Source organism: Ictidomys tridecemlineatus, chromosome X (genome assembly GCF_052094955.1).
Source record: "Ictidomys tridecemlineatus isolate mIctTri1 chromosome X, mIctTri1.hap1, whole genome shotgun sequence".
Taxonomy (NCBI): Eukaryota; Metazoa; Chordata; class Mammalia; order Rodentia; family Sciuridae; genus Ictidomys; species Ictidomys tridecemlineatus.
This window is the reverse complement of record NC_135493.1, coordinates 37,928,867-38,000,955: the sequence shown is the minus strand read 5'-3', so window position 1 is coordinate 38,000,955 and position 72,089 is coordinate 37,928,867. Positions and strand designations below refer to the sequence as shown.

Sequence of the window (72,089 nt, the reverse complement as noted above, 5' to 3'; positions counted from 1 at the left end):
TTATTTAGAGACAGGGTCTCACTGAGTTGCTTACCACCTCACCATTGCTGAGGTTGGCTTTGAACTCATGATCCTCTTGTTTCAGCCTCCTGAGCCTCTGGGATTACAAGCATGTGCCACCACACCTGGCCAGTCTATGGCCTTTTGACTATTCAGTTGAGACCATGTACATTAAGTATAATTATAAAGATATGATTTTTATTTTTTGCCATTTAGATTGATTTATAATGTATAATTCACAAATTGAGTCTTCTTTAATTGATTATTCTTCTAGTTAAATTTATCCATTCATTGGCTTTATGTTTATTTTTTCTTTTTTTTCTACAAAAAGAAAGAAAGAAGACCCCAATCAACAGAATTAGAGATGAAAAAGGAGATATCACAACAGAAATTTCTGAAATCAAGAGTATCATTAGGAACTATCTTGAAAATTTATATTCCAATAAACTGCAAAATCTAGAGGAGATCAACAAATTTCTACACACAAATGACCTACTCAAATTGAACCATGAAGAGATACAAAACCTAAATAGTCCTATATCAATCAATGAGGTTGAAACAGCAATTAAAAGTCTTTTAACAAGGAAAATCCAAGGATCAGTTGGATTCTCAACTGACTCCTACCAGATCTTTACAGAAGAAATAAAGCCAATCTTCTTCAAACGATTCCATGAGACAGACAGGGAGGGAACTCTCTCAAATTCATTCTATGAATCCAGCATCACTCTGATACTAAAACCAGACAAAGATACATCAAGAAAAGAAAGCTACAGATCAATATACCTGATGTACAAAAACCAAAAATCCATAATAAAATATTAGCAAACCACATTAAAAAAACATTAAGAAGATAGTACATCATGATCAAGAGGGTTTCACTCCAGGATGCAAGGTTGGTTCAAACTCTACAATCAATAAATCAACCCATAAATAAAATTATGAACAAGAATAACATGATTATTACAATAGATACTTCAAAGCCTTTGACAAAATCCAGCACCCCTTCATGTTAAAAACAGTGAAGAGACTAGGGATAGAAAGAACTTACCTCAACATTAGAAAGGTTATATATGACAAACCTAAGTCTAACATTATCCTGAACAGAGAAAAACTGAAAGCATTTCCTTTAAAATCAGAAATAAGACAAGGATATTCACTCTCAAAATTCTTGAAACTCCTGCTAGAACAATTGGGTAAGAGAAGGAAATTAAAGGGATACAAATAGAAAAGAAGAAGAAAAATTATCTCTGCTTGCTGATGACATGACTCTACATCTAGAAGACACAAAAACTCCACCAGAAGACTTCTTGAGTTGATAAACAAATTCAGCAAAGAAGCAGAATACAAGACCAACATACAGAAATCAATACCTTTCTTATGTGTGTGTGTGTATATATATGTGTGTGTGTGTGTGTGTGTGTATGTATGTATGTATGTGTGTGTGTATATATATATATATATATATATATATATAATCCGGGGGCCCTTAACCACTGGACAACACCCGCAGCCCTTTTTTATATTTTATTTAGAGACAAGTCTCACTGAATTGCTTAGGGCCTCACTAAGTCCAGAGGCTGGCTTTGAACTTGTGATGCTCCAGCCTCAGCCTCACAAGCCACAGGGATTATAAGCGTGTGCCACCACACCTGGCTATTTTCTTATATTTTAATAATGCATCTGCTGGAAAACAAATTAGGAAAACCATTCTGTCAACAATAACCTAAAAAATACTTGGGAATAAATCGAACCATGTAAGTGAAAGATTGCTACAATGCAAACTATTGAACACTGAAAAACGAAATTGAAGAAAACCTTAGAAAATGGGAAGACTTCTCATGTTCTTGGAAAAGAAGAATTAGTATTGTCAAAATAGCCATATTACCAATAGTGATCTAAAAATTTAATGCAATTCCCACCAAATACTGGTGGCATTCTTCACAGAACTAGAAAAAGAAGTCTTAAAATTTATATGGAAGACTAAAAGTCCTAGGTTAGCCAAAGTAAATACTTAGTAAGAAGAGCAATTCTGGAGACATCACAATACCTGTTCTCTAATCATTCTACTGTAGTAACAAAAACAGCATGGTATCAGCATAAAAAAAGACATGAAGACTGATGGAATAGAATAGAAGACACAGAGATAAACTCACATGCTTACAGCCATCTGATACTTGAAAAAGGTGCCCAAAACCTATGCTGGAGAAATTACAGCATTTTAAATAAATGGTGCTGGTAAAATTGGACCTCCATATGTAGAGAATGAAACTAGATCCCTATCTTTCACCCTGCACAAAAGCCAACTCAGAGTAGATCAAAGACCTAGAAATTAAAACAGAAACTTTGAAACTGCTAGAAGAAAATTTAGGGTAGACACTCCAACATACTGGCACAGATACCAAGTTCCTTAACAAGACTGCTAAAGCTCAAGAAACCAAACCAAGAATCAGTAAGTAGGATGACAAAAAATTAAAATTTTCTGTGCAGAGAATGAAACAATTAAGAACATGAAGAGACAATCTAGAGAATGGGAGAAGATCTTTGTTATCTACTCCTCCAACCTGGGATTAACATCCAGAATGTAAAAGAACTCAAAATGTTTACCATCAAAAAACACCAACAAAAAATAACCCAATCAATAAATGGGCAGAAGAATACTGAGCATGGTGGTGCACACATGTAATCCCAGCAGCTCAGGAGGCTGAGGCAGGAGAATCATGAGTTCAATGCCAGCCTCAGCAACAGTAAAGCCCTAAGCAACTCAGCGAGACCCTGTCTCTAAATAAAAAACAAAATAGGGCTGGGGATGTGGCTCAGTGGTTGAGTGCCCCTGAGTTCAATCCCAAGAACTAACTAACTAACTAACTAACTAACTAACTAAATAAATAAATAAATAAATAAAAGAAGTAAACAAGCATTTCTCAAAAGAAGAAACACAAATGGCCAACAAATATATGAGAACATGTTCAATATCTCCAGAAATCAGTGAAATGCAAATTAAAACTACACTAAGGTCTCATCTAACTTTATTCAGAATGATAATTATCAAGAATACAAATAACAATAAATGCTGTAGAGGACATGGAGGGAGAGGTACAATTACACATTATTTGTGATATTTCAAATAAATCCAACCACTTTAGACTCCTCAAAATACTAGGAATTACCCAGGTTTCCCACTTGTTGGCATTTATCTAAAGTAACAAAAGTCTCCTTATATCAGAGAAAACATTCATCATTTGTTTTTTTTTTTTTGGGGGGGGGATTGGCTAACTTCATGTAGCATTATCTTCTCTAATTCCATTCATTTAACTGCAAATTCCATGATTTTATTCTCTTTTGTTGCTGAGTAAAATTCCATTGTGCATATACGCCACATTTTTTGTATCCATTCATCCACTGAAAGGGCATGTAGGGAGAGGGAGCATGGGAGGAATAGATAAATTCTAGATAGGACAGAAGGGTGGGAGGGAAAGGGAGGGGGCAGGGGATTAGCAAGGATGGTGGAATGTGATGGACATCATTATCCAAAGTACATGTATGAAGACACGAATTGATGTCAACATACTTTATATACAACCAGAGATATGAAAAATTGTGCTGTATATGTGTAATAAGAATTGTAATGCATTCCCGCTATCATTTATTTTTAAAAAATCAATAAAAAATAAATGAAGTAACAAAAATTAGCATACTATAGTGATGCAGGCATATCAATGTTTATAGTAGCACAATTCACAACAGCCAAGTTATGGAACCAGTGCAGGTGTCTGTCAAGAGCTGAATGGATAAAGAAAATGTGTTACATATACACAATGAAGCTTTACTCAGTCATAAAGAAGAATGAAATCGTCATTTGTTGGTAAATGGATGGAAGTGGAGAAAATCATGCTAAGTGAAATAAACCAGACTCAGAAAGTCAAAGGTGAAATGCTTTCTTCCATATGCAGAAGCCAGAGAGAAATAAGGAAATGAAAAAGAGGGGATCTTTTGAAAATAGAAGGGAGATCAGTGGAATAAAGGAAGGGAAATTATAAGATAGTTTAGTAGTTTCTTATAAAGTTAAATGTAGATCTAACCTATTCTATTATTCAGTAATTCTCTTGGGAAGGATTTATCCATAGAAATGAATACACTGATCCATACAAAGGCTTGCATACAAATATTCATAGTGACATTATTTATAATAGCTAAAATAGGAAACAACCTAATATCCTACAACCTAAATATCCATCAATGGGTGAATAGATAAAAGGTAGCACATCTACCCAATAAATTCTCAACAATCAAAAGGAACAATATTCTCAAGAGCATGGGTAAAACTCAAAAGCAGCATGCTAAAAAAGAAGAAATCAGACAGTTAATATTTGCTTCCATATACATCCTATTATAGACCAGCCCAAAGTAACCTACAATATATAAAGAACATGTGTGAAGGAACATTAAAGATCCTTCTGGTGTGATAGAAATGTTCTGTGTCTTAATTAGAATATTTTTTATGATTCTCTCTTCAGATCATTACATTTTTCATTATTACATTTTTATTATTTACATTTACATTTATTATTATCATGTATTATTTATTATTATGAATATTTACATTTACATTATTACATTTTTCATCCAATTACACACTTATATAGATATATTTCATTGCATATAAATTATACTTTAATATTGTGGAGGACTGGGGTTGTGGCTGAGTGGTGGAGCACTTGCCTAACATGTGTGAGGCACTGGGTTTGATCTTCAACACCACATAAAAATAAATAAATAAATAAATAAAGGTATTGTGTTAATCTACAAAAAATATCGTAAAATATTATTGAATAAAATTCTCAATAGATACACACAGCAGCAGACCAGACATTGCTGAAGAGAGACTTTCTGAATTGACTGAGAGATCTTATTCAATGAGGAAGTCACCCAGAACGCAGGACAGAGAGCTAAAGAAAAACAAAATATGAAAGACAGATAAATGAGGGCTGGGGGTTGTGGCTCAGGGGTCGAGTGCTTGCCTAGTGTGCATGAGGCACTGGGTTTGATCCTCAGCACCACATAAAAATAAAAATAAAATGAAGGTTCATTGACAACTAGAGCTTTGTAATGTTTTGAACAACTAATAATAAAAAAAAGAAAAGAAAATTTAAAAAATTATTTTTAAAAAAGATACATATATGAAAGAATAAAAGTTGAAAAGTTCATCTAATAGGAGTTCCAGGAAGAGAAAATAGAAATAATGAAGAGGCATAATTTTAATTGTTGAGAATTTTCCAGAATTGAAAATAAATGCAAGTGAAAACACTCATTAAATTCCAAGGAGGAAAAGTAAAAATAAGTAAATTTTTAGCCACTTCCCTGTGAAATTCAGAACATCAGAAGAACTTTTGTTTTAGCCCTTCAGATTTTAAATTGCCCTTGCAGTTTTTTTCTAAGTTGCCTTTTTCACTGTCTGAATCTTCTTTTTCTAATTCCCTCTTCAGTTAAACAGATGAGCTTTATGGGAATATCTAAAGAACATGGTTGCTCAGCGCTGAGGTCTTGTTTTTCTATTACTATCACCATCTAAACTTCAGCAGACACCATAGTTCCAGGCACTCTGACGAGATTAATATTTTCATCTCATTTCTATTTGTGAAAGAAAGAGCTTTGGCTTTCTGGAGAGGAATTTAGGCACAGAAATAAGGAAGGATGGTTATTTTGGGCAGAGAGGCTTTCTGGAATGCTGTAACACTACATAATTGGCTACCTATTCTACCTCACCTCAAGGCTGATTTCTGGACTGATGTAAACCTTTCTTCCCCAATGTATGCTATTTTTAGGCCCTTCAATTTTTTTTTTTAAATGATAAAGTGGTTGTGCTAGAGAAAGTATGGCCAATCAGCGTAGCCATGTTCAGGGAATTTTGTCAAATATTTCATTTTAATTTTGTCTGATCAGCATTGTTATGACTGTAGCAATGGTAGTCTCTCCATAATCAAGGTTTTTGTAATAGGGTTCAAGCTCTTATTCCTTTTATTATATATTGATATATCTATATAATTTATATAAACTAATTCTTAAGGCCAATGTCAGTGCATCTGGTGTTACTATACAGTAGTCCCTCGTTATCCAGTTTTACTTTCTGAGGTTTCAAATGCATTCAGTCAGTTGTGTTCTGAAAATATTAAATTAAAAATTCCAGAAATAAATAGTTCATACATTTTGAATTGTGTGCCATTCCAATCATAATAAAATCTCACATCATTCTTATCCAACCCAATGGAGACATGAGTCATCCATTTGTCCAGCATATCTTCACTACATATACTACCTACCTGTAGGTCACTTAGGAACTATCTCAGTTATTAGATCAACTTTCTTGGTAGCATAATGTTTGTGTTTAGTAGCCCTTAAGTAGTCTAATGTAGCATCACAATGTCTATGCCATTCACCTTACGTCATCCCATTCATCACACAGTTATTGTATAATCACAAGAAGGATGAAAACACTACAATAACTTAGAGAGAGAGAGAGAGAGAGAGAGAGAGAGCACATTTACATAACTTGTATTATATAGTACACTGTCATAATTGTTTCAATTTATTATTATTTTTGTTAATCTCTTATTATGCATAATTTATAAATTAACCCTTATTATAGTTACATATACATAGGAAAAGCAGTCTATATAGGGTTTGGTACTATCTGTGGTTTCAGGCATCCACCAAGGGTCTAGGAATGAGTCCTTCAAAGATAAGGAGGACCTACTACACCACAGATGGTAATTTATAAGGAAATTTAATGGAAATTTTGTGACTTCATATATGGTAATTTAACAGAAATGTATAATATAATTTATAAAAAAGAAATTTATTTATCACAGTTCTGGAGGCTGGAAAGTATAATATCAAGGTGCTAGAATCTGGTGAGAGTCCTTATGTTGTACCCTGCCATGGAAGAAGGTAGAAATGGAAAGAAGCATAAGAGTAAGCAAGAGGGAATCAAATTACTTTTTATAATAAATCTACTCTTGTGATATTAACTCCCTTGCAATAATAGCATTAGCCCTCCATGAGAACAGAGCTCTCATGACCTAATCACCTCTGAAAAGTCTCACCTATTAACACTATTGGATAGGAGATAAAGTTTCCAGCACATGAACTTTGGGAGACATATTCAGGGCATAGCTGCCAAGGAAAGGAAGTGTGGATCGTGCTCCTTGGGAGCAGTTCTTTTCTGGGTGGAAGGTGAGTTTAAGTGTTTCACAGGTGAATTTTAACTTTTTAAAGTAATTATGGACTTCAGTTACTGAGGTTCCCTACATAGTATCCAAAGATTTTGTGCCATGCCCTCATTAGCAGGCCAGGCAGTAACTTTTGCCTTATTTATATGAAACCTCATTACATCCTTTTCTGAATCTAAAGGAAAAAAAGGTCACATGTTCATATCGCTAGAAATGTAACTTTTCTTCCCAGCAAAACTAGAGACTGGCATTTCAGGAATGCAGATGTTAGGTTATATCTATGGATGCCAACCTTTCTCACAGTTTCTTTGCTAATTGTTCTGCTGGGCAGATTTTGACTTTTCAAACTAAACCTGACCTGTGTGCCACTGCCCTTTAAAAAAAAAGAAAAAGAAAAATTCAACCTTAAAGAATAAAATAACTAAGGTGCTCTTAAAGGACATGTGGAAGATTTTAAAAAGGCCAAAGTCAATACAAGTTGAATTAAAGGTTGGAACCCTGGGGTAGAATTACATGTAACTAATTGGAATATTTTTTCTTTTCACAAGATAATAAAATTAGGCTTTTTTATTTATATTTTTGAGAGGAGGAAAAGTTTATTTGCTGCTCCTGGTTTTAGAGGTCTCAGTTCATAGATGGTTGACTCTATTTCTCTGGATTGGAGGTGTGACAGAAGAGTATGGCAGAGGAAAGCAGCTCAAGACATCATGGAACCAGGAAGGAGAGAAGGAGGGACAGAGAGAGAGTTAGAGAGAGAAAGAAAGAGAGAGAGAGAGAAAGAGAGAGAGAGAGAGAGAGAGAGAGAGAGAGAGAGAGAGAGAACAAGCACACCCCCCTCACCATGGATGAAATATAAACCCCCAAATTAGGCTCTTTAATAACTATTTCTTGGGATTAAATGAGTGACTTTCAGATACTGAAGAGAGGAAAAGAAGTTTAGTATGTAGTGATTAGGAGACCCAAGGCTGTTATAACACCCAGAAAAAAAAAAAAGATGTTTGACTCTGTTTTCTGAATAAAGAAATAAGCTACTGGTTTGACAAAACAGATGGATTAATTTTAGTTTCAATAATAGAACTATTTAAGTTTATGTAGGGGGCTTGAAATATGTAGATTAAAAACGAAGGAGTTAAATTAGACACTCATATTTCTGTTTCTAAGGTATGAAGCACCGGGAACTGTACAAAGCTGAGTAATTGATTCAATTTTAAAGTTTTTACTTAGATGCCTTTGCAAATACATATACCTTTTAAGTGCAGTTACCAGGCTTGCTAACTTGTCTCTTTTATATAGTGCCATACAGATAACTGTGATAACTGTTTGTTTAAATGGTTGATAGGATATTGTCAGTCTGAATAAAGAACATCAATCTATATCAGTTTTCAAAGCAATCTGTGACAAAAATGTCTAACTGACCTCTAAAGATTTCTGTTTTCATTCCATGTTGGACAGTGACTATCCAGCCAGACACTGCATTTCCCAGCCTCCCTCACATTTAGATGGGGCATATGACTAGTTCTCACTAATAGAATTTTATAATAATTGCTGTGAGACATTTTAGATCAAAGTAGTTAAGAAATAGCGACTCTAATCTATTTCCCTATATTCTGGCTGAATGGAGGGGGCTAAGAGGAGATCAGAGGCCCGAGATGGAAGGATCAGGTTCCTTGATGCCCATGTGGAAGCCCTTTATAATCAGAAACACTTCCTTTGAACTGTGAAATACTTTTATGGTATTATGACACTGAAAGCTTAGAGTTTATCTAATAGAGCACCTAGCAGTATCTTAACTAATATACTATAAGTTTAATATTTATGGGCTAGAATGATCTATTGAAAGACATTTATCTTGAGTCTCTATGGTATCAGTGGAATAAGACTGTGGTAACACGAGAGTCTGGTAGGTCTCTATTGCAACAGCAAATTCACAGGGGAACTGTGCTCTGTGTCTTCTATTTGCCCTTTCCAAATCCACTTTATGTCCGTTTCTTCCCTGCTCTTTTCCCTCCATAATCTGAGCTGTATGGATTACATTAACCAGCTCCCCTGCCCTCTGACATCTGGTTGAGTTTGACCTGATCTCCCATAAGAGGTCAGAGGCAAAAACGGGAATAAGGTCAGGAAATTGGTTCCCTTGGCTGTCTCCCTATGAGGGGTCTCTGGGATAGCTGTGTCTCTCAACAAAACATCCTTGCTTCTTTCAAGTCCGCCTTCTCTATACCATTCTCTCTTTCTGCCTTTCTGTAACCATTCTTCCCCTTTTCCCTTCAGGCTTAGGGTTGGCAACAACTTTACTGCCACAGCTCTTAGTTATTGTACTATCCATTATGTGTCCCCTATATCCAATCTGGTTTAATATTATAGCCATTTAATTTAACCCTTCTCAAGTTTTCCTAACTTGAATGTACCATCATTTCTTTTTGTGAATTTGATTAATACAAGCAACCAGAATCACGTTTACAAGACCATCCGCATTTGTCGACATGAACTGAGGTCATTGAATCTCCCAGTCTCCTCTAATTCTTTCTTAATTTTTAAAAAACTTTACTTTTTAGTTGTAATTGGACACAATACTTTTATTTTATTCACTTCTATTTATGTGGTGCTGAGGATAGAACCCAGGGCTTCGCATGTGCTAGGCGAGCACTCTACTGTTGAGCCACAACCCCAGCCCTCCTCTGATTTTTTTTTTAATTTTAATTGTAGATGGACACAATACCTTTATGGTGATGATGATTGAACCCAGTGCCCCATGCTTGCAAGGTAAGCACTCTACCACTGAGCCACAACGTTCTCCTCTAATTCTTTTTCTGGGGCTTCTTATTTTTTTCTTGCTACAGTAACCATAGTGGCTGCATTTTTACATTATCAGTGGGATATGAGGTTGTACCTTGAAATAGCTTAGAAGTTTGACATTTCTTAAAAGTGCTATGTACACAAAAATTTCTAATATATGTCTGTGCCTTAAAGCCATGGAACATAGTGATTAAGAGAACTTGGCTTAATTTAGTTAAGCTAGGCTCCAAGGAAAGTTAGGCTTCAAGTTAGGTTGCCTCCACTTTTTACTAGCTATGTTACCTTGGACAAGTTACTGAGTTTCTATAAGCCCCAGTTTCCTTATCACTAAAGTGGGAATGACAATATCTACTTCATGTGGTTGTTTTGAGGCCTAAATGCCTTACTTATATTAGTACTCAATAAAATTTAGCTCCATATAACCATATATGCTTAAGTAAAATCGATGGGCCTTGTATAGCTTCTGACTTCATATACTGTCATCATACAACCACACTTATTAGTTTTTTTGAGAAGCATGAATACATTTGCAAAATATTTAAAGTTGTATTTGAGAAAATAAGCCACAAGGACCAATTTGCTAATATTTGATTTCTCAGAAGACAGAAAGGAAGGAAGGAAGGAGGAGAGAAAGAAGGAAGGAAGGGAGAAAGGAAAGAATGGAGGGAGGCATGGAGGAAGAGAGAAAGAAGAAAAGGGATGGACCAAACAGGAAGAGGAAGAGGAAAATAGATTGGAAAGGGGGAAAGAGAGAGAGAGGGTGAGGGAGGGAGGGAGGGAGGGAGGGAGAGAGAGAGAGAGAGAGAGAGAGAGAGAGAGAGAGAGAGAGAGAGAGAGAGAGAAAGTGTCATATTGAAGAGACTATATAACATAGCAACTAAGACCATAAAATGGGTTCAGAATACTGTCTTTGATACCTATCAACAGTATGAACTTGGGAAAGTTACTTCACTTCTATGTAATCTAGTTTTCAAATCTGTAAAGTGAAATACTTATAATGATATCTGTCTCATAGGATTGTTATGACTATTAAATGAATTGACATATGTAAAGTGCTTATACCATAAACACATTTAAGTATTTGTTATTTCTCTGAAGGAATACAGCACTTATTAGCACTTTCTTCATTATTCTTAGTTTTTGAACTTAGTGTTTGAACGCAGAGGTGTTCTACTACTGAGATACATCATCAGCCCTTTTTCTATTTTTATACAGGGTCTTCCTAAGTTGCGAAGGCTGGCCTTGACTTGGCAGATCCTTCTGGCTCAGATTCATTAGAGCTGGTGTTACAGGCATATGCCACCATGCTCAGCTTTAGTCTTAGTTTTAAATTTGAATTACATATGGAGGGTGAGCTTCATAGTTTTCAAGTGCTCAGTGTCATTGAAAATTTTAATCAGGCATTACCCTGCTTTCTGTTTTATATTGTTTCTAGTTTGGAATGTGCTCCCTAGACAAGGTCTAGCCTTGTAGTCCATCTTAATTTTGTCTTCTCTAGCTTTCAAAATTATCATAACCCATCTCAAACTTTCCCAGGTAATTAGCTACTTTTTCTCCTCTGGACTTTCACAGTGCTTCGTTGATCACATTCTGTAAGTAGCTGTTTCATATACTAACTCAAGAGCTCTTCTTTTTCTTTTTTAAAAATTTCTTTAGGAAAATGGATTTTATTTTATTTTATATTTTGATTTCCACATTTTGTATTGGTGCATTATAGTTGCATATAATGATGGGATTTGTTGTTACATATTTGTACATGCATGCAAGATAACAATATTTTGAGGAGCAGTACTGGCAATTGAACTCAGGGACACTTGACCACTGAGCCACATCTTCCAGCCCTATTTTGTATTTTATTTAGAGACAGGGTCTCACTGAGTTGTTTAGCACCTTGCTATTGCTAAGGCTGGCTTTTAACTTACGAGTAATGATCTATGCAATGATCTCATTTTACTTTAATCTTTGCCACAAACCATTCAAAATAAGCATTAATATGTCACTATTCTACTTCATAGTTGAGGAACTTCAAACTCAGTTTAGTGAGTTGCCCAGGTTTACGTAGGGAAATGAGTAGTAGATCTGGCATAGAACTCAAGTATGTCTACTCATCTTCTAAGTAATTTGAATTGTTGATTTCAGTTAGTAAATGTGTGTCAGTAAAGAAGGACATTTTGTTGTCAAGAACAAATCTCTCTTGCCACAAATTAGGTTCATTTTCTATCCTAGTATAATTTCTTAGAGATATTTTACAATTTTTACAAGTTTTGGAAATAATTTTACTAGTCAATTCTCAGATAGGCAGAATAGATCTAAATGGTTTCTTGTCTATTTAGTCAAAATAGTTGACTATATTTGTAGATAAGTTCTTGCTATTAGGAAGAAAAAAGGAAGAAGGGGACAAAGGCAGAAAGGGAGAAAATAGAAAGGAAGGAGGGAGGCATCATGGCTGAATACATGTTTCAATCCAACCAATATTTATTGAAAGACTACCATGTGCCAGACTCTGGAAGCTACTAAGATGTAAAGAAGAGGTCATGAATTCGTTGATGATATGGCCACATAAACAATGTGAAGCATTGTTCTTAACATATCAAACATGTCTGATTATGCAAACAAGTCTGATATAGATGGAGTCTCTTTAGATTTGAGTTAAATCTACAGGCACATGATTGAGATGAGTGTGTTTGAAAAGTCTTAGTTTTTCTAAGTTATCCCAGTTTATTCAGATGGTCTCATAAATGAAGAGAGTAGAATTTCTAGTTCCCTGCCATTGAAGGGTCATGGACCTGAGTTAATGAATCGGAGTCACCAATTTTCCATCATGTCTGATTCATTAGCTCTGTCTAGATTCTGTTTAAAGCCTTCCTTATTCACCAAGGAGACTGTCTTCTGCTCACACAACAAAAGAGAGAAAACTTAATGAGAAATGGAAAATAAGAAGTTGTTTCTTCTTCAGATTCATTTTGGCTTCAGAGTGGATGCACATGCTTGAGGGTGTGTTTTTGTAAACCTCCCTTCCCCTCTCCCCTTAAGTTGCTTAGTTGGCTTATCCCTTGGTTGTGACTAAGTTGGAACAGTCCTCCTGGGTGTGCCTTTCTCTTTCTGGAGAAAGTTCAGAAGAAACAGGATCAGATCATTTTGACCTGGAGCAGGCTAAAGTCGGGGTTGTTATCCCATTGTAACTCTTTCTCCTTGGGATAGAAAGTCTTTTTGGCTTCTAAGGGCCTTCACCTTCGAGTGTCTACTAGAATATCATAAGACAGAGTGAGAAATAGAATATTATGTTTCTATAGGGACTACTGTCAAATTCTACAAAATTTGGCTGCATGTCTAGGATCAAGTTGTTATTTGTAGGGCACAGTTGAGAAAAAGTCCCAATAGACCATCTCTAAGCATATGTGCATGTTGTTTCACCCGAATAAATCTAGTTTGCATTTCAAGTGTGGTTTGGAGTTGATCTGCATACTTGTTAGTCCCTAAGAACCCTGAAGGACAAATTGTAATATTTGTACACTCAGAGCAGTTCAAGGAAAATGCAACAGTCCAATTCAGACCTCTAAAAGAGTTCTTTTAATGACTTCTAGTTACTATTTGGCTATTATAATTATTTAGTACAACTGCATTTAGTATAACTGCATTCTAAAGTCTCTTTCAAAGCCTCAATGCCCTGTGCTAGTGTCCCAGGCACTCTCACTTTCTCAGCTTTCTTCTTGCCCAAGTTGTTTCAGTAAAGAGAATTTAGATTTCTTTGTTTCAAAGTTCCCTTGGGCTCACTTTTCCTTTTTTAATGCCTACACATTTTTCTTCCCAGAATTGGCTCCATGGGCAAGTAGAAGAGGTAGTTTTGTGCTATGATTTGAGAGGTACCACATCTGAGGCTCTGAGCAGAGAGTCCCCCACAAGGATTTCCTCTAGTTGACTTCAGTGTCCTTTCTAAGAGCCACATTTGCTTCCTGAGATCGATTGATCAATATCTCTCTCTCTCTCTCTCTCTCTCTCTCTCTCTCTCTCTCTCTCTCTCTCGTAGCAGCAGCAGCAGTAGCAGGGCTGGAGGTCTCTGCCTATTTATCTTTCCTCCATAGCTGCCTACTTGGATTTTTTCACCTTAAACTTGATTGTAGAGTTGCTTGCAATCTCTTTGGTCCCTCACTTAGGCTGCTGTTGCTAATGATAAGAAAAAGGTCATTTGGGAGTCTAGAGCAGAGGGACAGTGATCTACAGTCCACCATCCAAATCTAGGGCATTGCCTGGTTTTACAAATAAAGTTTTATTGGAACACAGTCACACCTAGTGATTTAAATGTCATCTAGGGCAGCTTTTGCACTACAATGGCAACAGGTGAGTATTTGTGATACTTTGTAATACGGTCTGCAATGCCTAAAATATTTACTATCTTGTGTTTTACAGGAATTTTTTTTGTTTCCTGCTTTAGAATTTTTAAGGATAATTACTGTGGGAGAACACAAATAGCAGACAAGGAGCCAAGTAGTAAAATTTATAGTTTCTTATATAATGGTTTCTGATCAACTTACCCCTAAAATGTCAAGTCCAAATTCAGATGGCTGATTTCAATTCTGCAGGTAAGCCTCACCCACAGTTACATGTCTTTTCATTCCTCCTAGATGTTGGGATAGGCAGGTGAATTCAACTGCATGAAGGTCCATCTTCTTGGAATATAGTCCTAAAATGCAATCCAGGCAAAAAATTTACATGCCTCCTGTATACAAAGTAGGCGATTTGTATCTCTATGATCCCTAGAGTTAGTGTCACTAGGTCCTAGCCTTTTTTTTAAACTTTCTGTACTACCTCCTCAACTCTGTCTTGATATATATTTACAAGGTTATCTTAGTTATTTATTTTTTCTTGGATTAAAATGTAAAACTGGACATGGTGGTGCATGCCTGTAATCCCAGTGGCTCAGGGGGCTGAAGCAGGAGGAGAGCGAATTCAAAGCCAGCCTCAGCTATTTAGCGAGGCCCTAAGCAACTCAATGAGATTCTGTCTTGATATTGTTATGTGCCAAAATATGTCCTGTATATTGTATTATTATCTGGATTTTCAAATGTCAAACACCTTTGGATAACAAGTTGCTATATTCTATTCTACCATAGAGATGCCCATTATCTCATTTTAGATCCCCCAGTACTTACTAAAGGACCATTAAACAAATGCTTATTGAAGCCCTGCAGAACATTCCCTTTCCTATCTTTAGATACCAATAATAATTAAATATTTGGGGCTTCCATATTGTTAGTGGCTATCCCTGGGCCTCCCCATAATGGATGAGAACTATGGAGATCCAAGAACACCAGCTTTGGCTGAAGAAAGAAGTATCATATAGTCTATGAAAGCTCATGGAAAGTTTGAGTCATTTGACCTTTTTGTGGCTGACTAATATGATTTTCATGGTTATTTTTTGTCCTCTCCTGTTTACATTCTTAATATCATTTTTGCTTGCTTTTTTCTCACTTTCTTTTAACTTGTCTCTTTGGTATTTGTGCCCTTTGCCTTTGATGACTATAAAACAGGGTGAAGATTTGAACATGAGTTTTAACCCTGTCGGATAGTCTAATCCTGGCATGACTTGTTGGGTTTTGACTTGGAGGCCCAAAGAAGTTGAACTACTGCCCTTGTCTCCCCAGTATCTTAATCATGGCTTCCAGGAAAGGAAGCAGGACAGGAGACAAAGCCCTGAATCGAGAATCAGAACCATTGTTTTTGTCTTCCACTGAAGCAGCACCTGGCACAATTCCTAACAGAGTATGTACACATCAAAAGAGTTTGTTAAGTAAATAAATATCCGTATGCATTTTTAAACTTTTTTTGTAGTTGTAGATGTGCACTACACCTTTATTTATTTATTTATTTTTATGTGGTGCTGAGGATTGAACTCAATGTTTCACACTTGCTAGGCAAGTTCTCTATCACTGAGCTACAGTCCCAGCCCATCAGTATGCATTTTAAAAATGCTGGCTTAACCCATTCATTCACTTAATATTGTCTGCAAGTTTTTAGTAGGGCTTTCTCCTTTTCTTTTGGGTCCTTATACTTGTCTGACCAAAGTAATTAATCTTCATCCCCCTATTCCTCTAATACACAGTAATAAAACATAACCTCTGCAGCTAAAATCATTTGAACATTTTGCCAAAAAAGAAATTAAGTAATACCAAACATGAAAACTTTGAGATGAAGTGACAGTTTATATTTATGGTATTCAATAAAATTCATTGCCCTAAAAGGACATTGTTCTTTTATGAAGACTTGAATGGCATAAGGATGAACTGAAATAGTGTTCAGCTAAACACTGCCTTGGTTTTCAACACAGCTTGGATTCATAAGTTACAGTATGCCTGGCCTTGTCATATAGATAAATCCTGCAGCAGGAGACTGTTCCTGATGCCTGGCATGATGTACCTATGGCACTACCCTGCATTTGTGGAGAAAATTTCCTGCTGTCTATTTAGACCTGTCTTAGCCATCTTTAAGATACTATGACTTTTCATTATCTTAATATTTTTGAGTTATTGACCATCTTTTTATTTTATTTATTTTTATGTGGTGCTGAGGATTGAGCCCAGGGCCTCACACGTGCTAGACAAGCGATCTACCTCTGAGCTACCACCCCAGCCCTATTGACCATCTTTTTATAGATGAGGAAACAGATATAAAGAAATAAAGTGACTAGTCCATCAATCACCTAGACCAGGGACTAAATTTGAACTTGGTTTTCCTGAGTTCACGGTTCTTTTGATCTTCCCATTTGAAAAGTAGAAAATAATGTCCATAAAGCATAGTCCCTTAACTGGTAGATTATTCAACTAGTATGGCTACATGTGCATATAAAGGAAATGAAAGTTATCACTATTCTCCAAAATAGCCACATCTCCATAAATTCTCCATGTTAGACCAATCAATTTAGCTCATTGTACTGGAATATGATTGATTAGTTTGGGTGGAAATCTGATTTTTTTTTCATTACTGTTGCCTCAAAACTATTCTGAGGCCTTTTCCTTCATTAAAAGCCTACCCACCCACAGAAGAGTCTTCAGTGATCTATTACTGATACACAGATAATTAACAAACATTTATTGTCTCCTGTGTAAAGACACTCTTGCAGGTATTGTGCTTGTGTATAGAAGGGAGAGTATCTAATGAGGAACATACCATACATAGTTTCTGCCTTTGAGGACCTTAGAATCTGATTGGGGATGTGAGGTTAATAAAGCAATGCAAGTTGTACACAGACTAGTATTAGTGTGGGTGCTAATGATTAGAAAAAAGATGGCCTTCATCTGTGGAAGTCAAGGAAGGTTTTTCAGAAGATATGGAACTTTACCTAGGCTTCAGAACTTAAAAGATTTTTTGGAGCTGTGTGCAGTGGCACACTCCTGTCACCCCAGCGTATTGGGAGGCAGAAGCAGGAGGATGGCAAGTTCGAGGCCAGTTGTGGCAACTCGGTGAGATCCTATCTCAGTGTCAAAAAAAGATGGAAAATTTTACATTATATGCTTTTTATCACAGTAAATTTAATTATAAAAGAATAGACATAATTAAATGATAGATGTCTAAGGTGATGATACATACTAAGTATCCTGATCTGATCATTACACAGTGCATACATGTATTGAAATGTCACACTGTACCCCATAAATATGCATTACTTTGTAGCTATTAAAAATAAAAATATATTTTAAATGAAACAGAGGACTGGGGATGTGGCTCATTGGTAAAGCAACTCTGGGTTCAATCTCCAGTACTAAACCACCACCACCACCACCACCACCAACAACAACAACACAAAATCAAAAACACTTAGGAATTTTATAGGCAGAGGAAAATATTTTTTAACTGGGGATAAAACTCCTTTGGCTAGCATTCAAACTCTCCCTTACTAACCTTCCTGTGTTCTGATACAATCCAATGACTTTTCTTCTTCCCAACTATAAGCTACAGACTATTATCCTGATGAACTCAGGTGCTATCTGACTTCTCATCTGTGGGAAGTGACTAAAATCAATTGTATTTCAAAAATATGTTGATACATTACCAAACATTATTAAGTCAGTGTGAGTACCTAAAGAGCACACTTAAATAAATGTCTTTTTTTCCCTAAAATGAGCAATGTTGTTAGAGATCATAGAGAAGGTCACAGAAAGAGTTTGGAAACTTTGAATGCTGGATTAATTGCCCAGAGTTTTGAAAGGACCTATTTATATTTCCTATTTACAGTCAAAATTCGGTGAAAGGGAGACATTGCTCCTAAATAATGACAGGAAATACCTACTGTTTGGTGCAATTGATCCATGTCTTGGGCAAGCTGTTTGTCATGTAAGGTCTGGGGTAGTTTTTCCCCTAGTCCTCCCATTATCACTTGAGATTCTTTGTCAAAACAACCATTGGGGAGTTTTCTTCAAATGGGGCTTCAGCACTTAATCATAAATAAGCTCTGCCTCAGTTGTAAGATCTTTCCTCTGAAGAGGACCATCTTACATGTGTGAGAATACATTTCCCATGATTATCCCAACAGCTGCATTTTGATGGTCTGTCTGGGGAATAAATGTCAATGGATAATATGCAGTCAGCTCATCTCGCCAGTGAATAATGTGCTCTCTGGTTCCACCACGTGAAAATGAACCTCTCAGATCCTCTTTGGAATGATTTCCAGGGAAGAAAGAGTGACTGAGACTGCTGACACTTCTCAGAATAAACCCTGGTTGTCTTTGATAATTGCTCCAAGTGACTTGTTTGGGAATAAACTTGCACACCATGTAAGGTGACTGATTCTACAGTCATCCAACTGGTCCTTTGTCTCCCTGTTTGCCTACGTCAGTGTTGTCAGTGTTTGACAGAAAACTAACAGGCAAGGAACACACTCTTCAGAACTCTGCTCTTTAGAGTTTCCAAGAAGGGACCAAAGCATCTTTTCTCATCTTCAAAGTGCCATATAATTGCTTGGAGACAGATTTGGGGCAAGATGGTGGTTGTGTCAGGCTTCAAATGCCACACAGATATTGGAGTGAGTGAAATAGGAAATAAGCTTAGAAAGAGGAGGAAATATGTAGATATTTCTGAATTTTACTTGGAACCAATTTAGAAAATTGGTAACTTTTTTTTATTTATGCAGCTGAATGCATAATTGTTTGGAGAACAATTCAATTTCAAGCAGAAGTAGTCCTTACATTTTATGGCAAGATCATGTTTAAATATTTAGGGGAAAGTGTTAATGCCGATTTGTTTCTAAAATTCTCAATCTCACCCACAGGAGGAATTGCTTTAGGTAAAATCCCTAAGCCCTCCTGTGCTGCGTGCACTCTGGAAATGTTAGAAATGTCCTTCTCAAGATAGAGATTTATGGAGCAATTCACACATAAGATATGTCTTTTGAAAGTCTATGTGTGAAACCGAGGAATGCATATGTGATGTAAATAATCCGATCTTATTTCCCCAGTGAAGAAATTCCTTCCTGATTGGTTGAAGAAGTCTGGAGAGAATCCTTATCTGGTCTACTCTTGATTAAAATTATTTTATTTAATTGATACATTCTCTTCTATTTCTGCAATTCACCTTTGGAAAATTGATGTAGAGATGATTTTTAATTCTTTCAACTAGTAAATCAAGTAAGCATTCTAAAGTGCTGTCTAATTTCTATCATTTCAACTGTTTTTATAACCCTCTTCCGTTCTTTGTTTAATTTTTTTTATTTATATATGACAGTGGAATGCATTGCAATTCTTATTACACATATAGATCACAATTTTTCATATCTCTGGTTACAGAAAAAATCAAGAAATTAAAAAATCAGATTATTATAAATAAACCATAGGCAAACATAATCTTTGTATGACCTGCAAAATTAAGTATGGAGAATGGCAATTATCAAGCATATAAGTAACAATAAACTTTGATGAAGATGTGGGGGAAAAGGTTCACTTATTATATATTGCTGGTGAGACTGCAAACTGGTGCAACCATTATAGAAAGCAATATGGAGCTTCCTCAGAAAATTTAGAATGGAACCAACATTTGACCCAGTTATCCACTTCTTGGTATATACTCAAAGGAGTTAAAATCAGCATACTACAGTGACAGAGCCATATCAATGTTTTATATCAGCTCAAATCACAATAACTAAGCTATGGACCAACCCAGGTGCCTTTCAATACATGAATGGATAAAGAAAATGTAGTACAAATACAAAATGGGATATTACTCAGCCATAAAGAAGAATGAAATTATGTCATTTGCCAGTATATGGATGGAACTGGACACTATTATGGTACATGAAATAAGCCAGTCCCAAAAAACCAAAGGCTGAATGTTCTCTCTGATATATGGATGCTAACATACAATAAGTGGGGACAGGGAAGAATAGAAGTTCATTGGATCAGACAAAGGAGAATGAAGGGAAGGGAGGTGGAATGGAAATAGGAAAGACAGTAGAGTGTATTGGACATAACTTTCCTATGTTCATATATGAATACATGACCAGTGAAACTCCACATCATGTACAATCACAAGAATGGGACTCTAATTAGAATAAATTATACTTCATGTATGTATAATGCATCAAAATTCATTCTACTGTCATGTATATCTGAAAAGAGCAAATTTTAAAAAAAGTGTAGAGCTAAAATTTCTTGGCCCCCCCAAAAAAAATTTGGGGAGGGGGGGCGCGGAAATCTCTTTAAAGTAAAAAAGAAAAGGAAATAAATGGATCCCAGCACAGATTATCCCAGTTGGTTTAGACCAGAAACATCAGGTCTGAGACTAAGCTAAGGTAAATGGGCACAGGATGGAAGGAGGCACTCATTCCTAGTCATACAAGTCCAAGGTTGACAATTTTATGACTGTGAGAGTGAGTGTCTCTCCTTCAGTTTTATGTCCTAGGCAGCTCATTTCCCTCACTCTAACCCTGGCCCTGTGAACCATCTTAGTAACTATAGGATTATGAGCCAGATAAATAGTAGTTGTTATAAATCATTAAGTTTTGGTGGTAGTTTCCTACAGAGCAACAGATAACTGGCCTAAATTGGCTATTTCCTCCATTCTCTTTTATAGGATGTAAATCCAATTAAGTTAATGAGCTCTCTGAGAATAGACCCCCTGATGCATTGAATAAAGCAAAACTTTCCCATAGAAGCTATGGATTCCACATCAGTGGTTGTTATTGGTTTGTCTTATTCTAGAGGAAGACAGATAAAACTCATGCCATAGAATTACCACTGGCAGGATACATCTGGCTTCTTTTTCTTCTTTTTTTTTTCTTTTCAGCAAAAGTGGGCGTTTTTCACTGCTACCCTTAAACATAGTGCTTTTTACTACACCTGGTGTGACTTAGTGAGCCCACAGTCACAAACTTGTCCTCCTCAGCTGTATTCATTAACCTCCTGAAAGAACCTGACTCCTTTCATCTGCTTATACCCATAGTAAATATGAGGAATTTTTTGTCTTAGGTAAACACTTGGGCCTTGTCAGCCCTCACTATGGTCACTTTGTAAGAGAATTTAGATTAATGTAACTCAGTCTTTATTTTGTGAAAGAAAACCCTTCATTAAAATAATCAAATCAGTATCAATTATTAGCCCTGAGTAGTCAATGTCTTTTTAAGAAAAGGCAACATAAAGTAAGATTTAAAGGGACATTAATTCTGAGACACATTGAGTTTCTGTCTCCTAATATATTTCAAATAATCTTTGATAGAGAGTCTTTCTCATGCACATCAGATGTGAAAAAGCTGACCCACAGTTCCCTGACTGTATATTTCAAGCAATTCAAGGAACTCCCATGCTCTTGATGGCTTTGGATTTCTTACAATCCATCAAGTGCCTTGCTTTTGTTTCCAATTAAATGAGGGAAAATATCTAATAAGTAATCTAATAAGTGATCACATAGTAATTTTAGGAACTTAAAGGTCATTAACCTTTTTCAGGGAAGATTGCATTCTTGTCATGTGGTTCTTACCACCCTTTCCTCTTTTAGGGACTTTCTTATATCTTACACTTTCTAGATTCTAACAGAAATTATAAAGAAAGTTGATTATCCATGATTTGACCTTTAGATATGCTGAGAAGCTGTTTTTCCTTCCAAGCCTTCTCTGAACCTGAAACTGTCTTCTTCTTGCTGCCAGGTAGGGCTGGATGCTTCTTATGTATAACCCCATGCATCCCTAGTTCTATATATATATATATATTATCATGCTATATTGGATCTATGGTCATTTATATATATCATACACCAGAGTGTGTTTCTCAAGCATAGAAATGGCATCTCATTTTTCTCTGTATCCCCAGCACAATGCTTTACACACAGTAGGTATATAGTAGGTGTACATAATAGTAATTAGTATGATTGGTACAATTAATGCATGCATTCATGAATGAATGGGACTGAGAGCTGAAGCTATAGAACTTTTGTGGTCCTTAAGGCCAAATAATAGAGAGGTTAAGGGCAAAGGGCTTTTAAATCAGACTGGTTTCAATCTCCAGCTTCAAATTGTACTAGCTTAGGCAAATTGATCACCTGGTGACTTTGTTTCTTTATCACTTGACACAATACTGGGATCATAGTAGATACACACTCAAAGGTAGTAACCTTGTTCAGTAAGGGTGGTAGCAGAAATAGTAACCACAATACCCTTTGGGCTTTCTATATGAGGTTAGTTTTAAATGTTCAGGGCTCAGTGCTCTAAGGATGTAGTGACATTAGAGGAACTCTGCAAAAGCAAGTTGAAAAGTCACTTGAAGCAATTGAAACAATTACCCTCTGATGTTGAATTAAAAGTACAAATATCCAGGATTAGGTAGTTATTGCACTTAGCAGACTTGATGTGGCTATAAAATGAGGCTGACTTTTTGTGTTTTTTATATCAACAGCCCAGAATATTTTTACATCAACAGACTAGAACGACTTTGAAGTGGTTGAGTGTTGTCCTTCCAAATAGCAACCTTGGGGAAAAATACTTACACTAAAGTGGCTGCTACTGCCCAAACATTTTGGACTTCATTTTTGGGAAAAGCCTTTAGAACTGGTTTATGAGCCACAAAAGAAACCAGGTTCTTCATATTTCAGTTGAAGTTACACACCCTGGATGATGAACATACCCTCTGTCATCTGACCCCTGGCGTCAACAATGGCCTTTGGCCCTGATTCCAAAACATAGTTTCCAAAGAGCCCAGCTTCCACTGTGACAGACTTTCTAATCAGTGGGGAGAAAGGATTCTTTCTCTTGTATTTACATGGAGTGGCTCTAGAAGTGGGAAAGTGCCATCTGTTGTTTCCTAATAGACTGTGGGGGAATTGGGATAAAGTATTTTCAGAGTGGAAAATGCCTTTAAGTAGTTTTACTTTATTTTTGGTAACTAAAAAAAGGTGATATTTCTTCCATATTAAATAAAAGTATTACTGTTTTCTATTTCAAAAACAATATATTCTTTTGTAACAAAAAATAAAGCAGTGTATGAAGGAAAATATACTAGTTTCCCCTCTTCCTCCTCCAATTCTATTTCTCAAATGTAATAAATATTATTAGCTTTATGTACGTATTGCCACAATTTTCTTTATGTGCACACATATAAATGCATAGGCCTCCCCTTTTTTTGGTTTGCACAAATGAGATAACAATATAAATATTATTATACTTGATTTTATTTTACAATTTGTCACAGACATTCCTCCAAGTCAATACCATAGACCTAATCCATTAAAAATACTTAAGAATATTCTCTTAAGATGTAACTTAATTTGTTTACCATTCTCTTAATGGATATTATGTCATTTTGAAAATTTTTAGCTACTGTATAATGCTCCTTTGCATTTATTTTATATATGCATTCTTATTTACTTGTACTTTCAATTCTGTAGAATATACTCTCCACAATGAAAATTCTGCTTCATAGGATATGTACACTTAGGATTTTTGTAACTACTAAGTGTCAGAATGGAAAAAGTTGAGGCAATTGACAATTCTACCAGCATTATATGAAAGTACTCATCATCATTGAGTGCTATTAAGATTTTATTTTGCAGTTTGAAGGGTCAAAGGTATTTCCTTGTTAAATTAAAGTGTTTCTTCCTGATCTTGGTGAAACTAAGAAGCTTGAGTTGTTTTATACAACTTGGCCATTTCTACTGGTACTCTTGATTTACCAGATAGAAATTTTCTACAGTAATACAATTATTTAGAATCTTTGCCATTTACCATAGCATGGATTATTATTTTCATATCAAATTATAAGAGCATTTAGAAGTACTAAGGCTACAACCCTTAGTCTGTTACAAACATTCATTTCCAGATTATTTATTGAAAACTTGTTTTTATGCTTGTGAAATTTCTTTCAATGGAGACATTTGGACATGTAAAACATGTTTTTTTTGTTGTTGTTGTTGTAAAACAGAAGCAAACAAACAAAAACAACAACTTTCCCCTTACATTTAACCTAAATTATTTGTGTTGCAATTCACCTCTTTTCCCCTGGGCTCTGTGCCTCATTATCACTCCCCATATCCCCAAAGACAACTGAGCTGTGTCTATGGGAGCTTTTCTGTGACTGACTGGGTTAAATTAACTGACCAATTTAGTCATGTATCTCCTTTTAACTTACTTTATCCCCCTCTCCACTAACAACTAGTCATGGTTGTTTGACAACTGACCTCATCAGCCAGTCTTTTTTGGCACTGTGAATTCATGTGTGTACATGTGTGCATGTGCACATACATACATGATGCACATGTGCATACACACACAATTGCCCATGCCTAATGGCAGGACCATTTCACAGTGGTTTTACTTGCTACTCTCAGTTTTTCTGATCAACCTTGGTCCATTTATCTGGCATTGCAATCAGCAGCAGCCTGTATAGTGGATATATATTGCTCCAGCTGCCCTGCTGGGTAGAGAGAAGGGCTTGCTGATTCAACTGCAAATTCAGTTATAATTCTACCTCTAAGCATGTAGAGCAAAACTGAAGCAGGCCTCTTTAGTTTGTGATGTCCTTCTATAATGTCTTTCAGAACTCCATTGTCTGATGGCTCTCTTGGCACAGTGGTCACATTCTCTAGACAGTTTTTTTCTCTCTCTAGCCAAATATCTGTATTATTTACCAGCCTGTGGGTGTGTTGCTCACTATTTCTGGATTATTCTGATTATTGAGAGATAAGACTGTTGGAAGAAAGCAAGTCTGTTGCTAAGAGATTGGTAAATGGGGGACAATATTTCTCAAAATTGTCCCTGAAAAAAGGCTAGTGCTGTTGGATATAAAGAGGGCTCATGGTCACAAAATATATGTGACCAAATTCCATATAGAGTTAGACTGCTGAGTCTGACAACATTTCTGATCATGCTCTTGGTGAATGAACTTGGACAAGTAACCTTATGTCTCAGAGCCTTGATTTCATCAATAATAAAGTAGGGATAAGCATATTATGAAGATCATAAGATTGTTTGGAGGGTAGAATATAGGGATTCTTACCATGGAAGTATACAAGGAAGTGTTCCTCTGGTGAGCAAATTCCTGGGGGGCAACAGGCACCCTTGTCCCACCCTTAGAATGTTTTGCATTTTCTCCTAGAAACTAGTCAAATAACTAATACCTGTGCAATGTCTAGCTGCTGTGACAATGCCCTTCATGAGGAGGCTCTGTGCTAGAGTATTGTCAGACTCGACCTTGATCTCAGGCACTCAGCTCCTGGGAATAAAGGAACTCCCTTGTTAGACAACCACAATGTTTCACTGTTCATGTAACATGTCCATGTAACATGTCCATGTAACAGTAACTTTATGCAATGGACTTTCTTGAGAGCTACACAAAGCTCCTAACATTGCACATTGCAACTTAGTACGTAATGAGGAATAAGCTACATAATGTTGCTAAATCTGTAATCTGCCTAGTACTACAATGAACAATATGTATTAATGAGGCCAATGACCTAAAGTATCTGTAGATAAAAATAAAGCTAGATGCTTGGCCATTCTGACATTCTTTCATCTTTCCTGTTTCTATATCTTGTCTCTGTATCTCTTTTTATTTTCCTTACAGTAGAATAAGCTAATGCATATAAAAATACTTAGCACAGGGCTGGGGTTGTGGCTCAGTGGTAGAGCACTCACCTAGAGCATGTGGGGCCCTGGGTTCGATCCTCAGCACCACATAAATGTAAAATAAAGATATTGTGTTCACCTAAAACCAAAAACTAAATATTAAAAAAATACTTTGCACAGGGTCTGGCACAGCAAGTGCTCAATTAATACCTTTTTAAAACTCTGGATTATACAAGTTTCTTCTCAGAGTCTCCACTATGCTGATATGCCTAGAGTATCCTGCAAGGGAGTTGAAAAAAAAGCAAATACTTATGAGATCATGGAATCCCTTTTTCTACCAACCTAATTATCAATGAATTTATGCTTAGTGGATAAGGGAAATATAGTGTAAAAAAAGAACAAGGAAAGGATCTGGAGGCACAAAGAATACTTAGGTTCCAGTTTCCAGTTTGACTTAACAATGACTTCTACTGCTTATGTGACTTTGTGCAAGTTACTTAATCTCTCTGAACCACAGGCTGTTTATTTGTAAAATAAGGAGCATGGTATTACCTGTATTATTTACTTTGTAAGCTACAGGGAGAAAAAGCTTTGCAAACTTCCACCCACAAGGTTAACCTTAGGGATCAGGAATGGGAGTGATCACTATGGACTTAGGTGCAGAAATAGATGAAAAGAAGATTATTTAGTGAGTTCAAGGGCATGGCCACCAAGATATCAAAAAGGTAGTGAGCAGGACTAAAGAGTACAACAAGAGAGCTCTCTGGAGCTTACAGTATAAGGCAGCTTGGATTTATAGGTCTCATCTTGGTTTCTGGGCTATTTTCTTACTATAGTTGGTCTCCAAAGCGGGGTGACTTTCTTCAGATGGACAAAGAGTTCTAAGGAAATCTGAGCACTCCACAGTCAATTGGTTGGGTCCTTGGCTTATATAGTTTGCTTCTTTTATCAATGTAGATTGAAAGAACTCCTAGAAATCAAATTTATACCTAATTCATATTATTTTCGTGGCTGTAAACTGCATAGAATATTTTCTTTCAATGGCTTGTTTGAAGGCACTCTCCAGGAAAGGCCGTACTTACCTGAAATAGCAGACTGACGAGGAAGACCATCTGGGGCAGGAGAACTTCCTCAGACCCCTCAAATCAGATGAGAGGTGACTGCCTCCTTCCTCTACAAAGTAGACTGGGCACAAGATCAAATTAATTTTTCCTCTCCTTGTTGTTCCCAGACACACACAGCCCAGTGGAAAGACTATAAACGGAAAGCATGTGACTGACCCTTGCCTGTATTTTGGCTGGATGTTGAGCTTCCCTGTCTTGGAACCACCCACTATTTCCTTCATCAGTAGCTTTCAACATGTTTCTTCCAACTGGTCTAGATGCTTGATTAGTACAGTGGAAAGAGCACTGGGCTGGGAATTGAGATCTGGAGGCCCTGTCTGTGCTACTGACTCACTCTGACGTAAGACAAACCATGACCCCTCCCTGACCCTCAGTTTTCTCATCTGTTATACAAGCATTTAAACTGGGTGATCTCAAAGTTCAGTTTATGGTTTTACTAATTCTTCATCTTTCAGATCAGAATCACCCTCGTTCCATCTTCCTGCATGGAGCACATCCATTTAGGTTAATTGCAGGATGTTGGAGGGCTGTCCAGGAACATCTGAAACATTGGAATATTCGTTTGAAATTAATCAGACACAACAGAACATGCAGGTGGTTTCTCTTTCCCTTCAATTCCTGGCCCCTGGGAGATCTCATCCTGGAAGGTGTTCACAGGCCACAGCTGCAGAGCACAGTCTGTGGATTGTTGCCCAGAAGAGCAACCTCTGTAAATGGGAGGGGTGAGGGCAAGACCACTCACCGGGCTCCTTCCCAAGTGAATGTGGGTGAGAATGTTGAGGGGAAGAGGGCAGGGTTTGGGTCAGGGAATCAGACTTACCAACAGTAAGAGCTGAGTTCACAGTCTTCATTTCCTGGCTTCTGGTTTTCTTGTCCAAGGATTGGCATGGATTGATATCCTGAAGGAGACTGTCTCATATGGGCCTACTCCAAACTTCCAGATGTTTCTAAATATGACTAGAACCCCTGGAACCCACATAGACATATATCCATACAGTAGCTTGACAGTTTTTATTTCTCATTAGTACTTAAACCCCCATAATCTTTCCCAACTTTGTTGTCTTTTGCTCTTCAATCATATTCAAATATTGCAGTTTTTGCATATGCCACCCTCAATCTGATTCACTGATTCTTTTGGAGGAATATGTTTCTCTTTCATGATTCCTCTTACTTGAACAGTCTGTGGCCTTCTATTTCCCTAGACCAACTGGTCCCTTCATCCTTTATGTTTCTGTAGGATTTTGGAAACTCCTCTACTGTATATCCTCTGTGCTGCAACCTCCATAAAGGCAAGGGCCATTGATTTTGGTGTTAAGGTAATGCTAACTTGGATAAGAATTAAATAAAAAAAACATCTCAATGGCTTAAGAAAATAAAAATTATTTTTCACTCATATAACCTAGATGGGGATGATATGGGCAGATGGTAGTGTTATGTGATCAGTCATTCAGGACCCATACTAACGGGGGTGCTATCATCTTTTATATGTGGCTTCCATGGTTCCCTTGGGAATCTATATCCAGTCAACTAATGTGAGAACATGGAGAGAATAATATACCTTAGTTGTTTTTTAAGGGTCAGGACTATGAGTCAAACACATCACTTCTGTTCACTTTCTATTTGCTAGAAATCAAGCACATAACCACCTATAATCACAATGAAGACTGAGAAATGTAGTCTACTTATTGCTTTGGGAAAGGAGGGAAAGAATTTGGGTAAACACATATCTGTCTCTAGAGAACATGTTGCTTTTTTTCACTGATAAATGCCCAAGACTGAGTGCAGTGACTGTCTTGGGTTGTGATTGAAATTCTATCACTGGGCTGTGAGTTCATGGTTTAATATCTTAGTGTCCTGATCAAGCATAGGCTCTTAAATGTTGATTGGTCATTACTGGAGTTAGTGCATCCAGGGTGTATTTCCATTCAACAAAACACTGGAATATCTTCCAAAGACAAATTGTTCTTTAGGAGGTAGCCCCTGGTCGGACTGGCTCTTCTGCCTTCTCGAATGATCCAGACACCTTGGTCTTTCACCATGCCTTACCCAATCACCAGAGTTATATACCCCTCAAACTTTTTGGAACTTGTCTTTTAATTCTTCTCTAGTTAGAGACACTTTATGGATCCCTGAGAATTTTTTTCTATGTGAAGGCTTCTCTTATTCTTGCTCCATTTCCTCCATTCTTCACAAGCAAGATTCCATTTCTGCATTCTTAGCTTATTTCTTGCCAAGTATGTTTAGCTACCTTCTACCCCATTATTTCCATAAATGGAGGAACAGAGACAAATGGCCAACATTAGCCAACATTAAAGTTATGAATACCTCATAATGCTTGTATCTGCTATATCCTGGTTCAGTCCAGACTAGCTGCTGTGGTTTAGCCAATCAGCATATTCTGCAACTTGAAGGCACATTTCTGGAGCCACAAAGAGGACATTGACTAATGGTGGCCTGAATATGTTTTCTTGTCCTGCAGCTGTCAGAACCCAAAATATCCCTCCAGCTAAAGGTCAACTCAGTTATTTGTTATTGTTTCTTATGAATTTTTCTTTATGAAAGAAATAAGATTTACAACATGTAGAATGGTCAGAACATACTAGTAGTTCTTTGACAATTACCTAAACATGGCAGAGAATGACATTCAAACCAAGGAGAACAGGAGATTTATGATTAGATACTGATTAGGGGAGCCAGGGGAAATTTGCAATATGGCCACTATTAGTCTTTGAGAGATCTCAGCTTCCTTTCCTTGAGGTTTTCCTCTTGCCTCAAGGTGCCTTTTCACCAGCCACCTATAGGATGTCGACCCTGTATCCCTCAGCTCTTGCCCCCATTCTCTTTGATCATAACTACTCAGGCTATTTTCCTCTCTAGGAAAATGAGAGTTGGTATGCTTCATGTGCCATTTCTTTCTGTGATTGGGAGAGAAGGGGATCTAAATATCTGGCTCAGTGAGTAAGTAGAAGAGATGGGTTACTGGAACCCAGGAGGCATCTGTCCACTTTATCAATGCTCAATGGCAGCTCTGGCCTGGCTCAATTTTCTTTCCAAAAAGAGGTCTTTTCACCTCAACAGAATTTGAATGACAGACAACTAGACATAGGACCCTGATTTAATTATTTTTCTTTCTTCAACTGACTAAAGGAGAGATTGTTCAACTGACTAAAGCCCTCAGGTGAAAAGTAGGGATAGCTCAAAGAAACCCAGGAATCAAATGATGAAAATCCTTCAGATTTTGAATTGCTGGTGAAAAGTCAAGAAACTACTCCCTTATCTGATACCTTGAGGGTTAAATGGCCTAATAATGCCTATGAGTTGGCAGGGGGTCATAGCATTTTTGGGGAAGGGAGACAAGAGCAAAACTTGAGTCTATTGAGCAGAATAGCATAAAGCATAGTTATTGGGGCCATTTATGGAGAAACAAGAACTGAAAAAGCTGGGACATGTGCCTTTCTCTGCAACATCTATCTGAAAGTAAAAGAATAAAAACAACAAGGATAGCAGAGCTTGTAGAGAAAAAGAAATCGTGAGATGCAGGAGGTGGGATGACAGGTTGGAAAGAAAGATAGAAAAAGAGAGCAGAGAACCTCAAAAAGTTGGCCCCAGATATTTTTTCCTTTAAAAGTGGAGGGAAATGTTTATTTGGATTAACCAAGAAAACAAAGGAAAATCTAATAAACACAGTAAGTTCTGCTCCCAAAGTGTTTGTGTCAAATGTCTCTCCTTTGTCTGTGGTGTAGTATTAAGGAGAAAAAATCCTGGTGTTGTTTATTTGAAAAAAATGAAAAGAAAATTCCAATTCCAAGGGAAATATGCTTAATTTAATCATCTGGGGAAAACAATTGCATGAAGTAACTTTTCCTACTCTGCTGCGAAAGCCCCTTCTGACTCACCAGAGGGTCCGTGATTCCAGCATGTCGCAAAAGGAGAATGTCAGATGGATTTTACACACACATGAATCCATTTAAGGGCAGATTGATAAGCAGTATTGTCCTTGGGGTGGGAAGCTCTGCCAGCCATCCCAGCTAATCATGGAAATTGAAATACTGTGTTTGATCATTCCTTCCTCTGCTACCCCCACTCACTCCATGGTTCCCAAGAAGGCATTTTCAAGAGCTTTGGCACGTACTCAACATCAGCCTTGATGATTTCCAGGAAAGGGACTGTTGTTCAAGTTCAAGAACAAGAAAGGAGAGATAAGATATTTATCTTTTTTGAAGAGACTAGTTATTATAGTCAAGTTTCCCTCTTTATTTATACACTGGTATAAATTCCTTTGCTAAGAAATTTCTGGTCAGCACCTGAAGAAAAGCTAATGGAGTGGAAAGTCTTAGTAAATGATGTGAACCAGTCCTGAATTGAATTCCGAGATTGACCCTTTCCTGAGTCTGTGACAAAGCAAGTTGCTTAATCTAATCTGAGTTTCTTTCTTTCATTCTTAAGCTGCTTAACCTATCTGAGCTTCTTTCTTTCTTGTATAGTTAGGCTAATGATAAACAGTACCCACCTCACATGGCTATGATGATGTTTAAGTGTTGTAGGAGTATAAATGTTCAGTAGTTACTAGTTATAATGATTATAAAATAGCTAGGTTTAAAAATAAATCGTTGTAATCTACATGTCAGCAAAGCCTAAATAATTGAAGAGATATAGTTTGTCGTGGATCAGAAGACTTAGCATAGAAAATGTCAGTTCTCTTCAAATTTATCTGTAGGTTTAATATAATTCATTTAAAATTTCAGAAAGATACAGATATATTGCAGACACAGAAAGAGCTTATTGTAAAATTTATGACAATGAGGATTCTAAAGGGCCAGTAGAGGCCCAAGCCCAGGCCAGCTCCTCCACAAGATAGAGTCCAACAACTGGAATTAGCTGACTATCAACATGGATTACTGTGAGAGAACACTGAAGTTTAATAATGCACAAAGACTTAGAATAGTGGATCAGAGGGTGAAACAGAAAACTCTAGCACTGAGCACAAGGCAGCATGGCAGAGGACAGAAGTAGAGGTGAAAGAGAGAGAATCCCACTGAGTACCACTAGCACAAGAAACAGTGCCTTTAAGATAATAGAGTTTGGATCTGTGTAGCAAACTAGCTCTTGAGAAATTCTCTGTACTTTCCAGCTTGTTCTCATGGTGGCTGTAACAGGGAGTCATATTGAGAAGGTCATGTCTGAGCTTAGTGCTCTAGGAGTCAAAGGCATTTTCCTGCCTCCAGATTCCTGCCACAATATTATTACACTGGCTGAACAGGCAGATGCCTTGATACTCAATTTGTCCCCAGGAGAGAGCCTCTTACACAAACCTGCTGAGCATTCTATACAGTGGGAAATGGGACTGCAACAAATAAAGGAAGAAAGATCTTTCCCCTTTAAAATTGGTGATTCAGAAAGCCAGATGCAGGAGTCCAGGGGAATGAGCAGTTACATGTGATTTCATCATCACATGTAGCTGTCTCAGAACACCATCATAGGTGATAGATAGTATGGGGCTCCCTACCTCCAGCACAGAAAGTTGTGACGTTATAGCAGCTCCTGCCTTCAGTGTGCGACACAAAAGGTTCTTCAGTGCCTGATATCAGCCCTGCCCCTTCAAGTTCACAGCACAAAGAACACCAGAGGGAACATGTGCTAGACAAGTTCCGCATTCTGTGTTAGTTTGATGATACACTTCAGTGTCAGTGCCTGCCCCACTATCTGAATATGAAGCCTAAATAACTCACGAGTCAATTTTTACCTGGGGAGCTCTGAGTTCCACCCTAGCTTGGTCTGGCATGTAGGACAGCTAAGCAGTGGTCCAACTGGTTCCAGCCACAAACCACTCCTGCTTGTTGCTTAGTAAATGCCACTAAGGAAGGAAAAAGGGGTGAATATCCCCCAGACTTTGCTCTCTCCAAGGGGTGTACAACTTAAGAAGCCATGTGTGTTCGTCAGCTTTTTATTGCTATGATCAAAATACCTGACAAAAGCAACTTAGAATATTTATTTCTGTTTGTGATTTCAGAGGTTTGCATCCATGGTTGGCTGACTCCATTGATGTGAGCCTGAGGTGAGGCAGGAGAACAATATGGCATAAGGATGTGAAGAATAAAACTGTTCAGCTCATGGCAGCTGGGAGGCAGGATGGGGGTATGGGGTCAGAGAAGATAAACCTTTCTAGTGCACTACCAATGACTAGCTTCTTCCAACTAGGCCCCACTTCCTAGTAGTTCATTCAGCCATTAATAGATTAATCCTCTGATGAGGTCAGAACTGATCACTTCCCCAAAGCCCACCTCTGAACACATGGGACTTTGGGGAGCATTCCAGATCTAAAACATAACAACATAGAAAACATTTCTGATCAGCATAGGCTGTGAACATTCACTCTTGCCTGCACAATCAAGCACCCCAAAAGGGAAAAAAATCTTTAATTTTTATGAAGTTTTTGTTAATGCTGCTTTTTGTTTGTTTATATTTTCTCCTAATATTTTTTTCATGTTTTTATCTTCTCCTACATTTTTATTCTTTTTAATTTTTGATCATGTCCTGGCTTTCCCACTTTCTTTTTTTTAAACTAAAAAATATCTTCTTTACTTTTCTCCTTTTACAAAGTTAATTTTATTTTTTTATTATTTTAAAAACTTTTTAATTTATTCTGTATTATTTTTGCCCCCTTCTTTTCTGTTGTTTGGTGTTGTAGTTGAGGTTGCTTTTATTTTACTTTAATTTTATATATATATATATATAAAATTATATACAATTATATGTTATTATTATGTTATAATAATTATATATATAATCATATAATAATAATAATTATATATAATTATATATATATATATATATATATATATATATATATATATATATATATATATATAAATGTATATCTGGTGGTGTTAATGTTTTCTTCTTATGATTCTGGGCATCAAACATGTCACTTTGTGCATGTTGGATGGGTAGTATGCCAGTGAGGTACATACCCAGCTCAGCTCAGAGAAACTACACCTTACTCTAGTTCATAATCTAACCCTGCTTGAAACTTGGTAGATATTTAAATTTAAAGAATGAAGGAGATAAAAGCCCCTTGTCATTCAGAAGCTCCCATGTAGTCACAGCTACGGGGCCTGAAGTTCTACTCCTAGAAGTTGAACCTTATAGCAACTGCAGAGAAATATAACTCAAAGGCTGTGGACACTATATGTAAAAAGGACCTCAACATACATCACCCCCATATCTTATGGGATCATAGATTGCTGACAAGACTGGAGTAGTATACACAGAGGATGCAGCCCTTATATCTGCTATCTAAATCACATTTACCTGAACTAACAAAAGCACCCCACTCTTGTGAGATCCACAGATAAAGAAAATCCCTCAGGCTCAGGCACAGTACACAGTGTATGAAAACCCACTAATCACAGCCAAAGACAGAGAAATTAAACTATGAAGTCCAATTGGAATTAAACTCAATGATTGTTATGATTTAGATATAAGATATTCCCCAAAAGTTCATGTGTGAGACAATGAAAGAATTTTCAGAGGTGAAATGATTAGATTATGAGAGTTGAAACCTCATCAGTGGATTAATACATTCACATGGATTAACTGAGTAGTAACTGTAGTCAGATAGGATGTGGCTGGAAGAAATGGGTCTCAGGAGGCATGGCTACTGCTCAAGATGATGACAGGCCTTAGGATCAACCATGTGGTCCTGGTTGTGCAAGAATTTAGGATATTGGAGTTAGGGGGTCATGGAGGCTTCCTCCAAGATTTCAAAGGAAGGCCTGGAAAAATGTAGTAGGATCAGTCCCTTTGGGATGCTTCTTAGAGGATGATGCATGAAGATGTGGTCAGGCAGCTGAAGCTTCAGTGGAGGCCCCCAAGATTAAGATATGCCGGTAACATGGGCTATCTACTGAGAAAAACATCAGAAATTGAGCAGAAATAAGCCAAGAGATAGGCCTTGTGGGCTGCAACCAGCAAAGTCATAGAGGCAGAGCTGCACAAACCTTTGCATAAAACATCACAATGACACATGCCCCATATGCTGGACATGGATTTATATAAAATTTGTTTCCTCACCTGAATTTTGGTCTTTCTTTGGTTCCATCTCTTCTCTATATGCCCCTATTAATCCCTTGTGGAATGGAAATGTTTACTCAGTGCCATTATGTATTGGATATAAGTAACTTGCTTTTGAACTTTTACTCTCATAGCTGAGAGTTTGCTTGAGTCTCAGATGAAATTTTGGTATTGAACTTTTGGGCAATGATGGAATTGTTAAGACTGTGAGGACTCTTGAAAATGGACTAAAACTATTATGTATTGCGAAATGGGCATGAGATTTTGGGGCTAGGTGTGGAATGTTATGTTTTATATGTTAGGTCACCCAAAATTTCATGTGTGAGAAAATGCAAGAATTTTTCAGAGGTGAAATGATTAGATTATGAGTAGTATAAGCTAATTAGTGGATTAATCCACTAATATTGATTAACTATGCAGCAACTGTAGGCTTGTAGGGTGTGGCTGGAGGATGTAGGTTACTGGGAGTGTGCCTTGGGGTTTATATTGGCAGGAGGAGCTATCTTTCTGCTTCCTGGTTGCTGTGTCCTGAGCTGCTTTCCTCCATTATAGCCTTCCACTATGATGTTCCATCATGATGACCAAAGCTATGAAACCAGCCAAACATGGACTAAACCTCTGAAACATGAGCCAAAATAAACTTTTCTTCCTCTAACTTGTTTTTCAGGTATATGGTAAACAACAAAGAAAAGCTAACACAACAAATCAATATCCCAGGGCACATCATCAAGAGAAGATCACTTACTAGGAAGGCTCTCACATAAAAATCAAAGAGATATTCATCTGAATAGCTGTGCATATCTCAACATAGAAGCACAAGAAATGTGAAAAGAATGAAGCAACATGACATCTCCTAAAGTCTATGATTTTCAAGCAACTGATTTCAAAGATATCAAAGTGGTTGAGAAGCTGGACAAAGATTTCAAAATAATGATCTTTAAAAAGCTCAATGAATTCTAAAACACACAAATAAACATCTGAATGAGTTAATAAGGGCAATTCAGTACATAAATAAGCAATAAAATAAAGATATAAAGATTTCAAAAAGGAAACAAATGAAAATCTTGGAAATGAAAAGCTCAATAAGTCAGATTAAAAAAACTTAGTTGAAAGCCTTATCAGCAGACTAGAACAAATGAAAAAACAAATATAGGGCTTGAAGACAAAGTTGAAGAATTATTTAGGCAGTAATGAATAAAAAAATAATAAGGAATCAACAGAATATTCAAGATCTCTGGCACATCATTAAAAGACCAAATGTATACATGTTCATAGTAGGTGCGAGAGAAGAGCTATAGGTTGAAGGCACAGAAAATCTATGCAGTGAAATAATAATATAAAACTTTCCAAGTCTTCAAACTGGCATGTACATCAAGATATAGGAGGTATTTAGACAAGACCAGAAAATAATGTCTCCACATTATAGTCAAACTGCCAAAAGTACAGGAAAAAGAAAAAAAATAATAAAAGTTGCAAGGGAGAAGCAAAACGTCATATTTAAAAGCAAACTCTTCAGGATAATAGCAGATTTCTCAGCAGAAACTACAAAGTTTAGGAGAGAATGAAATGATGTATTTCAAGTTCTTAAAGAAAATAACAACCAGATTACTATACCCAGAAAAGTTATCTTTCAGAATTGAAGAAGAAATAAAGACCTTTCATGATAAACATAAACCACTAAATCAGCATTAGAGAAGATACCTATGGAAATCCTATACCCAGCAGAAGAAGAAAAGAAAAAACATAGAGTATAGGTAAGAATAAATATCACTAGAAGAATAGATAAGTGAATGAGAATTAAAAAGAATTTTAACATTAAAACAGAAAGCCATCAAAGTTCTGAAATGAATAAGAGAGAAAGAAGAAAAGAGAATATCCAAAACAATCAGAAGAAAAACAACAGAATGGAGGAGTAAGTGCATACTTTAATAATAATTCTGTACATAAAGTCTATTTACATAAGATGGACTTATTGGATTAAAAATAAGACCCACCATCTAATGCATGCAAGAGACTCACCTTACTGGCAAACACAAACAAAAACTGAAATATTCCAAGTAAATGGAAGAAGAAAGCAATTAAGAATAGCTATATGCATATCTGAAAAAACAAATTTTAAGCCAAAATTAGTTAAAAGAGACAAAAAGGTTACTATACATTGATAAAAGGAACAATTCATCAAAATATATAACAATTATATATGCACCAAACTTTGGAACACACAATTTTATAAAAGAAACACTACAGGGAATAAAGGGAGAGATAGAACCCAATGGATTATTAGTAGGTTACTTCAATACTTCATTATTTGACTTCCAGATTTAAAAAAAATCAGGAAAGAAGCATCAAAGTTAAATTATAATGTAGATAAAATAGACATAACAGATATCTAGGGAATATCACAACCAATAGCTGTAGAACCCACATTGTTTTCATCAACACATGGAACTTTTTACAAAAACAGATCATATATATTAGTCCATAAAGGAAATCTTCAAGCATTCAAAAAAAATGAAGTAACTTCTTTCATTTTATCAGATCAAAATGGAATGAAATTAGAAATGAACAATAAGAGAAGGTACAGATTGCACAAACATCTAGATATTAAACAATACATTTTTGAATTAATAATCACTCCTTGAAGAAATTGGAGAGGGGGAGAGTTAAAAAATTTCTAGCATCAATTGAAAATGGAAACACCAGAACCTGTGGAATACAGAGAAAGATGCACTAGGAGGGAAGTTTATAGCTATGAATCCTGACACTTAAAAAAAGGAGAGATCACCAAATAAATAATCTAACAATGCATCTCAAAGACCATATAATAATAATACAATCTATATAAGGAAAGAAATAGTAACTATCAGAGCAGAAAGAAATGAAATAGAGACTAAAAGAACAATACAAAAGATCAATGAAATTAAGAATTGGTTCCTTAAAAATGTAAACAAAATTGAAAAACTAGCCAAAAGAAAGGGAGTTAAATAATTAAAAGTAGAAATAAAAATGGTGATATTACAATAGATAGCATTGAAATTCATAGGAAGGTTAGGGAATATTTTGAAAAACTATAACTGAACAAAGAAGATTTTAAAATGTAAACAGATCAAAGATAAGCAATGAAATTGAAGCAGTAATAAAGTCTCCAATAAAGAAAAGCCCATGAGGGGCTGGGGTTGTGGCTCAGTGGTGGAGTTCTTGCCTGGCATGTGTGAGGCACTGGATTTGATCCTCAGCACCACATAAAATAAATAAATAAACAAAATTAAGGTATAAAAATAATAATTAAAAAAATCTCATGAATGAATAGATTCATGACTGAAGACTGAATTTTATCAGATGTTTAAAGAAGAACTAATTTCAATTCTCCTCAAGCTATTCCTTAAAATATAAAAGGAAGGAATATTTCCAATTCATTCTAAGAATCCAGTATTACCACACTACCCAAACCTGATAAACAAAAAGAAAATTATAGACAAATAATATCCCTGATGAACATAGATGCAAAAATCTTTAATAAATACTTGCAAATAAAATCAAATGCACTGGTACCACCACCTTGTTCTCTTGGGTGAGCATCATTGGGCTGTCTGACAGCGCATTGCAGTCACAATGGATCCAAGTTTTAAACATGGCAACTCTGAAAGATAATACCAGGTGACTAAAGTCAATTAAAAACATCCAGAAAATTACCAAGTCTATGAAAATGGTAGCAGCAGCAAAATATGCCCGAGCTGAGAGGGAGTTGAAACCGGCTTGAGTGTATGGAATAGGATCTTTGGCTCTGTATGAGAAAGCTGATATTAAGGAACCTGAAGACAAGAAGAAACACCTCCTTATTGGTGTGTCCTCAGATAGAGGACTTTGTGGTATTATTCATTCTTTGGTTGCCAAACAGATGAAAAGTGAGGTGCCTACACTCATGGCAGCTGGAACAAAAGTTATGCTTGTTAGAGTTGGTGATAAAATCAAAGGCATACTTCATAGGACGCATTTGGATCAGTTTTTGGTGACATTCAAAGACGTGGGAACAAAGCCCCCTACTTTTGGAGATGCATCGGTCATTGCTCTTGAATTACTAAATTCTGGATATGAGTTTGATGAAGGCTCTATCATCTTTAATCAGTTCAGGTCTGTAATCTCCTATAAGACAGAAGAAAAGCCCATCTCTTCTCTTAATACAATTGCAAGTGCTGAGAGCATGAATATCTATGATGATATTGATGCTGATATGCTGCAAAATTATCAAGAATACAATTTGTCCAACATTATCTACTACTCCCTGAAGGAGACTACCACCAGTGAACAGAGTGCTAGGATGACAGCTGTGGACAATGCCAGGAAGAATGCTTCTGAAATGATTCAACAGCACCTAACAAGGTATTCCACAAAGAGGAAATTAAAAAAACAATGATGAGAATCAGCAGAGAGAGCTATTACACTAAGGCAAAATCTAATCAGAGGAGAAACCAAGTCATGTTAAATACCAAAAATTAACAAAAATGGCTGGGAATACAGATCATGTCTCAATAATAACCCTGAATGTTACTGGAATAAACTCACTAATCAAAAGCTATACACTAGCAGATTGAATTTTAAAAAAGACCCAACAATATGCTGCCTCCAAGAAACTCATCTCATAGGAAAAGGCATCCACAGGCTGAAGGTGAAGGGTTAGGAAAAATAGTATCACTCTCATGAACTGCAGAACAAGCAGGGATTTCCATCCTCATATCAAATAAAATAGACTTCAAGCTAAAATCAATCAAAAAGGATAAAGAAGGACACTACATACTGCTCCAGGGAATCATACACCAACAAGATTTAACAATTATAAATATATATGCCCCAAACAATAGAGCGCCTACATTCATCAAACAAACTCTTCCCAAGTTCAAGAGTCAAATAGACCACAACATAATAATTTAGGGTGACTTTAACACATCTATTTCAGTTTTATATATATTTGTTCAGTTCAAAGGCTGAACAAAGAAACTATGGAAATCAATATATAATCAATAACTTAGACTTATCTGACATATATAGAATATTTCATCCTTCAACAAGAGAATACTCTTTCTTCTCAGCAGCACATGGGTCCTTCTCTAAAATACACCATATACTATGCCACAAAGCAACTCTTAGCAAATATAAAAAGTAGATATACTACCCTGAATTCTCTCAGATCATAAGGGAATGAAATTAGAAATCAATGATAAAATAAGAAAAAAAATCCACTCTAACATGTGGAGACTAAATAATATGCTACTGAATGAACAATGGGTTGCTGAAGACATCAAGGAGGAGATTAAATTTTTTTAGAGGTGAATGAGAACATAGATACAACATATCAAAATCTCTGGGTCACTATGAGAGCAGTTCTAAGAGTGCATTGCATGAAGTTCATTCCTTAAAAGAAGAAAAAGTCAACAAATGACTTAACATTACATCTCAAAGCCCTAGAAAAAGAAGAACAAATCTACATCAAAAGCAGAAGACAGGAAATAATTAAAATCAGAACTGAAATAATCAATGAAATTCAAACAAAAGAAACAATTGAAAAAATTGACAGAACAAAAAGTTGGTTCTTTGAAAAATAAATAAAATTTACAGAACCTTAGCCATGCTAACAAAGGAGAGAGAAAACTCAAACTACTAATTTATGTGATGAAAAAGGAAATATCACAAGAGACACTACAGAAATACAGAAGATAATTAGAAATTATTTTGAAAACTTGTACTCCAATAAAATGGAAAATATTGAAGGCATCAAAAAAATTTTAGAGTCATATAATTTGCCTAAATTGAATCAGGATGATATACACAATTTAAACAGTTCAATTTCAAGTGACAAAATAGAAGATGTCATCAAAAGTCTACCAGTCAAGAAAAGCCCAGGACTGGAAGGATGCACAGCCGAGTTCTACAAGACCTTTAAAGAAGAACTAATACCAATATTCTTGAATTTACTTCAGAAAATAGAAAAATAAGGAGCACTTCCAAACTCATTCTATGAGGCAATATCACCCTGATTCCAAAACCAGGCAAAGACACATCAAAAAAAGAAAACTTGCTGATGATATGATTCTATACCTGGAAGACCCTAAAAGTTCCATCAGAAAACTCCTAGAATGAGTAAATGAATTCAGCAAAGTAGCAGGATATAAAATCAACTCCCATAAATCAAAGGCAAGGTCTATATAATGAAAATTACAGAACCCTAAAGAAAGAAATCAAAGAAGACCTTAGAAGATAGAAAGATCTATCTTCTTTTTGGACAGGCAGAATTAATATTATCAAAATGGCCATACTTCCAAAAGCACTATACAGATTTAATGCAATTCTGATCAAAATTCCAATGACATTCCTCATAGAAATAAAAAAAGCAATCATGAAATTCATCTGGAAAAGCAAGAGGCCCAGAATAGCTAAAGCAATCCTTAGCAGAAGAGTGAAGCTGGTGGCATCACTATACCAGAACTTAAACTATACTACAGAGCAATAGTAACAAAAACAGCATGGTATTGGCACCAAAACAGGCTGGTAGACCAATGGTACAGAATAGAGAACACAGAGACTAACAAAACTACAGATATCTTCTATTAGACAAAGGTTCAAAGAACATGCACTGAAGAAAATATAGCCTCTTCAACAAATTGTGCTCGGAAAACTAGAAATCCATATGCAACAAAATGAAATTAAACCTCTGTCACCATACACAAAACTCAACTCAAATTGATCAAGGACTTAGGAATACAACCAGAGACCATGGTCTAATAGAAGAAAAAGTAGGCCCCAATCTCCATCATGTGGGATTAGGCATCAACTTCCTTAATAAGACTCCTGTGGCACAAGATTTAAAACCAAGAATCAATAAATGGGATGGACTCAAACTAAAAAGTTTCTCATCAGCAAAAGAAACAATCTGTGAGGTGAATAGAGAGCCTACATCTTGGGAGCAAATCTTTACCCCTCACACATAAGATAGAGCAATAATCATTAGAGTATATAAAGAACTCAAAAAGCTAAACACCAATAAAACAAATAACCCAGTCAATAAATGGGCCAAGGACTTGAACAGACACTTCTCAGAGAGGATATTCAATCAATCAACAAATATATGAAAAAATGTTCATCATCTCTAGCAATAGAGAAATGCAAATCAAAACCATCTAAAACTTCATCTCACTCCGGTCAGAATGGCAGCTATTATTCATGCAAACAACAATAAGTGTTGGTGAGGATGTGGGGAAAAAGGTGCACTCATACATTGCTGGTGGGACTTCAAATTGGTGCAGCCAATATGGAAAGCAGTATGGACATTTCTTGGAAATATGGGAATGGAACCACCATTTGACCCACCTATCCATCTCTTTGGACTATACCCAAAGGACTTAAAAACAGCATACTACAGGGACACAGCCACATCAATGTTCATAGCAGCCCAATTCACAATAGCTACTGTGGAACCAACCTAGATGCCCTTCTCAATAAATGAATGGATAAAAAATGTGGCATATAAACACAATGGATTATTACTCAGCAATAAAAGAGAATAAAATCATGGCATTTGCAGGTAAATGGATGGAGTTAAAGATGATAATGCTAAGTGAAGTGAGTCAATCCCCAAAAGCAAAATGCCAAATGTTATCTCTGATATAAGGAGGCTAATTCATGGTGGAGTAGGGAGGGGGAGCTTGGGAGGAATAGAAGAATTCTAGATAGGGCAGAGGGGTGGGAGGGTAAGGGAGGGGGCATGGGGTTAGAAATGATTGTGGAATGTGATGAACATTAATATCAAAAGTACATGTATGAAGACATGAATTGATATGAATATAATTTGTGTACAATCAGAGATATGAAAAATTGTGTTCTATATGTGCAATAAATTGTAATGCATTCTGCTGTCATATATAAATAAAAAAAAATCTAAAAAATCAACTACACATTAAAAAGATTATATGTCATAATCAAGTTGGTTTCATTCTGGGGATGCAAGAATTTTTCAAATATGCAAGTAAGTAAATGCAATATAGCACATAAGTCAAATTAAATACAAAAATCATATGATTATCTCAAGATGTAGAAAAAGATTTCAACAAAATTCAATACACTTTTATGATAAAATTCATTAATAAATTAGGCATAAAAGGATCACAGATAAACATAATTAAGTCATATATGACTAACACAAAGCCAGCATTATGATGAATGGGGAAAAATGAAAGCACTTCTTCTAAAATCGAAAAATAAGACAGGAATGTCCAATTTTATTCAAGATGCTAATTGAAACTTTGGCCAGAGTCCTTTGGCAAAGCAAAGAAATAAAAGGGATAAAAATAATGAAATAAGAAGTAAAAGTATCCTTGTTTGCAGAGGATATGATTCTATATTTAGAAAACACTTAAGTCCACCAAAACAAATTCAACAAAGTCGCATGAAAAAAAATCAATATGAAAATTAGAAGCTTTTCTATATACCAATAAAGAATTATCTGTGAAAGGATCCCATTAACAATAGCCTCAAATATAAAGTACCTAGGAATAAACTTAACCAAGGAGGTGAAAGACTTTTACAATTAAAATACCAAAATATTGCAAAAAAAGAATTGAAAGAAGATACTAGAGGTTCAGAAAACCTCCCATGTTCATGATTTGGTAAAATATTGTTAAAATGACCATATTGCTGAAATTGATCTATAGAGTCAATGAAGGTCTTACTGTAGTGACACCACCTTTCTCCACAGAAAATCTTAAAAGGGCTTCTCCAGAAATCTTCACCATGGCTGATTTTAGGACTGTCAGCAAAACAGTCTCTGCAAAAGAGTTCAATGTAGATAAACTTCGTATTTTCGTGCAGCCCTGTTTTACTTGGCCACTGGCCGGGAAGATAGCAGCACTCCAGGTGCTGAACACCCCCTAACTAGTTTCTTATATACATGTATCCAGTATAGTAGTTTGTAGAAATGTGTAAACAAGGTCTCTGGCCTTGAGCTAGAACTTCACAGAGATGTCTATATTTCTAAGATAAGAGAAGTTACCAATTGGGCTCCATGGTAATAGCTGGCAGAGGGAGGAAAGAAAGGGGAGAAGAAGCTCTTCCCTTCTCAGGTGTTGTCCTTGATGGATTAACTTGCCCAAAACAGTGAGAGAAAAAGCTGTTTTTATGTGAACTTCTGCAGACTGTGAACTTCTGAGCCCCTCCCCTTACATGGTGGATATAAAATTCTGAAACCACCTAAAGTTGGGGTTTAGGGGATTAATCGAGTGTGCCATCTGAACCTGGCTACAGCCAAATAAAACTATTTCCTGCTATCTTCGGTGCCTTGCCTCATCTGTCCCTACAACATTATCAAAACACCATTGACATTCTTCACATAATAGAAAAAATAATCCTAAAATTCACATGGAAGCATGAAAGACCGCTAATAGCTACAACAATTCTAAACAAAAGAGTGATGTTGTAAGCATCCTTATAGCTGATTTCTAAATGTACTACAGAGCTATAGTACCAAAACAACATGATATTAGCATAAAAACAGACATACATACTAAAGGTACAGAATAGAGGACCCCAAAATAAACCCACACCTCTACAGCTATCTGATTCCCAACAAAGGTGCCAAAAAGATCTACATGAAAAAAATGAAACTAGACACCCATCTCTCTCCTTTGCAAAAATCAAATATTTCAGTGTATCGATATAATGAGAGCAACTATGAACAGAGCAGGGAGGAAGAGCAGGAAGAAAAGATTAACAATAAACAGAGACATGAGATGGGAGGGAAAGGGAGAGAAAAGGGAAATTGCATGGAAATGAAGGGATACCCTCATTGCTATACAAAATTACATATAAGAGGTTGTGAGGGGAATGGGAAAATAAACAAGGAGATAAATGAATTACAGTAGATGGGGTAGAGAGAGAAGTTGGGAGGGGAGAGGAGGGGGGATAGTAGAGGATAGGAAAGGTAGCAGAATACAACAGTTACTAATATGGCATTATGTAAAATTGTGGATGTGTAACCAATGTGATTCTGCAATCTGTATTTGGGGTAAAAATTGGGAGTTCATAACCCACTTCAAACTAATGTATGAAATATGATACGTAAAGAGCTTTGTAATGTTGTGAACAACCAATAAAAAAATTTTTAAAAAGTGTATGAAATATCTTCATATAAGAATTATAAATTTAAAATACCAGAAGAAACCATAGAGAAAACTTTTGAAGATTCTGACACAGATAATGATTTTTTTTTGGTACCAGGAACTGGGCCCAGGGGTGCTCAACCTGAGCCACATTCAAAGCCCTTTTTAATATTTTATTTAGAGACAGGGTCAGGCTGAGTTGCTTAGGGTCTTGGTAAGTTGGTGAGGCTGGCTTTGAACTTGCCTCAGTCTTCAAAGTTGCTGGGATTATAAGTGTTTGCCATTGCATTCTGCTAATGATTTCTTCAATAGACTTTAATAGCTCAAGAAAAAAAAACAAGAAGTAACAATATAATGTTATCAAAAAACAAAGAATAAAAGACCTTCTGCATAAAATAGGAAATAATCCACAAAGTGAAGAGGCAACCTCCAAAATGGGAGGAAAAATCTTTACCAGCTACTGGCCTAATAGAATATTAGCATCCAGAATACATAAGAAATTTAAAAATTTTAAGAACAAAAGAATAACTAATACAATAAAAAGGGGCAAATGACCTGAACAGATACTTCTCAAAAGAAGAAGTAAATGACCAACAAATGTATGAAAAATGATCAATATCTTTATCTCTTAGGGAAATGAGAATCAAAACTACATTGATATTTTATCTCACCTCCATCAGAATGGCTATAATAAAAAACAAAACAAAAAATTAACAAATGCTGTCAAGGATATGGTGAAAAAAAGGAGCCTTTATATACTGCTGGTGGAAATGAAAATTAGTACAGTTTCTATGGAGAACAGTATGGATGGTCCTGAAAATGCTAAATGTAGAACTACCATATGATTCAGCTATACCATGCCTGGGTATTCACTGAAAGGAAATGAAGTCAGCATGCAGAAGAGGTAAGTGTATACTTATGTTTATTGTGGCACTATTCACAATAGCCACAATATGAAATCAGCATAGGTGTCCTTTAAAAGATAAATGGATAAAGAAAATATGGCACATATACACAATGGCATATTACTAACATTGTCCCCCAAAGAAGTCACCTCATTTGCAGAATAATGGATGGAACTGGAGGACATAATTTTAAGTAAAATAACTTTTCTGTCCTATAAGGAACTAAAAAAAAAGTAATGAAAGAAAAAGAAATGAAAAGATGACTTGTAAGTGGAAGGGGAGCTATTAGGTAAGAATGAGGAGACAAGGACATTAGGGAGGGAGGAAAACAAAGATTGAAGGGCGGGAGAACATGCTATTTGTATGTCACTGTGAAACTCATTAATTTGTATAATTAATATGCATTAATAATTACATTTTTAAATACAAAATAAAATTCATGTGGAAAACCACAGGCCCTAGAATATCTAAAATGATCTTGTAAAAGAGAATAAAGTGGGAAGAATTACTCTACTCTGTATTCATGTCTACTATTTACTTAAACTAATCAAGACAGTATGGTATTAGACTATTTGACCCAGCTATCCTACTTCTTGGTATATACCCAAAGGACTTAAAATCAACGTATTACACCAACACAGCCATATCACTGTTTATAGCAGCTCAATTCACAATAGATAATCTATGGAACAAACTTAGGTGCCCTTCAAAACATGAATGGATAAAGAAAATGTGGTATATATACAAAATGGAATATTACTGAGCCATAAAGAAGAATGAAATTATGGCATTTGCCAGTAAATGGATGGAGCTGGAGACTATCATGCTAAGTGAAATAAGTCAATTCCAAAGAACCAAAGGCAGAATGTTCTCTTTTATATGAAGATGCTAACATACAATAAGCAGGGAAGGGAAGAATAGAAGTTCATTGGATTAGATAAAAGGGAATGAAAGGAAGAAAAGGGGGATGGGAATAGAAAAGATAGTAGAATGAATTGAACAGAACTTTCCTATATTCATATATGAATACATGACCAGTGAAACTCCACATCATGTACAACTACAAGCATGAGAAATTCACCTCCATGTATGCATATCGTCAAAATATACTCTACTGTCATGTATATCCAAAAAGGAAGAAATAAAAAAGAGAGATATTAGTAAGGGATGGGAATCCTTAACTCTTGCTTAAATTTTCCTTCCCTTTTGATTGTTTTTATGTACAAAAATTCTCTAAAAAGATAAAACCCAGAGCCAATGTTCTCTAAAAACAGAGTGGATGGAACATAGATCAATGAAACATAATAGGTAACTAACACAATTGTGCTCAAATAGTATTGATGAGATTACAAAAGCAGTTAAATGGAAGAGCAATAGTCTATTCAAGGAAATGTGCCAAAACAAAATTAGGAATTTTTGTTTTGTGAATTTCATGTAACTAGGATGAAAACACAAACCACAAACTGGGAGAAAATATTTGCAAACCACATATGTCACAAAGGACTAGTATACACAATATATAAAGAATTCATAAAGCTCAACAGTAAAAAACAAAAAAAGAAACAAACAACAAAAAATCCAAATGAAGTGAAAAATAGGTACAACACATAAAGAAATGTTTCACAAAAAATAAATAATGTCAACTACTCACATAAAAAGGTGTTTAAGATTATTAGCCATTAGGAAACTGAAATCAAAACTACAATGAGAAATCACTTTAAAAATTTATGAAGCAAGAGAGGATAGTGGATGAGAGGAAGGACACTTTCCAGCAGCTCCTTGACATCAGACTTACAAAGAAGGAAAAGTGCTTCTCAGCAATGTGTGTAACTAAGGGAACTCACTGAAATTTAATACTGAATTGTAAAAATGAACAAAAAAATCTATATTGGCACAGAAAGTAAGAAATAACTCATTAGAGAAGCACCAGCAGTGGTAATGAAGGGCAAGGGCATAGACAAAGGAGACAGTGTGGCTGGTAGATACAGAAATTTAAAAATAAAGACAAATTGACTTGGGGAAGCCTGTGGATTAGAGAGGAAGGCTGGTTTTAATGGATACAGAGTCAGTAGGGAGAGCTGGGCAGTGAAAGCAAATCTAACATTCAGGGCACGGAAACTGTTCCTGGGCAGGGAAAGTGGCCACCATGCTCTGTGTGCACCTGGTGGGGCAATCTGCTGCTGGTTGGTGCACCTGAGATCAGAGACAGGAGATTGGTAACTCCTGTAGCCAACTCAAAATAGTTTCCAGAAGGTGCCTGAACCAGAGAGAAAGAATTAGGCACAAGGCAAATTATACCTGAACCATTGAGGCTCTGGATCCCAAGTGTTATGGTTTGGATGTGAGGTGCCCCCCCAAAGCTCACGTGTGAGACTGTGCATGAAGCTTCAGAGGAGAAATGATTGGGTAGTGAGAGTCTGAATCCAATCAGTGAGTTAATCTCCTAATAGGGATTAAATGAGTGGTAACTGATGTGGAAGGGTGTGGCTGGAGGAGGTGGGAATTGGGGTGTGGCTTTGGGGTATATGTTTGTAGCTGGAGAGTGGAGTTTTTCTCTCTGCTTCTTGGTCACCATGATGTGAGCTACTTCTCTCTGCCACCACTCTGCCATGATGTTCAGCCACATCTCAAACCCAAGAAATGGAGCCAGCCTTCTGTGGACTAAGATCTCTGAAACCGTGAGCCCTCAAATAAACTTTTCCTCCATGTCGTTGTTGTATCAGATCCTTTAGTCAGAGCAGCGAAAAAGCTGATGAAAACACCAAGGAAGAAATCTATCTTTGTTACTTGTGCTACATAGGAGCATCTCTACTTTGGGGAAGACACCTGGTGTTACATCTTCTTGGCAGTGAAGCTGAAACCTCTGGTGGTTTTGTCTCTATGCCCCAAAAGTAGATTTTACCAAAGACCTTAGAGATGCAGACATCTTTCAGAGAATGGCATATCCCAGAAATAGAGGTTGTGGATCAACTTTCAAACTCTTACCCACAGAGTTCCAAAATTCAATTGAGAGTAAACCCCAATTACTGGAACCTCCAATTTAGAACTCTGTGCCATCCCTACACAGAAACATACAATTTGTCAGCACCCAAATTGTGCTACCCCATAATATACTAGGGGGCTGGAAGCTGAAATCTACTACAACTGGCTGCACCCCCTAGCCACAAAGGCTGACAGCTCAGAGCAGAACACAAACGCATCGGGCTTAACAACCTCTAAACCTTGATTCAAGGGTTACAAAGCCAAAAAACAAATACAAAACATGAAAATGCATCCATGACAACAGTTTTGACCACCTCAGTGGAAATAAAACCTTTATATTCTTAGCAAGAATTTGTTTCTCTCACTTCCTTTTTTCTTTCTTCATATTGCTATTTTAAACCTTTATTAGTCTTCTTTTGTAATATCAAAACTGTTTTTAAAACACCAGTTCATAATAATACTACTTTTTTCCATTATTTGTAATTGTGCATGTATGTGGGTTTGTATGTACTCACTGCATGGATAGGTTCAAAAGTATACATATGTTCTTATAATTTTTCTTTCATATTAATTATTTTTGTACTTGTTTATTATTTAGCCTTGATTTGTCTGGGGTGGGATTCAATTATACCTGGGTTCAAGTTGATTGGATCTTATAGTTGCTGGTTAATACCTTGATTCTTGCCCCTGTTACCTCCTCTTTCTCACTATTGTCCCTCATTAACAGCCAATTTTTCTTTTTCCCACTTCTTCTCTTTCTTTATTTTATTACTTTCATTTAATCATTTATTCCTTCTTCTTTACAGCCAACATTTGCTACCTACCTTCTGCCTCTCTTCTGGGTGCTTTTTAAAAATATTTCAAACTTCCTCCCATCTTCCCACCCTACTTTCTCTTTAATTAAGTAGCTGTAATCCCACTGAATAATAGTATTATGTAGTTTATGTGATTCATATCCCATTCATGTTAATGTGATTATTAATACAGTGGATAACATAATAGACACTGTATGTTGAATGCCTAATCTAGTTCACAGTTTTGTATTGCTGCTACTGATAGTAAATGTTAACTCTATAATTCCCATTTAGTTAGCAATTAATGTTAATGGATGTCAAAGTAGATAGCAAACATCTATCTTAAAACTATACATCTATTAATCAGTGCTATTCCAGGATCTCCCTCCCTCTAAGAGGGTCTGAAAAGTGATTGCACACATCAAGATTACAGAGTAGAGACCCTGCTGCTGAGAAAAACTCACAATTCAGACAAACAACAGTGAATATCAGTCCACATGTGATCTAGTCCCATCTGAACCTAAACACTATCTCAACTCATAAAACTGGGGAGACAAAAGCCCCAAACCAAAAATCAGGCCCCAAGGAAGAACAGCCAGAGGGGAACCTTAAGTCTCCTCCCTACAACATCTACTCATATAGCAGGACCAGAGAAATCCTAGAATTAAAAAAAAAAGAATTACATACATAAGTACATGTGTATAAAAGAAGAAGCGGGGCTGAGGTTGTGACTCAGTTGTAGAGCGCTTGCCTGACACATATGAGGCACTGAGTTTGATCCTCAGTACCACATATAAACAAACAAACAAATAAATAAATAAATAAATGTATTGTGTCCATCTACATCTAAATATATTTTTAAAGAAAAAGAAGAGGAATATACCACAATTGTTGCACAAGTCCAGGGCCTCTGAAAACACGAGGAAGCAGGCAAACAAATCTCCCCCCCACCAAATTCACAATCTCCAAAGGATCCCACAAATACAGAAGTGAATAAAATTCCAGAGAAATATTATAAAACTGATTATTAAATGTTCAATGAATTAAAATAAGATCTAATAAAGTAATTAAGAGCATAAAAAAGGAGATAAAAGACCATTTCAATAGAAAAGTAGAAATATTTTTAAAAACACAATAGAAACTCCTGGAAATGCTGGGTATGGTGGTGCATGCCTGTAATCCTAGCAGCTCGGGAGGCTGAGGCAGGAGGATCATGAGTTCAAAGCCAGCCTCAGCAATAATGAGGTGCTAAGCAAATCAGTGAGACCCTGTCTCTAAAGAAAATACAAAATATGACTGGGGATGTGGCTCAATGGTCGAGTGTTCCTGAGTTGAATCCCCAGTACCCCCCCCCAAAAAAAAAAGAAAGAAAAAAAAACTCATGGAAATGAAAAACACAATAAATCAAATTAAAACAAATTAAAAATTTACTTGAAAGCATCACCAACAGATTAGATTATGTAGAACATAGAACTTCAGCCCTTGAATACAGGATACATGAATTTAAGTATACAGAATACAATAAAAGGGTAAAAAGGACATTATCATAATATACAAGAACTGTGGGACAACATCAAAATACTAAACCTGAGAATCATTGGGATAGACAAGAACATGGACATATACACTAATGACATTAGGAGTATTTTCAATGATTATGTCAGAAGACTTTCCCCATATCGGAAGTGAGATAGACATCCAAATACAGGAAGCATACAGGACCTTATCAGAAGAGAATTTAGTCAAGACACATCATAAGCAAAATACTTACCATAAAAAATAAGGAAAGAATATAAAAGCTGCAAGAGAGAAACATCAGGTCACTTTTGGAGGCAAGCCAATAAGGCTTACTTCTGACTTATAAAACCAAGAAGGGTTGCCTTGCATGCAGAAGGCCCTAGGTTCAATCCCCAGCACCACAAAAAATAAATAATTAAAAATAAAAATAAAACCAAGAAGGGCCTGGAATAAGATATTCCAAATTCTAAAAGAAAACAATTGTCAACTAAGATTGCTATATCCAGCAAAGCTCTCTTTTATATTTGGCAGAGAAAGAAAAAATTTCCATGACAAGAATAAACTAAAAGAACACATAACAACCAAGGCAGCACTACAAAGAATTCGCAAAGATAAATCAGACACAGAGGAATCAAAAAACAAATCCCAAACTCCCAAATCAGTGAAGATCAATAGAAGACTAATAATCTAAATAAGATTCAGGACCGAATTAAATATAACAAAAAATCAAAATGGCAGCAAACCACAAACACATATTCATAATAACACTGAATACAAATGATCTCAACTCCCCAATTAAAAGACATATACTAGCAGAATAAATACTGAAACAAGATCCAACTCTATGCTGTTTACAAGAGACTCATAGGCAAAGACACAATAGGCTGAAGGTAAAATGACAAAAAACATATTCCGTGCAATTGATGTGTGAAAACAAGCCAGAATAGATATTCTTATATCTGACAAATCCGATTTCAAAGGAAAATTAATCAGAATAGACAAAGAAGTTCATTACATGCTTGTAAGGAGAACAATACAACAAGGAGATATAATGATAGTAAATATATATGCCCCAAATATCAATGCACCCAGCTACATTAAAAAAAAAAAAAAACAACTCCTGGGGTTGTGGCTTAGTGGTAGAGAGCACTTGCGTTTCATGTGTGAGGTCCTGAGTTTAATTGTCAGCACCACATATAAATAAACAAATAAAATAAAGGTATTGTGTCCCTCTATGACTAAAAATATTTTTTTAAAAAACTCCTGATATTAAGCCCCAGATAGACCCCAATACAATAATACTGGGTGATTTCAACACACCTTTATCACAATTAGACAAATCATCAAGGCATAAAATCAATAAAGGTACATCCAACCTAAACAATACTATAAGTCAAATGGATCTAATAGACATCTATCAAATACCTCACCACAAAACAACTGAATTTACTTCTCGGAAATCCACGGAATGTTTTCTAAAATAAACCATATTCTAAGTCATGATATAAGTCTAAGCAAATGCAAAAAAAAAAAACTTGGTATGATTCCATGCATCCCATTAGATCATAATGAAATATAACTAGAAATCAACAGCAAGAAAAATAATAAAAACCATAGAAACACATGGAGATTAAACAATACTCTCTCTCTCTCTTTTTTTTGTGGGGGTGCACTCAGTGGTAGTACACCCTAGATTTAATTCCCAGTACCCGACACAAGAAAAGGTGGTTATATATTGAATTACTGAATAAAGTTTCACTAAGGTTGAATAATAGTCAACACACTTGTAAACTCTGCTTTCACAACTGATTTTCACCTAACTCAATGGCTAGCTGATTTAGGCACTTTCTGCCAATGAAAAATGGCATTTCATAATTCTGACAAAAAATACTCTCTTAAATGAAGAATAGATCAAGAAAAAATTAGAGAAGAAATTCATAGGGAAATATGAAAACAAAGATAAAACATATCAAAATTTTTGGGCTAGTATTAAAGCAGCACTAAAAGGAAAATTCTTTGCATTGAGTACCTATATAAAAACAGATTCCCAAATAAATAAACTTATGCTCCATCTCAAGGAAAATGAAGAAAAAACTACAAAATCAGGAGAGGACAGAAAATAATAAAGATCAGAGCTGAAATTAATGAAATATTCTAATATTTCATTCTTAATGAAATATTTTTGAGAACAAAAAAATACAAGGTCAATGCAACAAAGAGTAGTTCTTCGAAAAGATAAATAAGATTGAGAAACCCTTAACCAAGCTAACCAAAAGGATAGAGAAGACCCAAATCAACAGAGTTAGACCTGAAAAAGGAGATATCACCACAGGCACTTCTGAAATATAGATAATTAGTCCAAAAGACACTAACCCCCCCCCCAAACCTCTAAATTAGTTGCAGAAAGATCAGTAGAGTAGAGGGAAGGCAACAAGGGTAGGGAGAAAGGGAGGGAGATGGTAAGTATTGGGGACTGAATTAGTGGTTAAGCAAAATGAATCCTAATGATATGTATAACTACAAAGAACCAATAAAAAGAGTAAAAGAAACTATTTTGAGAATTTATGCTCCAATAAACTGCAAAATCTAAAAGACATTGACAAACTTCGAGATACATTTGATTTGCCCAGATTTAACCAGGAAGAAATAGAAAATCTAAATAAACAAATATCAAATAATAAAATTGAAATAGCAATTAAAAGCCTACTAACAAAGAAAAGTTCAGGACTGGATGAATTCTCAGCTGAGTTCTATTAGACCTTTAAAGAAGAAGTAACACCAGTTTTTCTCAAATTATTCCATGAAATTGGAAGGGAGGGAACACTCCCGCAATCTATGAAGCCAATGTAACTCTGACAGCAAAAAACAAAGACCCATGAAGGAAAGAAAACTACAGACCAATATCCTTGATGGACATAGATGCAAAACCCCTTACTAAAATTTTAGCAAACCACAATCAAACACATATTAAGGCTGGGCATGGTGCACACCTATAATCGCAGCAACTCAGAAGGCTGAGGCAGGAGAATCTCAAGTTCAAATACAGCCTCAGCAACTTAGCAAGGCCCTAAGCAACTTAGTGAGACCTTGTCACAAAATAAAATACAAAAAGTTTGCTCAGTGGTTAAGCACCCCTGTGTTCAATCCTTGGTACCCCCACAAAAAAATCATATTAATAAGATAATACACCATGATCAACTGAGCTTCAACCCAGGGATGCAAGCTTGGCTCCACATACACAAATCAATAAATGTAATTCATCACTTAAATAGACTTAAGAACATAAATCATATGCTCATCTCAGCAGGTGCAGAAAAGGTCTTTGATAAAATACAGGAAACAGTCATGTTAAAAGGAGCAGAAAATGAGCTGGGGTTGTGGCTCAGTGATAGAGCACTTACCTAGCATGGGTGAGACACTGGGTTCGACCCTCATCACTACATAAAAATAAATAAAATAAAGGTATTGTGTCCAACTACAACTAAAAAATATTTTTAAAAACAGCAGGGAAGCTAGGGATAGGAGGATCTTCTTTAATATTACAAAGACTATGACAAACACATAGCCAACATCATGCTGAATGAAGAAAAACTGAAGCTTTTCCTCTAAAGTTGAAAAAAGACAAGAATGCCTACTCTCAACACTTCTATTCAATATAGTTCTTAATACTTTAGCCAGAGAAATCATGCAAGAGAAGGGAAATTAAAAGGATTCAAATTATGGGGCTGGGGTTGTGGCTCAGTGGTAGAGCGCTCTCATCACATGTGCAAGATTCTGAGTTCAATCCTTAGCACCACATAAAAATGAATAAGTAAAATAAAGGTATTGTGTCCAAGTACAACTAAAAAATAAATATTAAAAAAAGGATTCAAATTAGAAAAGAGAAGTCAAACCATCATGGTTTGCTGATGACATTATCTTCTATCTAGAAACTCCAAAATTCCACCAGAAGACTTTTAAGGCTGATAAATGAATTTAGCAAAGTAGCAGAATAAAAAATCAGCACTCATAAATCAATAGCTTTTCTATACTCCAACAGTGATTCATCTGAGAAAAAAACAGGAAAACCATCCCCTTCACAATAACTTTACAAAAATAAAAAAATTAATTAATGAAATACCTGGGAATTAATCTAACCAAGGAGGTAAAATTTCCCTACAATGAAAACAATGTAACACTGAAGAAAGAGATTGAAGAGGCCTTCAGAAAATGGACAGACCTCCCATGTTCTTGGATAGAAAGAATTAATATAGTGAAAATGTCCATAATACCAAAAACAATGTACAGATTCAGTGCAATATACGATACAAGCAATATATAATTCAATGCAATGACATTCTTCACAGAACTCATGGCACTAGAGAAAAAAAGTCCTAAATTCATTTGAAAGAATAAGAGACTCAGAAAAGCCAAAGCAAATCTGAATAAGAAATGTGGTGCAGGAGGTATCACAATACCTGATCTCAAATTATACTGCTGAGCTATAGTAGCAAAACCAGCATAGTATTGGCATCAAAACAGATGTGAAGACCAATGGAACAGAATAGAAGACACAGAGGAAAAATCCACATACTTATAGCAATCTGTTAATTGACAAAGGTGCCAATTATGTTATATATATGTTATATATATGTTAAATATATGAGATGCTATATATATGAGAAAAGACAGTCTTTTTACAAATGGTGCTGGGAAAATTGGATATCTATATGGAGAAGAATGAAATTAAATCCTTATCTTTCATACAGCATGAAAGTCAAATCAAAATTGATCAAATATTTAGGAATTTGACCAGAAACCTGGCAACTGCTAGAGGAAAACATAGGGTGAATACTCTCTTACATTTATAGGCACTGACTTCCTCAACAGGATCCCTAAAGCTCAAGAAATAAAACCAAGAATCAATAAGTGGGATAGCTTTAAATTTAAAAAAAAACTCTGCATGGTAAAGGAAATGATAAGGGAGTGTAAGAAAATCTTTGCTAGCTACTTCTCTGATAGTGGATTAACATCCAGAATATATAAAAAACTCGATGTCAAAGAAAAAAACACATAACCCAATCAATAAATGGTCAAAAGAACTAAAAAGACATTTCTCAAAAGAACATAAATGTCCATCAAATATATGACAATATGTTCAATATATCTAGTAATCAGTAAAATGCAAATCAAAACAACACTAAGATCTCATCTCACTGTAGTCAGAATGGTAATTATCAAAAATACAAGTGATAATAAGTGCTCATGAGCATGTGGGGGAAAGATAGACTCATACATTGTTGGTGGGACTGCAAATTAGTTTAGCCATTCTGGAAGAATGTGGAGATTCCCTTAAAAAATTAGTGATAGACCCACCATATGACCCAGCCATTATATGCCTCACTATTTATGCAAAAGATCTAAAATTAGCATAGTTTACTGATACACCCACATCAATGTTTATAGAAACACAATTCACAATGGCCAAATTATGGAAACAATCTGAATGCCCATCAATAGATGAATGGATCAAGAAAATGTGGTATATATACACAATGGAGTTCTACTCAGCTATTAAGAAAAATGCAATAATGTAATTTGCTGGTAAATGAATAGTAATGTAGAAAATAAGGCTAAGTTAAATAAGCCAGATGCAGAAAATCAAAGGATAAACATTTCCTCTCATATGTGAAAGCTATAGCAAAATCAGGGAAATTGGTGGTTGGGGAAGGGATCAGATATTATAAAAATACAAAATAGATCAGTGAAGTAGTAGCAGAAGAAAAAGAACAAGGAGAGAGGAAGGAGGAAGGGGAAGTGGAAGAAATATGCAATGGATCTAACATAATCATGTTTAGACTTATGTAAACATGTCACAGGGAATTTCACCTGTATGTATATATAGAAAGTACCAATCAAAAATAAGTAAATAAAGGAGTTTAAGAATAATCAGGAAAGTAGAGGAGGGAGAATAGGGGAGAGAGGAGGGTAATAAAAGTGGACAATGGGGATTTAAATCAAATTCCTTGCATATATGATTTTTTTATGTGCCAGAAATTGAACCCAGAGACACTTAACTGCTGAGCCACATCTCCAGTCCTTTTCTATATTTTATTTAGAGACAGAGTCTTACTGAGTTGCTTAGATCCTGGTTAACTTGCTGAGGCTGGCCTTGGACTGACAATCCTCCTGCCTCCACCTTCTAAGCCACTGGGATTACAGGTGCATGTATGATTTTGTTAAAATGAACTCAATTACTATTATAAAACTGTAATTTTAAAAACCAGCAAATATGGGTAAAATAAAGAGTAGTGGGAAAAAAATACTGGTAAGGATGTAGAAAAACCAGATCATTCATACTTTTCTGGTGAGAAGATACAATAGTACAGCCACTCTGGAAAACAATTCATCAGTTTCTTACAAAAGCTAACATGCCGTTACCATATGAAGATCAATTGAACAATTGGACTTTTATCCCTGAGAAATTAACTTATATTGACACAAAAACTTGTACATGAATGTTTCTGGCAACTTTACTCTTAATAGCCCCAAACTGCAGTCATCCCAGAGCCTTTAAATGGATGAATGAATGATTAAGCAACTATGAAATATCCATACACTAGAATACTACTCAACAGTACAAAGGGATGGGCTATTGATAAATGCTGAATGAAAAAAAAGCTAATCTCAAAAGGTATATACTATATAATTCCATTATATATAATATTTTTTATATGACAAACATTATAGATTGAGGGGTGGGGAGAAGAGGAGATGGTGAAGGAATGTAGTGGATGTGATTATAAATGAGTAACAAATAGATCCTTGCGATGTTGAAACCATCAAGTATCTTGGCTATGGTGATAGACACAACCCCTATATGTGTGCTAAAGTTTATAGAAGCTAATATACACACAAATAAAGGTATAAGATTGGTGGATTACATCAATGTTCTGATCATGATACTATATTATAATTTGGCAAGGTGTTAGCCTTAGGGAAAACTGGGTAAATGATACATAGAATCTCTCTGTATTATTTATGACTGCTTGCAAATCTATAAATAAAAATTTGAATTCCAAAAGCTAACAGTTATGAATCTTGATTTGAGTCCTTCAAAACATTGATAAAAAAAATTTAAGAGGACACACACACCATGCACACATACACATGAACCAGAAAGATATCTGGTGTTCATGTACTGGAAGAACCAATATTGTTAAAATATTACCCAGAGAAATATATAGACTCAATGTAATTCCTATGAAAGTAATAATTAGAGAATGAGAAAAATAAGCCCCCAAATTATTATGAAAACACAATTTTGAATAGCCAAAGCCATCCTGAACAAAATGAACAAAGCAGGAGGCATTATATTATCTGAATTCACAATATACTGCAATACTATAGTAATCAAAACAGCATGGTATTTACATAAAAAACAGACACGTTGACCAGTGGAAAATAATAGAGAACTTAGAACCTCACACATCTTTAGTTATCTGATTTTCATTTCCTATTTTTTTGGGTACATTACAGTTATACCTATTGATGAGATTTGTTACATATTTGTACATGCACACAATATAACAATATAACTTGGCCAATATCACTCCCCAGTCATCTGATTTTCAACAAAGGTGCAAAGAACACATCTTGGAGAAAATACTGTCTTTTGGATGAAAGGTGTTGGGAAAATTAAATATGAACATGTAGAAGAATGAAAATAGACCCCATCTGTCATCAGTTACAAAAATCAATTAAAGTTGATTAAACACTTAAATATAAGACCTGATACTATGAAACCACTGGAATATAACACAGGAGAAATGCTTTGGAACATTGGAATGGGCAATGACATTTTAGAAAAGATCCCCCAAAGCACAGGAAACAAAAGTAAAAGTTGAAAAGATTATTATATCAAACTAAAGCTTCTGCACAACAAAGGAAACCATAAACAGAATGCAGAGACAGCCTGTAGAATTGGAGAAAATCTTTGCAAACTATACATCTGACAAGAGGCTGATATGCAGGATCCATAGGAATTCCAAAAACTCAACAGCAAACAACTTGATTTAAAATAGGCAATAGATGTAAATTGACATTTCTCAAAAGAAGACATACAAATAACCAATGGTTATAATGAGAAAATACTTCTCATCACTGATCATCAGGGAAATGCAAATCAAAACCACAATGAGATATCACCTCACTCCAGAAAGAATGGCTCTTGTCAAAAACACTAAAGATAATAAGAGCTGGTAAGGGTGTTAAGAAGAGGTAACACTTGAGTACTGTTGGTGGGAAAGTAAATTAGTACAGTCATTGTGGAAAACATTACAGAGGTTACCCTCCAAATTAAATATAGAATTGCCATTTGAACAGTCATCCCAATAGTAGGTATACATGCACAGGAAATGGAATTAGCATGTCAAAGAGAGATCTGGACTTCCATGTTCACTGCTGCACTATTCAAAATAGCTAAGAAATGGAAACATCTTAAGTGTCCATAAACTGAAGAATAGATTAAAAAATGTGGTACATACACACAATTAAATACTATTCAGCAATAAAAAGAATAAAATCCTGTCATTGCTTGCATCATAGATGGAACTGGAGATTACTATGGCACAGAAAGACAAGCACCACATGATCTTACATGTGCAATCTAAAAATGTTGATCTCAGAAAAGTTGAGAGTAGAATGGTGGTTACCAAAATCTGGAGAGATTGCGGTTTTGAGGGATGGGGAAAAGTTGATAATTGGGCACCAAATGATAGGATCAAAAACTCTCATATGCTTTTGAATGGTGGGATGACTATAGATAACAATAATGTACTGCATATTTCAGAAAACTAGAAGATAGAATTTTTAAAATTTTTACTTTAAGAAAGCACGAATATTTTGGGAGATAAAGTTTAGCCTATCATATATCACATATTGTTTAACCTGATTTAAACAATATACAATGTATATACACTTGTTGAAACATCACATGATACGCTATCATAACGTGCAATTTTATGCATAAGTTAAAAATTAATTAAATAAAAAAATAGATTTTAGCTCTGTCCTTCCCCAGTCAACTCAATCTCTCCTTGTAACCCCAGACATTACCAAACTTCCTTAGTTGCTCTGTAGGAAAGAAGGTATATCTAGTTGTATCACAAATATACTTCTGCTATGATCTGAATATGGCCCCCAGATTCATGTATTGAAAACATACTCCTCAATACAACAGTAGTGGGAGCGGAACGTAATAGGCAGAGCTTTCATAAGTGGATTAATATCATTATAAAAAGGGCTTGAGGTAGTGTTGTTATAGTTAAGATTAGGTGTCCTCCACAAACTCATGTGTGAGACAATCCAAGAAAGTTAAGAGGTGAAATGATTGGGTTATTAGAGCCTTAACCCCTGATAGGGATTATCTGAGTGGTGACTCAAGGCAGATAGGGTGTGATTGGAGGGGGTGGGTCATTGGGGGTGTGCCTTTGGAGTATACATTTTGTGAGGTGAGCTTAGTCTCTCCCTCTGCTTCCTGATGGGATGTTCTAGGCAGTTTTCCTCTGCCACATTCTTCTGCCATGATGTTCTGCTACCCCTTGAGCTCAGAACAATAGAACCAGCCACCTACACACTAAGGCCTCTGAAACCATGAAACTCCAAATAAACACTTCCTTTTGTAAAATTGTTCTTCTCAGGTCTGTTGGTCACAGCAGTAAAAAAGCTGACTAAAACAAGTGTTTTTCTGTTTTTCTGTCTTGCCTGTTACTTCCACCATACAAGAATGCAGCAAGAAGACCCTTACCAGCTGCTGGCTCCTTGAAGTTGGACTTCCCAGCATCTACAACTGTGAGAAATATATTTTTGTTTTTTTAATAAATCAACCAGTTTTTTGTATTCTGTTTCAACAATGCAAAACAACTAAGCCAGCCTGCAAAGTCACTCTCAAATCCCTCCTTTTCCCTTTGTTCCCTCCATCTCTTGTTTCCACCCTAACCCAAGCCACAGATCTATCTCTTGCTACCACTGCAGTAGCCACTGAACAGGTAAACAAATTCTTTGCTCAGTACCTTTTTATTGTTGTTATATAGACTTTCAATTGCAACATTGATATTATTGTCTAGTACCTGAATTTTTTTCAAATTAAAAAGTCCAATAAAATATTATAAGATGAGGGCAAGATTGGGGAAAACTTAAGATGCATTGTTTATACAAAACGAGTTACCATCAAGGGCTGGGGTAGTAACTTAGTGGTAGAACAATTGTCCATCATGCATGAGGCCCTGGTTTCAATCCCCAGTACCACAAACAAACAAACAAGTAGTTTCCATCATAATGCTTTGTTTCTTAGTAGTTTCAATGTTCCCTTGTATCTTCTCTATATTATCCATTGGTTTAGAAGATCATGATGCTTGAATAGGGAAGGGGGCATCTACATTTTTTCCAAAACATATCTTTATTATTTGTTTTTTCTTTTTACACAACTTTTTTTTTTGGGGGGGGTTACTGGGGATTGAACCCAGGAGTACTTAACCATTGAGCCACATCCCCAGCCGTTTTTGTATTTTATTTAGAGACAGGGTCTTGCTGAATTGCTTAACATCTTGCTAAGTTGCTGAGGCTGGCTTTGAACTTGCAATCCTCCTGCTTCAGCCTGCCCAATCACTGGGATTACAGGTGTGCACTACTGTTCCTGGTGTACAAAGCATCTTTTAAGACTATAAATCCAGATCTCATGACCTCCCTCCTACCTGCTGTGTAACTCACTGGTTATTGGGAATGTACTGTTGCTCTAGGCTTGAGACCCTCTGGAAGCTTATAGTCTTATGTATTAGAAAGTTAACAAATAACCAATAACAATAATCAATATTTAATTAAAAATTATTTTAAGTGCCTTAAAGGTGGAGGAAGAATGTTATAAGGGAAAAGGTCCTTTAACTCCACTCATAACATAGTTGGTTCCTTTTGCCCATTTTTATTTTATTTTTTGTATATTATTTTAGTTGTCAATGGACCTTTGTTTATTTATATGTGGTGCTGAGAATCAAACCCCATATACACTAGGCGAGTGCTCTACCACTGAGTAACAACCCCAGCCCTCTTTTAGTTTTTTATTCTTTTTCAATGAAAGGATAAATATTATATTTGTTCTTTTTTAATTTACATATGACATAAGATTGCATTACAATTCTCACTACACATGTAGAGCACAAATTTTCATATATCTGGTTGTATACACAGTATATTCACACCAATTCGTGTCTTCATACATGTACTTTGGATAATAATGATCATCACATTCTACCATCATTTCTAACTCCATGCCCCCTCCCCTTCCCTCCAACCCTTCTGCCCTATCTAGAGTTCCTCTATTACTCCCATGCTCCCACTCCCTATCTCACTCTTTTAGTTTTTAATCTGAAAATAATTTTAAACTTATGGAACAAGTCTGAAATTTATACATATGCAATCCATGTTGACATTTCAACACCCCATATGTTTTATCACTTGCTTTCTTTATGTATAAATTTTGAAAATTATTGGAGAATAAGTTGCATAACAACTTTATCTCTAATACTTGACCCTGCATTTCTGAGGCATAGAAATAGTCTTATACATAACTGCAGTAATCAGTCATAAGAATTTTACATCATTGCAATTGTTTTTATCCACTCTGCCATCTATACTTGAATTTACCATTTGACTCCAAAATAATCTTTATAGCATTTCCTCCCCTCAGTAGAGTATTTAGTCTATGAGTACATACTGATTCATTGCTATGTCCCCTTCTCTAGCCTTCCTTACTTTGGAATAGTTCCTCGGCCTTTCTTTGTCTTTTATGACATTGACAATTTTGAAAAATACAGTCCCATCATTATGGACCAAATTATGTTCCCCTCCCCAAAATTCATGTATTAGAGCACTAACTCTCAATGTAACTGTATTTGGAGATAGGGCTTTTTGGAAGGTAATTAAGGTTAAATTAGGTTATAAAGGTGAGATTCTAAACTCTTAGTACTGGTGTCTTTATAAGAGCAAAAACATTAGAGGTCTCTTACATTTGCATGAGAACAGAGAAAAGGCCATGTGAGGACACAGCAAGAAGGTGGCTATCTACTGCCTAAGAGAAGTGGAATCAGCAGGAGTCAACTTTGACAGTATTTTGATCTTGAACTTCAGCTTCTAGAATTGTGAGAAACAACTGTCTATTTTTAAGCTACCCAGTCTGGTATTTTGTAATGACAGCCTAGATAAACTATTATACCATTTTAAAAATAAAATGTTCCTCATTTTTTTTGTTTGTTTGATATTTCCTCATTTTAAAATTCAGACTATGTCAGAATACTATATAAGGAGGTTGGGTTCATCTCAACATGTCACATAGGGAGGCATGGATCTGTTCCTTGTCGATGATACTAGTTTTGATCACCTGGTTAAAGGGCTATCTAGTTTCTCTGTTATAAACTTGCTACTTTGACCTCAACAACTTATGTGCAATCTATAGGGAGACACTTTAAAACCATATAAATATCTTGCAGCTTATCATGTTGAGCCCTTCATATTTTTAGTCTCAATGCCTCCTCCTCAAAGATACTTTCCTTGATCATCCTTGCCTAAAGTGAAATGTTTTCTCCTCTTTTGCTCTCAATTGTACTCCTATTTTATTCACAGGACTCTAATTTGTGATGATGTATCAATTCCTGTGCTTATTAACGTCTGTAACAAATTTCTGCTAGAATTTAAACTCCATAAAGGTACAGGTTAAATCTGTTTTATCTGTTCTTTTCTCCCCAGCACATTATATACTGCCTGGATCATAGTTGGTGCTCAATAAACACGTGTTGAATGAATGGATGGATGAATAACTGAATATATGTGTGTTTTGGAAGAAATTTGTTGAGTATACCTCATTGATGTTACCCTTTTCGAGAGAAATCTTCCAATGGATCTTTGTTAACTTTACAATCTATATTGCTATTTTTTGAGGAAGTGCCAGTATTTATACTTTATGGCTTCTCAACTTCACTTTCCCACTGAGTCATCTAATATTTTGTAGACAAAACTAAAAATTAGCCAATGTAATCCCCTCTGCAGGATTTGTAATTCAATAAAACATAATTATGTAAGGGTGCCAATATGTATTGGTAGAAGGCTTATTCATTAGCAGGTCAAACTATACTAACAGGAATCTTTCCCCTCACATTTTAAAATTGGTACTTGTACATAATTATGGGATTTGTTGTTATGTATTCTTACATGCACAAAATATAATGATATAATTTGGCCAATATCTGTCCCCAGCACTTCCTCCTCTCTCCCTGCCTCCCACCACTGGCCCTTTTCTCTACTGATCTCACCCCAACCCCATGACAGGTGTCTTCTGAAAGAAACTTTTCCAGCTCCCTGGAGATGACTCTGCAAAGACCCCTCTAGAAAATCAGGTTGGTTTGCTTCCTCATCCACTGAAAAACACTATCCTATTCCAGATGCAGATTAAGAAAGAGATAGCTCCAAACAGAATCATGAAGTAGGCTGAACCTGCTGGAATTTTTTCCTTGGGCATGTTTCTTCTGCTTTATGGGTAACCTTTTGAACTCTCACCCCAAGCATCTGGTGTCCTGCTACTGCCCCCCCAATTGAACTCTCTAGATGATACCCTAAATATTGTACCTTCTTCTGCATTCATTATAACATCTTTAACTAGCTGGAAAATCATAGAGTAAATAGTGGTTACCAAAGCCTGGGGAGAGTAATGGGAGATGAGGAGAGGTTTGTCATTGGGTGCAATGTTACAAGTGGATGGGCAGAATAATTTCTGTTGCTATATTATACTGTAGAATAAATATACTTAACAATAATGCATGCATATTTTAAAATAGGTAGCAGAGAGTTGTGAATGTACTTATAGAGAAATGGTAAAAATTTAAGGTGATTAATATGCTAATTACCCTGACATAATCATTACACAATGTATACATGAATCAAAACATCACATTGTGCTTCATAAATATGTTCAATGGTTATCTGTTGATCAAAACATTTCTTTAAGATGCAGTGTTCAAAAACCTTGGCAAAATGAGTTTTAAAGGAAGGGGGGACTGAAGTTCACTGGATTAGATAAAGGGGAATGAATGGAAGGGAGAATGGATGGGAATAGGAAGACAGTAGAATGAACCAGACATAATTTTCCTATTTTTATATATGAGTATGTGAACAGTGAAACTCCACATCATGTATAACTATAAGCATGGGATCCTAAGTAGAGTAAGTCATACTCCATGTACATGTAATATGTCAAAATACACTCTACTGTCATGTATACCTAAACAGAACAAATAAAAAAAGAAGAAAGGGTGAGGTATCCTGTCACACCCTTGTCCTCATTTCAACTCCCCAACATTCACCTTCTTTTACTGAGAGAGAGTGCAAAATAGCTTGTTTTCACAGACCCTCTTATATAGGGAATATGCAAAAGTCAGTTCTGCTAGTGAAGAGAGGATGCAAATAAACATCAAAGTAGAAAGCAAGCCCAATATTAAGGGTATGATGAGAGATTGGCATGGAGACTGCTGGAGACATTTGTCCGAGTATGGTCTGTTCTCAGGGATTGAAGAAGAGGTTAGATATTTCAAGTGCAACTATATTGGTGATCAATGGTCATTCTTTCTTCTGACCCACCCCCCCAGATGATTGTTCCCCATTCTCTAATATATATCATGTACATTTGGAGAATTCAAATGGCATGCAAAGTCACAACTTGTTTCTTCCAGATATTGCAAGATATTGCCAGGAGGATAAGTTGGGGAAACTGCTCCATTTTCTTGCCTCCCACCATCAATCAGTTGCTGATATAGGAAACTCCCCATAACATAGGCAGAAAACAGTGATACAAATGTGACAAGAAAGGTAGAACTCACACTGAGGTGGGAGACCTCTGGAAATAAGACAGATGTGTAGCCATATCAAAGAGATAGAAACAATCTTGAACTTCACTTCACTCCTCAGGGTTAATATCACCCTCTAGGGTGTGTGGGTAGTATGAAATCATCACTACTGCACAATGCTACTCCTTGCTACAGTGATTGTCAGATTCATCACTCTCAATTATCTCCAGTGAAAATGTGAATCTGGATGAGTGTCCCTACCACTGTCTCCTTCCAATTTTTGCTGATCTGGACCAGTCCTGCTGCAGAGTATGCTTAATGGGTTCAGGCACACCCTGAACATATAGTTGTGTGTGTCTGGGCTTGGCCCACAGTATTCTCAAAACTTTAGTTAAAGGGTGATTTCATCAGACCCATAGACCCAACTCTATGATTCTTTGTCCCTGTCTCCTACTGGGTTGCATGGATTTTCTTTGGTCTACCAGCATTCTCTTACTGCAACAGTCAAGAGTATCAGTAGTAGCAACTCAGTTTTCCAGTAGCTATAGAGGGGTTATTATCACGTCACAGCCAGAGGAGGCAAGTAAACCTCAGGATCCCCTAGTGAATTTCTGTCTGGGGCTGAGAAAAAGGGCCAGCCAAAACCCGGATCTCGGAGATTGTGTCAACTCAGGATCTTTTGCATTATATTTACATTGGAATAGGTAAGGGAAGAAAGTAAAATATAGTATATGAAAGAATCTACATAGTGCCTGGCATATTATAGGTATTAAATGAAATATCTCAGGGCTGTACTCCCTGTTTCCAATTATAATAGCCCACTATAGGATAACCAATCTGAATATTATATTAATTTCGTGTTGTTAATGTACTGTCACATCCTGAGCATTTTTTTTGGTAGCCAGTGAGTTTAGATAGTGCAATGTTTTAAGCTCCATGGAATGAATTTTGAATGGTAGAGTCCGAAGTACAGTAGCCAGTTAGTCACATTGGATATTTTTATGACAGTTACTTAGAAATGCATGTTCAAAGTACCTGCTATATAATCTAGTTGAGGTTCAACACACATTTATAATGGTTTCTTCTTGGTAGACTATTGTACACTAAGTTCATGTTAGTTCCTACACTCTCTACCTATAGAAGGATTATACCTACTCTTTTTAAATCAAGCTCAGTGCTGGGTATGGTGGCATACACCTGTAATCCCAAGCAGCTCTGGAGGCTGAGACAGGAGAATTGAGACTTCAAAGTCAGTCTCAGCAATTTAGTGAGGCCCTAAGCAATTTTGCAAAACCCTATCTCAAAATAAAATATCCCAAAGGGCTGAGGATGTGAGGTGTGGCTCAGTGGTTAAGTGTCCCTGGGTTCAATTCCTGGTACCAAGAAAAAAAATCAAGTTCAGACATATGACTTGCTTGAGGGTATGAAATAAGAACAGAAGTGGAATGTGTCATATCTAAAGAAGCTTGAAGAACCAGTGCTTTTCTTTGCCACTTTGCCTTTTCCGTAATTGTGTTGATTGGCAACATCCCCTGTGACTCTTTAATTAGCTGGGATCCCAGAGTGAGGGCAATTAAGATCACTATGACTAGAACTATCCCCCAAAATGCCCTCTTGCCAACCTATGTTGTATATGTGGTATGAGCAAGAAATAGACACTTATTATAAGCATCTAAAATTTTGAGATTGTTTCTTACTGATACATATAGCCAAGCTTGTTCCAGCTTCGATGACTTTCAAATATGCCAGAAGAGTGACTATAAGAAATTCATTTGCACATGATACATAGCTCTTCTTTGAACTTCAAGGGCCAACTTACTTCTTGCTTTGATTCTGTTATAAATATTGAAACTCTTCAAGTGACAGAGCTCAAGAAGTCCAGGTGTGAGAGGTAGTCCTTCCTCTTAAAGACAAAGCCTATTCTGTGACTGTGCACTCTCTCCCTTTGCTCTCACTTCCTTGGTAATGAGGTAGAACCCTGAGGTCCTAGTTGAGTGGCTGTCAGTACTTTATGGAAAGCATATTATAAATCTTCACTTTCTCTCATCATAAACCAGTGTGAGAGTTGGCATCTGGATTGCAAGTGGAATTTTCTGCTTTTAGTGATTTGACACTTTGGCCCCTTTTGTTACAAATCCAGTTTTAATTTTCTTAACATAGTCCAGGCATAGCACATAAACCTCTGCACCCTGGGGAGGCCTGTATGGTCAGTTCCATTAGAAACTAAGTTTTTTATTTTTATTATTTTACTTTGCTGAAATTGATTACAAGTGTTTCAATAAGTATCCACTTGATTTTCTTGTCTGGGCAGTTCAGAGTCCAGAGGGAAACCAAGCTATTAGATCACACACAGTAACTGGTGAACTTGGAAGGCCCTGTAAGGGAAGGGCTATACCAGATTGGTAGAAAACAAAGTGCTGACTGACAGTGCTTTTGCTAGTTTTCAACTTTGATATGTTCAGAGTCCTTTGAATTTGGAAAATTATAAGTGAAAACTAAGTATCTAATAAACACTAAATGGGTACTTGTCAGACCTTATTGTAGTTAATCTCTCAGTCTTCAGCATTTAGTACAGATGACCAATCCCTCTCAGTATATACGAGGTCCTGGATTTTACCCCTAGTATAACCCCCCCCCAAAAAAAAAACAAAAATAAAAGTCAATATTCACTCTGTCCTGTACATAATCTTATTTTCATACTATCCTTGGCTAATTTTACTCATTTTCATTACTTTAACACAATTTCTGTACTGTCCAAATTTCATTCTAGAATTTTACAGCTATACACTCAAATGCCTACTGACCATCCTCATTTGGATGTCCCATGATATCTGAAAATCAACATATCCAAAGGACTATAGTATCTACTAATCCCTCTGTTCATCCTACTTTTTTTTTCTTTTTGTACACAGAGTTGAACCCAGGGATGCTTAACTACTGAGCCACATCCCCATCCCTTTTAACTTTTTGAGACAGGGTCTCCCTGAGTTGCTTAGGCCCTCGCTAAGTTGCTGAGGCTGGCCTTGAATTTATAATTCTCCTGTTTCAGCCTCTCAAATCACTGAGATTATAGGTGTGCCTCACTGTGATACTTGTCCTCCTTTATGATTTTTACTTCAATGAGGCACCACCATCTACCCAGTTACCCTAACAAGAAATTAACATATTTAGTTAATACTTAAATACTGATAACTCCCAAAACTCTCCATGTAATTTCCCATGTGTTAATAATATCCAAAGAGCTGTTTCATATGCATCTTAAAGTCAATATTTTCCAAATATAATTCATTATTTCCCCTTTCCTAGTATATTTCATCTGCTTCAGCTCTCATAATACCTAAAGATCATTCTCACCTGGCATGCTCTGTGCTCTTGTTGCTCTGTGATCTTACTTATACTGTTCCTTCAGCCTAAAATATCTTCTCCATTATGAAATTTGCTATTCATCCTTCAGAGTACTGAATTAATACTACCTTCTCTGTGAAGCCTTCCATAAGGCTTCATAAATCCATTATTCATCTGTGTTTATGTATATAGTATATAATATATATATAATATACATCCTAAAACATTTATAACATTATAAAAAATTTGATTTTTTCATGTTTATCTTTCCATTAAACTTTAGGCCTCTTTGTGACAGGAATCTATTAATCTTTGTTCTACTAGGACCTAAGAGCAGACTTGACATGAAGTTGGCTCTCAATTCAGGTCTGTGGAATGAATGAATACAGAGGGGGTTAGAGACTAATTGGGCTTGAATGGAGAAGGTAAGAAATAACTTAATATATTTCTTCAAGTTACTATTAATCCCTTAAATTTGTATAGCTCTTTAAAATTTCAAACCATAACCAGGCACATTACTTTATGCTATCCTTAAAACAACTTTGCAAGGTGTGGTAGGAATTATTTCTTGCTTCTTATAGGAGGCAAGAATACACAATGCTCCAGGGCATCCAGTTACATTGTCATGGAACTGTGACTAGAAGTCAGGTTTTTGATTCCTATTCAGTGTCTTGAGGTACTAATATGAGGATGATTAACTTGTTCTTGAGTTCTAAAATTGGCCAAATTAGAATAGACAGGCTTAATTGCCATAAGTAGAAAGGATTTAATTATATGAAAAACTGGATACTGGATTAAGCAACTAGCAGAGGTTATATGTAGTTCTGGGTCCCTGCACAATTAAAGAACCCATTCAATACCATGAGTCTCTGATTAAAAACAACAGTTATTATTATACTACATTTCAGGCACTGTACTGAGATTCTCCTATTTAATTCTCATGGCAACCCTATGAGGTTTCTTCATTTACAAAATAAGAAAACTGAGATTCCAAAAGATAAGCAAAGTGCCTAACATTCCATAACTTTTATTTGGCAGAGATGAAAGTATAAGGCCTATCTGACTTCAAAACTTACATTTTTGGTCTGTATTTTGGAGAGTTATACCAGGTATTTAACTCAGAGGCACTCATCCACTGAGCCACATCCCCAGCCCTATTTTGAATTTTATTTAGAGAGAAGGTCTCACTGAGTTGCTTAGGGCCTCAATAAGTTGCTGAGGCTAGCTTTGAACTCATGATCCTCCTGCCTTAGCTACTCAAGCCACTGAAATTACAGGTGTGCAAAACCATGCCTGGCTTTGGTCTGTATTTTTTTTAAAAAATTAAAATAGCCTGTATTTAATAGAGTAATTTTAGGTTCACAGTAAAATTGATTGGAAAGGACAGAGATGTCTCATAAATCCTTTGTTCCTTCATAAGCACAGCCTGCCTTTGTATATCTGGCACCAAAGTGGTACATTTGTTAAAACTGATGACCCTAAATTTTTACATCATTATCAGAAAAAATGAATACTTTATACTATGGTTCACTTTGGTATTTCATACCCTATGGGTTTGGACAAGCATATAATGATGTATTCCACGTATTCATCCCTCCCTTCCCCCAATGCCTGGCGACCACTGACCTTTTTACTCTCTCCCTAGTTTTATCTTTTCTAGAAGACATGTAGTTGAAACCATACAGTATGTAGCCTTTTCAGTTTTCCTTTTTTCACTTAGAAGTATGTAGTGAAGATTCCTCTATGTCTTAAAAACGGACACATCAATAATAGAACAAGGTAGAAAACCAGAAATTAACTCACATGTTAATGGTCAATTGATTTTTGACAAAAGTGACAAGAGCACAAAATGCAGAAAGGACAGTCTCTTTTTTATTTGTTCTTTATATATATATAACAGTACAGTGTATTTTGACATATTGCACATACATGGAGTATAACTTACTCTGATTAGGAACCTATTCTTGTGGTTGTACATGATGTGGAGTTTCACTGGTCATGTATTCACATATGAACATTAGAAAGTTATGTCTGATTCAGTCTACTGTCTTTCCTATTCCCACCCCCTTTCTTCCCATCATTCCCCTTTATCTAATCCAATGAACTTCTATTCTTCCATTCCTCCCGCCCCTGCCACTTATTGTGTGTCAGCATCCGAATATCAGAGAGAACATTCTGCCTTTGGTTTTTTGGGTCTGGTTTATTTCATTTACCATGATATTCTCCAGTTCCATCCATTTACCAGCAAATGTGCCCTTCCACAGATGAATGGATAAAG

The 72,089-nt window shown here is 36.0% G+C and overlaps 1 pseudogene; it reads left to right on the top strand.

The window, feature by feature from the left end:
* The first annotated feature begins 38,888 nt into the window (after positions 1–38,888).
* LOC101977728 (ATP synthase F(1) complex subunit gamma, mitochondrial pseudogene) lies at positions 38,889–39,669 on the top strand (annotated as a pseudogene).
* The last annotated feature ends 32,420 nt before the right edge of the window (positions 39,670–72,089 follow it).